This window comes from Condylostylus longicornis, unplaced genomic scaffold (assembly GCF_029603195.1).
Source record: "Condylostylus longicornis isolate FDR11 unplaced genomic scaffold, ASM2960319v2 ptg000048l, whole genome shotgun sequence".
Classification (NCBI taxonomy): domain Eukaryota; kingdom Metazoa; phylum Arthropoda; class Insecta; order Diptera; family Dolichopodidae; genus Condylostylus; species Condylostylus longicornis.
Window position 1 is genome coordinate 9,016,978 of NW_026578017.1, and position 55,203 is coordinate 9,072,180.

Below are 55,203 nucleotides of genomic sequence, written 5' to 3' on the forward strand. Positions count from 1 at the left end.
ATTACATATTATACTTATATACACATATGTATGAATATTTATAAGCGCCGCACTTAAAGTACATACTTATATATATTAAAAAAACAAAAGAACCATGAAATTATCGGGATAGACTTTGAAATTGACGGCTTAATACCATACTTCATTAATAATTTTGTATATGAGATTTTTATATGGGTACGTATACATGTATGTATGTATATAAGAAATTAAAAAATGAATATGTATTAGATTAGGGCATACCGATTATATTTTTCATTATTACTTTAGAATATAATAGACTATATATGTATTAGCAAAAAAAAAAAAAATGAAGGAAAATGAAAAAAATCTTAAATAATAAAAGAAAAATTTTAATTTTAAAAATAAAAAAAAAATCAGCAAAAAATTAAAAAATTTAATTACATATACGAAAATGCTAAAATCATTGCCTACATAAATGTAAAAGAGAGACAGAAAATATTTAGAGAGACAGATAGGAGATTTTAAGGCAAAAAAGAGAAAAATAATAAAAATGAGAAAAAAACGAGAAAATTAATATTTATTTTCTTTTTTATTATTATTTTTATTGCTTTTTTTGTAAATTTTTATTATTATATAATTTTATATATATATATATATATACAAATTTATTTTTATCTCAAATAAATTAAAATCCATATTGTGTTTTGTTGTGTCAGCTTCCATTGGCAACAATAATAATATCAGAAATATAGAAAATAAAAACAAAAATGAAGAAAAATGAATTAAGGGAAGAAAACAAAAAATGAAAAATAAGAATAAAATATACAGGATAAACAAATAAAAGGACTCTTTTAACTCCGCCCATTTTTTGTATTTCAATAATGATAATAGTCATTGCTATTGGTTGATATACAAGGATATTACATCCTTAAATTTAATTTTCTATACATTTTTTTTGTTTGCTTTTTTGCCAATTTCGTTTTGTATTCTATGTATATTTTTTTTTTGTTTGTTATTCTTTTTTATTGTTTTCACTTCCATATTATACAATAAATGAATTTTATTTCTTATTATTGAATTAAGCTTATCATTTTATTTCATAGCCAGCAACAAATCGGTATTATATGGCAAAAAGGATCATCATTTTTGTTGATTACTAATTGAATTAGTTTTTGTATTTCGAAAACCATAATATTTTTTTTAGTGATTTCAAATATTTAGAGTGTTATAAAATAAAATACAGTGATAGGAAACACAGGAAAAAAAGAAGAAAAAAAAAACAAAATAATAAGAAAATAAATATATATATAAAAATAAAAATAAGAAAAAAATCAGAAAGAAAGGAAAATTTAAGGATATAAACAAAAACAACAAAAATAATAAAATAATAATAATAAATATTAAAGATAAAACAAAGAAAAATAAAGAGAAAAAAAAATTATTTTTTTGTTTTGGGTTTTTTTGTTCTATTGTGAATTTTGAAAATAATAAAAAAAATCAAAAATTATGTATTTTAAATATTATAATATTAATAACGGTATTAAATCATAGCAATAAAATTTATAATAATATTAAAAAATAAAGGAAAATAAATTTATATTCGGATTTGAAAATTAATATTTTTCTCTCGTCTCTGTCTCTCTTATATACTTATATACATAAACAGATATTGTATACGTTCTTTTTCCTTTTGGACTCTATACTATAATACTATATATATAGTATACTAATACAGAGATCATTCTGAAATTCTTACATAATTATTCAAATATGAAAATTATATTTTCAACATTAATTTTTATATACCTACGTACATACATATATAACTACACAATATTAAATTTAATTAATTAAAAATATAAATAAAGAAATAAAAGCAAAAAATATAGAAGAAAAATAGAAAAAAAAATATATAAAAATAAAAAAGAGTGTTTTGCTGTGATAGTGTTTTATTTAATTATTTATTTATATAAAAATAAAAAAATAAAATAAATATAAAAAATTAATAATTTATTTTAAATATTTTATATATACATACACACATATAATATACGAAAAAAAAAAAATTAAAATTTTGTTTGAAATTTTTTATAATTTTTTTTTATTTTTAATTTATAATGGAATACTCATATTTAAATCAAAGTGTATTCGATACAAATTATTTACAATCGAGTATCGATTCAAATACATTAAATAATATACCAATATCATATGGTGAATTAACAACACCATCATGTGGTCAATTATCACAAGTTGCATATAGATATTCCCAATCTGTACAAGGTACATCTGGTTTAACAACAAAATCACCATATAATCATCATCATTTAGGGCATTTAACATCAAATAATACAACAAATGAACAGCCAACATCATCATCGACATCATCATCGATAGCATCATCATCATTATTACCAGCAATTAATACAAATCATCAAAATTTAACAAATAATCCATCACAGTGCCTAACTGGACGTAATGTAACAGCAGCAAATGCTGCTGTTGCTGCTGCTGCTGCTGTTAATCAACATGTTCATAGATCACAAATGTTTCAAGCATCATTAAATTTACAAGGTATATATATATATATAAATCAAATATTTTTATACTCATAAATAATTTTATAATTTTATATTAAAAATTTAAAATAAATGAGATAAATTAATTTATTGGAAATATATTTTTTTATAATAATATTAAAAATTCGACACGTGTACTCTATTCAATGGCATCTTAATTGATTGATGTTTATTTATATATATATATATTTATATATATGCGCGATAATTATGTGGGAAAATGTGTTAAGAGCAAAGAATAAACAAGAACTTTTGGTAGCTTAAAATGGCTATGTTAATAAAGTTTCAAAATTTTAAATGACGATGTCCTAAATTTTCATTTAAAATCCGTCTTCAATGTAAAAATTAAAGATTTATTGTTTGCCTAAACTATTTTTAGAATTAAATAAATAAATTGAAATTAAAATTTCACTAATAAAAAGTATGAAAGATGGAAAACACGGATATCGTCATTTGTTGCCTGTATTGGAAATTATAATTATAATCTCTAGTATACTGAACACTAGATAATCATAAAAAAGAAGATATCCTTAAGGAAATAACTTTGAGCTCACATATTTTATAGTAAATTTTTAATATTTTGAGATTGTAGCCGAAAATATTTCACTTTAATTTGAAAGAAACATAAGAGAAACCACACCAATAATATGAAATATTTTATTTCTAAGAAATCAAATCTTCGCAAATTGAGCGCACAGTTTATTTCTACACTCTAGTTTCTTGTTATGTATGTAGTATCTGGCAACCCTAAAATATTATAATAAAACCAATTTATGATTTTATAATTCTATTACCTAAACGCAGAAAATGTTAAAAAGTCAGTCTTGAAACAGTTTGAGATCATTCGAGAAGAATCACGCTAAGAATTAAGAATAAGCAAAGATTAATTCTAATTTTTATTAAATCAATTAATAAAAATTAGAAGCAAAAAATTAAATTTGAGCAAGTTTAAAATAAGTTTTAGAATTTACTAAAGTTTAGAATAAAGATTTTTCTCGTTACGAATATAAGAATAAATTTTGTTTAGTTTATTTTCGAATGACAATAGCTCTTAATGTCCTCTTCCATATATGATGTTTTATTCATAGCACCCATTTAAAATTATTTGAGAAAAAACTTAAAATTAATATCTGCCATAGGTGCTATTTTACTTAAATTTCATGACATAAATTCCTTAAACTTCGATTGCAAATATTTGTAATCTCTTTTTTACAATTCCGTATTAGAAAATAATGAAAAATCATGCATAATATCCTAATATATAATAGAACTTAAAATAATTAAGGCTTACGTGTAGAATATTTGAAATAAATTAACGTTAAGAAAGCTAAATTCAAATTAATACTAAATCTACAAAAAAAGCAAACCTTTCGATCTTTTCTTTGGTGCGTTATCAAATTTGATATAGTTTCTGATAAATCGGCTTTTAAATATTATATAAACTGCATTGTATACTTATATCGCTGGGCAAGTGCCGCTTTTTTTCTACAATTTCTAGCATTTCCAAAATATTTTTAGTTACAAGAAACTATTCAGAAATTTTATTAAAAAAACTATTTTAAAAGTTTAGCATTTTACAAAAATTCAATAATTAAATTCTTGTGGAAAATTTAGAGGAAATATCAAATTCAGAGAAATCATGCCACGATCTGCCTCTACACAAAAAAAATAATTGTAGGAATTGGAAATTAAGACATGACGATTTTCTTTCATTTTTGTTTTTTTTTGCGGAAATAGAAATTAATTTAATTTTTATAATGCATTGAAAATTTCATTAAATTGATTGGATGTAAAACAGGTGTTTCGTACAATCATTTTGGACTATTTTGCAGAATGTGCCGATATTTGAATTATGGCAAACGGTTTCCGATTTAATCTATGATTTGTAAAGTACCATGCTAACTCTTAACAATTTAAGTCTAAAACTTGTATTTATTTATCTTTAGCTCTAACCGATAAATTTAGTATGCATGTAAGAATTTGAATAATTCCCTTTTTACTATAATTATAATTTTATATTTAAAAAATCTTAGAGCATTAAGTTTCAAAAAAAACCATCCTAATATAAAGCTTGAATTGTGTTGTTATTTAATATATGTAGTTAGGGTGGAAGATCTTTACACTATAACAATATACTTGAACGCAAGTCCGGTAAAGCTTAAATGGCAAAGAAGTAAAATATCGAAAAATGACCTGTTACAAGTTTTGAATAGTAGTAAATTGGGAGCTCGCGTTCTATCGCCGAAAAATTTTCATTTGGTGGTCACGGACTCTTAGTAAGAGAATAATTTTAACACAAAATTATTTCTATCAAAATTATAAATTGCATATGAGCATATAACACTAGCTCTCTTTATAGTTATAAAATCTAACATGGTATAACTCTCTGAAAAAGTGAGGTCTATTACTGTTTTTCGGATTATTTTCTTGCATATTTCCAATGAATTTTAAGAAAAATGTGTCCATTATAGTTACTCTGTTTGTGTCCATCTGCCCGTTTATTCGGCTGCTTACAAAACTTTTAAACTGTTTAACATAAATGATAATAAGATTTTTTAATTTTTATCACTTTATCCTAAATTTATGCAATACTTTATGATAACGAGAGAAATATTTTTACCTGTATTCGATACCCAGACCTCAAAATCTATAGAAATACGATATTGTTTACCTTTAGAGAAATAATGTAAGCCTAAACGACGCGTGAGAAAGTTATGTTTTTCTTTATATTATTTATTAACCGTTACATCTGATGTTTTCTTCTCTTCTCTTTAGTAATTCTGGTTGTTGTTTAATTTTAATAAAGGACAATTGCAATTTTTATTTGGTAAGAGGGAAAATATAATTTATTCCTCGAAACAACGACGTTTATCTTTTTCCTCAGTACCTTTAGAAAAAAATTTACTTCTTGGGGGTTATAATTTAACTTTAGCAGGTAGGATATAATCAAATAAATCTAGTTCAACAAACATCTATATTGTTACTTTTGGCCATCAAAAATACGAAGGATGATAAAGCCAAAATCTGATAAATGCTGAAAGCTTCATGCGGATAGCACAAAGTTGAGCTCTGCCCCTCTTGTATATAATTTAATAAAAAGGAAATGGGCAATATTACAAAAAGAGAAAATGGCTTGATCGACCACATTTTTTGTATAAAATTTCATATTTCATTTAATAGAGTTAATATTTTGAAGAAAGCCACATGAAATGTCTGCAAAAGAAACATAAGAACAGTTTATCTAATAATTTATTATATAAAAATTATAATTAATAAGAAAATGTAATAAAAATTCTTAGACAATTTCTCGCATATACATAAAAGAAGTTTTTAACTTTCATATGTACTGCCTCTTTCGTATTTAATAGAAATGACTTGATATATATATTTCTAGAAAGTAATTAAAGAAACAAAATTTTAGAAGTAAATTTATGTTCCTTCTCCCAAACTTTACTTACTTAGACCTCTAAACTTCGTCCTCTTAGCATTTCCATTTAAAACCGAAATTTTTTCACATTATTTGGCATACACTTTTTACAGTATTTCACTTTCTCGGCATGAAATAATGATTAACTAAATCTTGTCCAAAATATTTTTCTACGAAATTTTAAGAAAAACATGGAAATAAAATTTGAGTAAGTATGTAAGGAAAATGTTGTGTTGAAGTGTTGCGTTAATTCTTTTTTCAACCTTTGCCTCCTTCGCTTTTTCAACATAATTTTTACCGTAAATTTTCCAGCTCAGTCTTCAATAATTTGGAATCGCTTTTTGGGTATTGGTAAAATAACAACCATATTTTAACCACTTCTGTGTAAAATTTTTATTTTACTGAAGAAAAAAAAATTAAAAAGAAATTGATAAAAACAGAGTTATGTTCGAAGTATGTATGAACAGAACATATAGATGCGCCTCTTTAAAAAGAAAAAATAACTGGTTCTTAGAACTACGCTTTTATCCAGGCTCAATTTTAAATTTCATTCAATTTTTAATGAAAACCCTGTAGATAACTATTATGATAAGATAATGTAATCTTTCAACTGAAATTATGGAAGTATGGATTTTTTAAATAATCTAAAAATGGTTGCTAAAATGAAAACAAAAATAGAAGAATCTAAATTTATTATACCCTGCACTTTTTGAAGGGTATATTCACTTTGGTATGGAGTTTGTAACCACTTTAAGGAATCATTTCCGATATGGACAAATGTATATATTCTTGGTCAGCGTAAAATTTTGCGATAATTTAGACATATCCGCCCGATCGCACAATATCTCAAAAATGAATAAAGCAATCGGAACCAAACATTCACAAGTTGTTTATTTTGCACAAACGACGACTACTTTTGTAATTGAGCCAATTCGGACAACGGGTAACTGTCAGACAACTCCAAAAGCTAATTTAAAATATTTTTAAAAATAACAAAGCTAGATTCATGAAACTTGGCAGTCGTGTGTCCTATTTCAGTCCACACATATCCCTGAAGTTCTTATGGAATGGCCTAACAGGTTTAAGTTGCTGCTATGAAACTACAAAAGCTAATTTAAAATATTCAAAAAAGTAACAAAGCTAGATTCATGAAACTTGGCAATTGTGTGTCCAATTATAGTTCACACATATTCATGCAGTTTCTATAATGTGGTTTGTCAATGTCGAATACTTGGTATATAACAATAAGAGCTAATTCTAGATATTTCAAAAACAAATTTTAAACTCATATTGCTAATGTGCAGGGTATAATTCGGTTGGTTTATACCGACTGAAATTTTTTACTTGTTTTTATCAAATTTTTTGAAAAGACTGCAGCTTATATAGTACTTATATTATAACTACATAAGTACTTTATAAGCTACAGAAATCAAATGCGCATTGCAATTTCTATTTAGTACTGATCCCTCAGGTAAAGTTAATATTTCCTATGCAACCGTTTTCCTTATGATCATATGTATTATGTTGAAGCTAAGAGAAACTATGACTTACTAAGAAACACAAGAAAAATTATTTGCACAGACAATAGTAGAATCATGATCACAAAGGAAAAACGATTTATCACAGTTTCAAAAAAATATTTTTTTTCTGTAGAATTGTAATCTTATAAAATATATAAAAATTCTAAAATATTTAGATATATTAATTAATCAAGAACAAAAATTTTGAATTATTATTGAAAAGTTATGCTTATTTTACAGGATTGCCGTTCAAAAATTATGTTAATCATGATTCAGTTTTATCAGAGAAACGAAAACAACGTAGAATACGTACAACATTTACATCGATTCAATTAAAAGAATTAGAAAGGGCTTTTCAGGAAACACATTATCCAGATATTTACACTAGGGAAGAAATAGCTATGAAAATAGATTTAACTGAAGCAAGAGTTCAGGTAAGTTTAAATTGATGGTAACGTACTTTATAATTTATAATTAGAAAAACAAATTTTACTCACACTTTTCCAAACATATTTTCCGTCGTCGGTGAAAATTACTAAAAGTTGAAATAACTATCATTAATATTAATAAGGACAAGCTTTTTAAAATTAGGAATTTGAAAGTTAGGTTAAAAGCAATCATTTAGTGCTTGCAATATTTCATAAGGAACATTTTTTTTATTCATTCATACTTATATGAAAGAGATGTCACCGGAAGAGTTTAATGCGCGATATGTCATAAAATACGAAGAGTTTAATATGTAACCAGTATGCAGTAGCCAAAAAAGTTGGTTTCAGGTACGCATTTTGTTTCTCACAATTTTTGTTGCCAATTGAATGAGTGAGCATCACAAATTTTAATAATGCAGTCGAAAAAAATGTTTGTCGTATTATATTGCATATTGGGAAATGATATACTGAATTAGACTATTATTAATTTAAGACCATAAAAATTGGAACAATTTGTTATTTCATTCTCATAACAACTTACTTTTCTATTATATGTGCAATACTTGATACTTACTACATTTAATACATTATATGCTCTGCAAAAATTGTTACCCTTACTTACATTGCAGATAAAATATGCTTTAAATAAAAAATATTTTATGAATTATAAAATATGCCTATATAAAATTAGGAATAAAATATGATGTCAGAGTTCAATTTCGACTGACCGACCGCAAGTTATATCAGTAGACGTACACGAGCGAAATCTTAAAAATGCATGTGATAACTAAATACAAAATTTAGTTTGTTAAACAAAATGTTTAAACAAATGAAATTTTCTAAATTTTTATTCAAGTAAATCGAATGATAAAAAAATTTTAGTTATTTTTAGAACATTTTTGAAAGTTACCAAATATATGCATTTGGTTATTTCGGTAATTTAATTTTAGTTTCTATTCACGCTTAACATTATGAATTTTTATCTGTGAACATTGTAACCGCATTTGAGATAAGAGCATTAAACAATTTTCAATAAAGAAAGTTGGATAAAACCAATGGTTTGTAAAGAAGCACTTTTTCCTTAAACAAGTACAAATTGTTTTTTTAAAAACAATCTATTACATTATTTAAAATACTGCAATTAATATATCAAATAATATTAAATATTGCATATATTTAGGATGAGCAAAAAAAAAATTGAATCCAAGTGGTTGAACTCGAATATGTACGTGGTTAAAATAAATAATTACATACATTTGTGATGACATGGCATTTACTGTTCATAGATCTTGAGGAGTTGTAACTTTTGGAGGGATGAGGGTGAGATATAGGAAAAAATTTCTTCCACCAGTACAAATAAGTTTCCAGTACAAATCTTTTGGACACATACGGGCATACGGACGGACAGAGTGGAATTAATATTTTTTTTAAAATGTGCTAAAAGTGAAAGAAAATCATTGAATTTAAACCTAATTTTTATTTACATGTATGTATTCCTAGTATAAAATTTTCATGTTTCCTATATCGCACCTATATGGGAATATTTGGGAGATTCTGGAATTATTATTAAAATATGTAGAATAAGATAGATAAAGAATATCAAGCCAATTCAGAGACTTAAACTCTGTTAGAAATTATTAAAATTTCAATTAGTATGGTAAACAAAGCATAGTCAAAGTTTTAACTATAACTTATCCAATAATACTTCGTTGTTAAGTTACACAAATAGTCTACATTTTTTATTAGCTCGAGAATAATAATAGTGTATATGGAAGATATCCAAATTTTTTGCTTAATTATCCTAGAATGCATGAAATAATTTTTGGTTGACAGTACCAAAATATTGTCACTGCGTTACAACATTCCTGTTCTAAAGATTTTAAAACGTGAATTCAAGTAGTTCTATAACTAACTATTTTTTCAAAAGCTGAAAATTCTAATGAAAATGCCATATATAGAAAAATTTTCGACAGCACAATCCCAAATATTCCTATTCAAATTAATTTAGTACCACCGCCGGTTAAAGACAATAATTGAAAATTTTAAAAGTTGTCTACTGTTATCTATGCGGCAATGAATTTTAGATCAGTTTAAAAATTTTGAGCTGTAGAACATGCTGCTAAGATTCATGTACAACGCTAAAGAATTAAAGAATCGCCGCTTTGCAAAATTCTGTTCTTAACCCTTATAACTAATTGTAAAGGACTTATGAATTTTAAATACTTACGACTATTTGTCGTAATTTCAATTATTAAATTAATTTTTTTTTTATCTGCCATAAAAATTGTTTCGAAATTTTGAAAATTTTTCTCTAAATCAAAATTGTTGTATGTGTAGGCATTATTTCATTTCCTCCTGTTCTATATGTCTTTGATTTCACTAAGTGCCATTTGACATTTTTACGCAATCTGCTAATTATTGACGTGACAGTTCTCATTTTTACTTGACATTTCCATGTTTAACATCAAATTATAATACATAAAATAATAATAAAAAAATTGAAACATAATAAAATGTCAACTTTTTGTTTAATACTCTGAAATTTCAATGAAAATTTTCGGTTCCTTTTGTTTGCAAGTAGAACAATTTTTTAAAGAACATTAGAATTATAAATGAATTTAAAAAGTTAAATGTGAATTTTTAACAAAATAAAAGATTTTCTTAAAATTTTTAATATAAATTGGATGGAATGGGGTGCAGGGGGTTGAGGTACATGATAATCCTTTATTACAATCAATATAACAGCACCAGATTTACAATTATCTGAACAAAAAATTTAAAGTTTACTTTATTAATGAAGTCATTCATGAGATGCGCTTTTGTACATAATTTTCTTTAAATATTGATAATCCTTGAATACCTTGAAGCTGTATAAATTTTTATTTTTATTTAGTATTCAGTATACATACAATACATATATACATATGAATATAAAACAGGACATGCATTTAGAAATGTGCTTATAAATTTGAGTAGCATACTTTGTTTATTTGCCAAAATTATTTTCAATGAAATCAAACAAAAAATTAAAAAAAAAAACATTTTACTAATTAAATGTTATTTGGTTCTTTTTAAAATGTTATTTTTGTTGATTTTTAATTTAAGCAAAAAAAAAAAACCAGAGCAGAACGACTTGTAATAAATTTTCCTCATATTTTATGATTTTTATTTTTTTTTTTTATAGAATTGTCATAGACAATTTTGTTCCTTGTATATGCATGCAATTTTTAATGTCAACAAAATGGGGAAATGAATTGTGACAGATGTAAAAACATTAATCCGTTCCAATCATTTAACACTATATGTATACTAATATGTAGCTGGTCTATAGAGAAAATATTATTTTGTATATTTATCACATTATTTACTATTTACTAACAATTATGGACGCACGTTTACAATGCATTTAAAAAGAAGAAAAAAAAAGAAGAATTTAATTCAAGTTGAATTTTTCAGATGACGGTGATAAGATAAATCATTTCTACACACATATATATACATTAGACTGTATGCAAGTGTGTGCAATGTATATGTGCAGATATCGGGCAAAAGTACTTTAAGCATCGAAATGAACAGTAAAAAAAATTAAAATGACAACACGATTGAACTTTCAAAAAAAATTATTTTATGTATAACGATATGAATGAATATTTGAGGGGTGTTATAGATTTTCAATACTTTTCGTAACACCAAGAAATATTCCAGAAGTTATTTAAATTATATTTCTCGCAGCGGTACGAATATTTAGAATTACCATACAGTTTTAAAACAAATTTTACCTTTTATCCCAGCAATTTTAGTGACTACAACAGTTCTCTTAGTTTAGAGCGAGTTTGCCAATACAGTAACTTTAAACAAATAATGTTTGTGCGAAATTGCATGATTATGATTTAAAATTTGATGAAATTTTATTGATTTGACCTAAATTTTCGTGAGATTTGAAAGAAAGTAGGAGGGGGCTCATAAAAAATTGAAAAAAACGGCAAGGACTCTACGAGAGAAAAAAGTTTGGGAACCTATGCTCTTCCAACTATTTCTATACTCCTTATATATAATTTGTTCATTAGTTTTTGTTTGTACATGATGGACATTGGAAGTATGGGATGAATTAATTAATCTACGTGAAATTCTGAGTTTTATTAAATTTATATATTTTTGGGTAAATCACAATTTTGAAAGTTGATCAAAATTTGAAAATTAAATGATCCGCTAAAATGCCACGGCCGAAGAGTGCGATGGATCTTGAAAATATTTTTTTTTTTAATTAAAAATGAAATAAAATTTAAAATTACGAATTAAGTCGAAAATTCGGGACATTAAGTGTACATATGTATTACAATATTTCATTTACGGTTAATAATTAATTTCTTGAATGAGAAAATAAATTAACGTGGACCAATAATTTTCCTCTTAAATTTTTTTATTAATATAAGTACTAAATTACATGGCTAAAATTGTAGACGTTGGAATGTTATAAGCACTTAATGCTATTGTACAGTTACAGTACTTGTTAACTTAATAAACAACTGCACATCATATTTCATGCTGCAGAACAAAGCACACATATAGCAGTATCCTTCACAAAATATACGACGAAGTCATGCAAATTATAAGCTATTTATATAAACACGTACATCGTACTTCATAATGGTTTATTGTCACCCACTCTATCTACAATTTTTAAACAACATCTACAGAATCACTTTCATAATGCATGTATATTTCATACATTAAGTAATGCGTACATGAAAAATTAAAAATAAATATAAAAAAAAAAATACCAGCCATAGAAAATAATAAAAACAAATTTTTCACATCCCTCAATTAACACTTGCTATTTCTTTGTTTTTTTTTGTTCTATTTTGTTCTGTTTTGTTACCTAAAATAATATTATTTCTGATCATTTAGATTCTTTATATTATCCTGTAAACAAAATTCTTATTATTTACTTCTATTTACGTATGCATGTACATATTTATACACACAGTGGCTTTATTCTTACTTTTATCGTACTACTGTACAACTTTAAGAGTTTACAATCATAAATTTTATAATCATATGAATAAATAGATACGGTGTAGTTTTTAAAGGGGATGACAGAATTTTTTGTTTGTTCTTCATTTATTTTTTATTTTTTTTTTTGATAATTTTATAATGCCAAGTATTAGTAGAATAAAGTTGATGTTATAAAGTTAGCAACTAGTTGCAACAATAAAATATATTCGAAATCAACAGCTATTTTTGCCGGTTGTATTGAATAAAATTTAAATGCGGTATTAGAATCGAAACAAATTTTGCAAGACATAATGAAAATGCAGGGCTGGAAATTAGAGAAATATAAATTAATTATTTTTAGCATGGATTAGATTTGTTGGTCTTTTTGTACTCCTTTGTGTCCCCAATAACGTCTAAACTAATTGTGTTTCCCGCTTATTCGTATTTTTTATTAATTTTAAATTCAGAATTCTCTAATTGGATATGCCATTTTTTTAACACTTTCACTAATTTGCTCAAGAAAATTTTCTAATTTTTTTTCTTAAAATATCGACTTGATTTGTCAAAAACTGTGTGAATGAACGACGACTAAATTTTGAAAAAAAAACATGACAAGGAATAAGAACAAATTCTTGTAACTTGAAAATTACAGTTTTCTCACTTAAATCTATGACACTCACTCAATTTCTTTTCATTTCTCGTAAAAAAGCAAGGCACATAATTAAGCCTTTAAGTATTCTTTATGCGTAAATGCAATGAGTTTATAAACTTTTGGAATTGATCAAGTGTTAGGAACTAGACTCTAAGTGAGAATCTATTTAGCATTCTTTATTTTCATTTTCTTCATTAAAAGTAAAGAACTGATGAACTTTTTGGTTGAATAACATTATAAAAATAGAAAATGATTCACTAAATTATTTGAAAAAATCAGACTCCGGAAACTGGTTGAGTTTTGGATTCTTTGTAAAATATTTCAAGAACTTTGAAGTATTTTTCAGAGTTTTCCTGTAAATTGTTATACTAATTGAATATAGAATTATGCTAAATGGTATAGCGGATATCACTTTGAAAATTCATAGTGAGGTCGTTCATGTGCGGTTCACATCACATTTTTTTATATTTTCGTTAAATAAACACTTGTAAGTAATAAAAACTTGCTCATATATTTCAAGTGTATATATATATGGAAAGGTGTTTTACTTATGATGATTCTTATATACGATTTCAAGTATATCAACTAAAATAAAAATATCCTTTAACATAATATTAATATACTAGCAAGAATATTTCAATTGAATGAGATTTTTTTGGTAAAAAACCAAAAAATGAGAGGAATGGAAGGGATAAAAATATTATAAAATAATAATTTTCCACCCTTACATTTTTATAGTTTTGCACTATAGAACATTTAAGTCATTTATCAAAAAAAAAACCTTGTCTTTGTTTTCTTGCTTTTTTTTTCAAATCCTTTGTATAATTCAAATGTGTTTTCTATATTAAATTAAAATCTATATCTTTTAGAACGTATGGTACAAAGGATACAATAAGGATGGTGTTTATTACTTTAGTATTCCACGGTTTTACTATTTTTGATTACCGTGTGTTTTTCTATATTTAATAAGAAATATTATAAAAGGACGACAATTTAATATTAAAAACTCACCGATTTAAACACAAAATAAAAGAAATGAACAGAGAAGGGCTATGCGGACTATTAAAATTGTCATTGTGATAAATAAAACCATATTTCACTTGTTGATTAAAAACAATGATTTGTTTCCGAAAAAGGAGACCTCTGCAGAAAATTATATAAGAGCATTTGGTATGTAATGGAAATATTAAATGGAATGATAGTAAAATTATAACACTGTTAATTATTTTAATATTTTTTCATATGAAAATGAATAGTTTTGGATTATAGAACAACTATTTTTCATTCGTTTATTAAGTACAATGAATATTTAATGAGATTGAATAGAATTTAAGGAACGCACTTAGTACGTATACGAGAATAATTTAAAATTATCGTAGTTACTACTACTACACAGAAAAAAATGAATTAGATTTTTCAACTAATCGTAATTAGCTGATCACAAATTAGGTGTTTTTTATAAACAATTAGAAGTATTGACAACTCCTTTAGTTGTTTTAAAATTCATTATTAGCTGGCTCAACTATTTAGAATTAGTTGAATGCAATATTAAAAAAAATAGGTGATATGTCTAATCCTTTAGGTGTATTATCTAAAATAAGTAGTTGAAAATATTCAACTAATTTTAATAGACATTTCACCTAAACATTTGGTTATTTTAGAAAAGAAAACAAAAAATAAATTTACAGTTTTTATATAAATTCCTAATCAATGACTACATTTTTAAATATTTTGACTACAACAGTAGTTGATTTAGCTATTTCATTTTATATCAAAAGATTGACTAAAACATTAGCTGAACTACCGAAAACATTAGTTGAGTTATGAAAAGATCAAAATGTTTTATTTAGAAAAAAAAAACCAAAGTACCGCTACTTTTCTTCTTCAATGACTACTTTTCTAGATATCTTAACTATAACTTTATGTGATTCAGCCACTTTATTTTGCTCCAAAAAAAAATTAACTAAAACATTAGTCGAAATATCGAAAACATTAGCTGAATTCACATAAAAACACTCGTTTTATCAAGAGAAAATTCAAAGTACCGCTAGTTTTTTTTATATTCTAATTTTTAAAGTATTTGAATAGAAGCTAGTACATGGTGAATATTGATATAGTTAAGAAGCATAGTTTTGTTTTTGTAAAGTAAATTTTTAGTGATTGAAATTAATTTTAAAAAATGTAAAAAATAAAACAAGGTTCTGATACATTATCTACATCTAATACAGTAGGAAATTGGCTTTCAAATACACAGAGTACGTCTACGTTGCAGCAAGGTAGTAGCATAAGCGAAACTTTCGATTTGGTTAGTAGTTGTTTTTTTATTGTTTATACGTTAATGTAATTACTTGGATTCTTGATATAGTTTTACTTTTAGTAAATTTACGTTGGAGCTAAAGGTCAACGAGGTAAATTACTAGAAAAATATTACAGTTTATCTAAAAAATACCAAAACACAGGAGTGTTAAAAACTTTCAGAAAGTCAATCATTACATTTGGAGCCTGAAAAATTTGAAATTTGAAAAACTAAGTTGCACAAATAAATTATATGTCCACAATACTTTATACCAAATTAATGACGTAATTACTTTTAGTGATTTGAAAACCAATAAGTTTTTTTTTGATTACCTATATATGTTTTAAAAATAATACATTTTTCTTTTGTTGTGAATAAAATTAAATGAAACATAACTTAATTTTTAATTTATAACATCCTCTTATTTTCAGGATTAAGCCTAAATAAATTTAGAAGAGAGCCGAATTTATTTAGGTACTTTTTCTAATATAATAGGTAAAAACTCTATTTTACTTATCTAATTAAATAGTTATATTTTCGATTCTTATAACTAAATAATTAGGCATATTATCTATTGTAGGGAATATTTTTCAGCTACTTATTTAGGTGAAATTCCAATTTCTTTAATTGAATTCCAAAAAGATTTTAAAATAATTCAACTAAAAGATTAGGTGAACCAACTATTTGCTTAGTTGAAATCCAGACAAATGTTTAGGTGTTTTAGCTAGTATTGTAGATAAATTAGCTAATTTATTTGGTTAATTTTCCTAATTATTAAAAAGTAAATTCAGCTAATTTAAATTAGGCAATGTAGCTAAATAGTTTAGGAGGCTGAAAATCAAGCATTTCATTAGGTGATTTATACTATTGTTTTAGGTAAATTTTCTACTCTTTTTTTTCTGTGTATATGTTTACAATCATACCCCATCTTTAATGCATATACAACCCTCATTTCTAAATTTATATAGAATTTTGTGGAAGTAGTTTTGAGAAATTATTGAATTTTAAAATGTTCTTATATTTCATAACAATGAATAAGTTAAGGTATGTGAAAAGGATTTAGATTTAAATTAATAGGATTAAAATCAATTTTATTTATGGACATATGTGTGTATCTACAAATATAAGTTTTTACATGCACGATGACATAATAATTATAGATTTTGTTTATATATATATATATATAGAATTTTGCGGTTAAGACCGGTAATTGAAGAGGACGTTTTTCTTAATTAGATGGTTTAACAATAATTTTAATTTAATTATTAGTGTATAATTTTAAAGGTGAAAATATCATTTAAAATTACTATTGAAGGTAATCAAATGCAATTAATAAGAAGAAAAGAATTTATTATGAAAATTATAATTATTTTAAATTATTTTAAAATAGGAACAAATAATTTCAGTTGGGACTCGGCGTTTGGAACTGTGATTAAGTGATGCACAAAAATTAAATTATTGTAAAATTCTCTAAATTTTAAATGTAGACAATTCAATCGATTTTTTGATTAATATTCGATTAATTCAATAACTCCGGGTCGATTAACATTTCCAAGCTTTCTTTAAATTTGCACAAAATTGACAAAGACAAATAAAAATTGAGTCGATTAAATGAATGTTTTTTAAAATAGTACTTTTGTTTTTAGTAATATGAGGTTCACCTCTCGTGATTACATGGTTTCTTATTGAAATAATTCAATTATTTTGGTCTAATTTTGCATAAATTTAGGATAAGTCTTAATGTGGTTCCGACAAAATTATTAACCAATCGAAAATTTTAATTTTACTAACACATTTATGCAAAATTAAAATGGTTGGAGAATTCATTCCTCCACTTTTCTGAGTTGCAAAGAAAATTTAACTCGAAGGCTGAAGGGGTAAAACACATATACGCACATATTTTATTTCATATATATTTATTTTATTAAACAGTTTTTGTTTGATGAAAATAATTACAATGTGAGGTCTTCGGAATCAGTCAATATTTCAATTGTGTCAATATTTCAATAATCAATAATCAGTTAATATTTCAATTAATGAAAAACTTTTCAATTGAAATATTTGAAAACTCTGAAATTGAGTTCAAATCGATTTTTTGTTATTTTTCATTCCAAGTAAGAAGGGTTTTCAATATAGTGTTGCCATATATATTGTGTTGACACAATAGAGTTTCGATATATATTTTGTATTCAATTTCTATTATTGACTATAAAATAAAACTGCGTTAAATTTGAACCCTTTTTACATTTCGGAATAAAAAATTGGATAAAGTAGAATAAAATCTTAAAATCTATAATAATCTTACCTAAGTATAAAAATTTGTTATTTTTAAAAAAATTTTATATATATAGGTTTGGTTTCAAAATCGTCGAGCAAAATTTCGTAAACAAGAACGTTTAATACAACAAAAAAGTCAAAGCTCTAGTTCAACATCAAAGGATACAACACAAACGACAACAACTACAAGTAATTCAAAAAAAGAAATAAAATCTTCACAAGAACCATCCGAATCATCTAAAGATTTAAAAATTTCAAATTGTTCAAATTCTAATTTAAATATTTCAGAAAATCAAGACCATCAAGATAAAATTACTGAAGGTTAGTAAAAAAAAAATAAAAATATTTAATTTAAATTTTTTTATTTTGCATGTTCTTGCCTTTTTATTCTATGCGCTCATAAATGATTTATTGCTAGAAAATTTTCATATTTTTTTTAATTAAAAAGGGAAATGAAAAGAAAATACGAAAATGGTTTTGTTTTAAATTATTGTTTATTATTTTTATTTCTATTTTTTTTACAGATAAAAAATCACCTAGCAGAAATAATAAATGGATAAATGCTTCAAATTTATTCCTGCAATGTAAGCAAAGTATTGGGTATAACAATCATATCACAGTAGGAACATCACCTTTTTCATCATTAATAACAACAACTTCTGGTGCCGGATACCTATACGATTCACTGGGATATAAATAATCTTTTGTATACTTGTACTTTATTATTATTATTATTATTATATGATTATTATTATTACTATTATTGATTATTGATTATTTAAATGAGAAAAAAAAAAGAAAAAAAAAAACTAATATATAGAAAACAATTATATAAATTATATAAATTGAAATAAAATAAATTAAATATTAGTATTTTTTGAAATTGTTTTGGAATTGTTTGTCAAAAAGGAATATATTTGGAAAAGCACAATCACTGTATCAACCAGAAATACTACTTCATAAGAGTCATGGAGTTCAAATTATATGTTTTCGACTCAAAAATTACTAGTATACATAGATTTATCGTGTAACTAGTTCAATAACAAATAACATTGCTTAGGGCTTCATAAAAGGGTGAAATTATTATGTGCAACTAGCGGCCAAATCGTAATGGTTTCCGAAATACAAGGATTTTTGCGAAATTTTTCTACTTGCCTAAATTTTTTTTGCACATAACTCCTGTTAACCAAGCGATAGAAACTTGAATTTTGAAAGTTTTTGAAAGGAGCTATAAAGCGCTTGAGATGTTAATTTTATTTTGTATTTTATGTATTTTCGGAACAGCAATCATTTCAATTTTAGAAATATTCAAAATTTTTTCCTTTTTAGTTTTCTTAATCACAAAAATTTCATATGAAATTTTTTCATTCAAAAATTATCTATGGTTTCGGAGATGTAGAGAAGATAATACAAAAATCGAAGTACATATATGAAATTTAAAAACATAAATGGGTTCCAAAGGAGGGTTCAAATTTTGTTTTACTGTGTTTTGAGGAAATTTCCATTTATTTGGAATTTCAGTTTCCTGATTTTTAGCTATTAAATGAAAATATTACTCAAATTCGTATTACACAGTCTTCCTTATTATTTTTTGAATAATTTTTTTATATTTATAAAAATTTAAATCTCCTTCTTCATATCATCACAGTTGATTTAGAATTTCCGTTTAAAGAAGAATTTCAGTTGTAATCAAAGAGATTTAGAAAGTAGTGAAAAAAATTAAGCAATTAATATTAAATTTTTAATTTATTCTTTACTTACTTTCGAAGTAGAAAATCAAACAATAAAATTTTGTTAATAAAGCAAATTTTTTCATAAAATTGCCACAGATTTTTACATTTTTCTTGTATTTTATAAAATATTATCTATTTGTTTGTCCAGGAATTTTTCAGTTGAATAAATTTAAATTTAGATATTTTTTGTTAATGGAATTCTCAACTTTTACTCATTTAGTACCTTTAAATTTTATTCGTAAAATTACAGTCTTCAACCTACATGAAAATATTTTATAAATTTTATGATAGATAAGATAATTGTCAATAGTTTGTTTTTAAATATAATTAATAAATTAAATGATAAAATGGTATTAAATAGGTAATTCTTAAGAAAATATTCACGACTCTTTAGTCTTTATATAAAGTTTTTTTTTAAAAACTAAAATTTAAAAATTTTATTAATATTATTAATGAATGTAGACTGTTTATTAAAATTAAAATTTTATGCTATTTGTGATAATCTAAATTGCAGGAAAAACGCAATCTTTGCCAAGTTTTATGATCCAAATTGTAACTGAAAAATTTTTACAACGTCAAATAATCCAAAATGTTTAGTAAATGTCAAATAAAATCAAGAATTAACCAAACCTTGCATCTTAAAATTTTAGCATATATTACTTAAACTCTCAAAACGAAAGCATACATTGAAAATTTAAATTATTTTTCTTTTCTGAACCTATTTTTTTGAATTTATACATGCATGAATTTTATTTTTAAAAAATTTACAATTGACGTTTTTTCTGAAATTATCCAAAACATAAAAATGATCCTTGTATTTTAAATAAATGTTGACAACAATAAGAGTGAACAAGGTTATAACATTCAAAATAAGGTGATAAAGAAGGACAAAATATATTTTAGTGAATATTTTTCAAGTTCTACCATTATAATTTACTTTTAATTAACAAAATTTAAATATTTTTATTTTTCAGTTTACCACTTTGGGCATTTGTAGTAAAAAAAATGATTTGTGAGCAACAAAAAAAATTAAGTTTCCATAGAAAATATTTTGGTTTTTTTCGTAAAGCTATAAAGAATCAAAAATGAATCATCCACTTTCACAAGAGCCTTTAATTTAGTTATATGTACATAAACTGTGCAGTTGATTATTTAGTTTTCCGATCAATGCGACATTTTATATTAAACTAATTTTCGAAAACTATTGGGAAAATAATTTTTTTTACTGAGTTTTCCCCACATGTTTAAATTCCAAATATATATGTTCATATACGAGTATGTATGCAGAATTTGCTTTGGTTTTCACAATTTACTATAGCAGTGCAGCTTTTAAAAAAATTCCAGGAATTGTGACATAAAATTTTTCTTTAAACTAGTTTTCATAATATAAAAGACTTTTTGATTAAAAAGAACAATATTGGTGCAAAATTTTGAATAAATTTTGAATATATGAAATTTACGTATTCATTTAGAAAATTTTTTTTCAATAGCCTAGTTTAAAAAGGAATGCTTAAACAGAAAACATTTTACCCCTAACAAAATAAAGTAAAAAGTAAAAATTTGTTCCAGAGTTTGTTTAAAGTTTTCTTGAATAAATTTATAGAACCCCTTTCTTAAGTCCGTGATTAAAAGAGACAACATTTTTAAGTCTCATTATTTATGTGAAAATTTGAGAGCTTATGTGTTGTACCTACTGCTGTTTATTAATTTATTTGTTTATTTCAGAATGACACAATCGATTCGATACTTGGCGGATGAGTTTACAAATTTAAATAAATCTCATATAATTGTTAATTAATTTTTAATTTTAATTATAATTAATTTCAATAGAGAAAATTCATTTAATGATCTGTTCAATTTATTTTTTATTCCCGGTAAATTTTATAAATTTTTTATTACAATGAAAAGTATTTTGAAATTCTTGTCAGTTCAAATATTTTGAATTTTAAAATTATATTTCAAATAAAGATAAAAAAAAATTAAAACAAAAGAAAAAACTAAAATTGCGGCACAACGCATTGAATGTTCTTACGCTTACATCCGAAATATACTAAAATCATATACTAAATTCTAACTTTATCAGAATAAAAAATTTTCAATGGCTAAGCAGCAGCAATTTTTTTTATCAATATATTTAGTTCCACTTATTTCCAAAAATATGCACAGAAAACAAAAGTACAAAACCACAACAGAAATTGTATGGAAGCAAACGAATTGCTTTTTAATTTTTATCAAAAAACTTGTGGTAAATTTCAATTGTATAAATACAGTGAAAATTTCTCAGTAGAAGCATTCTCACTTCAACCAGAGTGAAATTAAAATCGTTTTTAAATTATTTGGAAATAATTTTAACAAATATCCGCAATGGCCGCAGAAGATATTAAAGCAATCAATTTGTTATTCCAACGTCCACTTGAACCATCATTCACATCGAGAGACGATGGAAATTCATCACTCACTTTACCGGAATCATTTTTTACCGACAACTATAAGGATAATTCAAAAATTGAATTTGAAAGTCGTTTTGGTGATAATGTTCAAACAAAGGTAAAATATTTGTAAATAAAAAAATTTTTTAACAAATGCAATATTTGAACACACACATAATTATTTTAAATAAATTACAGATTCCACTGAAAGAAATCCCAAAACCAAATTTAGATTTTACAAGTGTTGTTCCAATTAAAAGGCCATTCTCTCTTTTTATTGATAAACATAAGGAATGTGCTGGGCAATTAATTGATTTATTTTTGAAAGCTCCCGATCCAAAAAGTTTTATTTCACTTTCTGCTTACACCAAGTGAGCTTGACCAGTTTTAATTTCAACTGAACTGTTATAATTTTTTATATGATTTTTGTTTGATTTCAGGGATCGTGTCAATCCTTTCCTGTTTCAATATTGTTTTTCCGTCGCTTGTCAACATCGTAAAGATATTGGTAACACAATTCAAGTACCCACTGTTGTTGAACTTTTCCCTCAAAATTTTGTCGAGCCGGGAGTTTTTCGTGATGCCCGTGCAGAAGGTTCACTTATAAGCCAAGGCAATAGGACGAAAGTTAATATTCCACAAAATTATACTGCATCCGATCGTGAAGAAGAACAAAGACTTTTCTATTTTCGTGAAGATATTGGTGTAAACAGTCATCATTGGCATTGGCATTTAGTATATCCTGACAGCGGACCATTGGAAATTGTTAATAAAGATCGCCGCGGTGAATTATTTTACTATATGCATCATCAAATCATTGCCAGATATAATACTGAGAGACTTTGTAATCATCTAGCTAAATTAAGGCCATTCAACAATTTAGATGATCCAATTAAAGAAGGATATTTTCCAAAAATTTTGAATAGTTTGAATAATCGCACATACCCAGCTAGACCAAATAATAGTAAATTGTTTGATGTTAATAGAGAAAATAATGTTATACAAGTTGGAGATGTTAAACGTTGGGTTGATCGAGTTCATGAAGCAATTGATAAGGGTTTTGCTACAATGGTAAGAGTTATATATCTTTATAATTAATTGTTGTACATTTAAAAAATAATTATTTTTAATACAGACTCAAGGGCAAAATGTTCCTTTAGATGAAGTACGAGGTATTGATATACTTGGCAATATGATTGAAGCATCTGCCCTAACTCCAAATCGTCAATATTATGGAAATTTACATAATATGGGTCACAATCTTATTGCTCTATGCCATGATCCAGATAGCAGACATTTAGAAGAATTCGGTGTTATGGGTGATGTCAGTACTGCAATGAGAGATCCTGTTTTCTACAGATGGCATGGATTCATTGATGGAATATTTAAAAAATATAAGGATCTATTACCACCCTATCAAGCAAATGATGTAAGAAATTTTAATGTTGATTACGATGTTGTATTTAATTTCCGTTTGAATTGTGTAATTATAGTTATCAAATGATGGAATTGTTGTTAATGGCATAGAATGCAAAATAATGAGCACAGGTAGAACAGCACCAAATCAATTATTAACTTATTGGCAAAAATCTGATGTTGATTTAGCAGCTGGTCTTGATTTTGGTCCAAACGGAAACGTTTTTGCTGAATTTACTCACTTGCAACACCCTCCATTCGAATATTCAATTAATGTTTCAAACAATAGCGGTACTCAAAAACAAGGAACATGTAGATTATTTTTGTGTGTAAAACAAGATGAGAGGGGAATGGATTTGAGCTACAACGATCAACGTGATTTTGCTATTGAATTAGATAAATTCTTAGTTAACAGTAAGATATCTAAATTAAAATTTAAATTTTCATTAAATTTTATTTTCCAACTTCATTTTTAGTGAAACCTGGTCAAAATGTAATAAAAAGACGTTCTGATGAATCAAGTGTCACCATTCCATTTGACCGTTCTTTCCGTCGTCTAGGAGAAAAATTCCAACCTAAGGATCCCACAGAAAAATCTATTTTCCAATTTTGTGGTTGTGGTTGGCCACAACATTTATTAATTCCTAAAGGACAAAAAGAAGGTATGCAATTTGATTTGTTTGTAATGATTTCAAACTACGCTGATGATGCTGTCACACAAACGAACAGGTAAAAAATTTAGAAATTGATATTTCGGAATTGAACATAACGTGGTCTTTTAAAAATTTATTTTTTAAGTGCTGTAAGTCCATGTGGTGATGCTTATTCATTTTGTGGTCTTAAGGATAAATTATATCCAGACAAACGTGCTATGGGATTCCCATTCGATAGAACTGCTTCAGCAGAAACATTGGATGCATTTATTGCTCCTTATCCAAATATGAAGAAACAAATTGTTACGATTACTTTCCAAGATTTCTTGGTAGACAGAACTAAATAGATGGGATAACTTTCAAATTTTACTTTTGACTTGATAACAAAAATGTGTTGTTAAGATTCTTATTAATTTCTACTAAAAAAATTATGATATTAATACTCAAATAATTATGCAAAAGTCGAAACATTAACATATTGCTCTTTACTTAACTTTTATATTTTATTTCTATTAATTTTTTATAAAATCTATTATATTTAATCGAAATTGAATTGTGTTCATTTATACATTATTAATCAAAATATAGAAAAGCCAAAAAATGCTTTAATTAAAAAATTAAAATATTTTTATTTTTATATTTTTCACCCTTAGGTTTTTGTTAAAAAACTTAATAAAATTTTAATCAAACAGAAAGTTGACATTCGCAGTAAAGATCGTGTGTTCTTGCTCAATACAATCTTCAACCAAATTCTTTAACCTTTGCTGAGGCACAATAGCGCTTATCTTATAATATTGCACAGCTAAGGATTAATTTTATCTCCATATGTACGATATAATTTTTCTAGTTAGAATAAAAAGGTTTCCACAGTTGTCACATATTTGACCTGCAGAACTGAAGTGTTCTTGTCTTATTTTAAAGTTTTAATATCTTACACGCTTGGTTTTTATTGTTTTCCCAGCCAAAAAGGAAAAATAATTTGCGACTTGAAGCTCTATGCAATTTTTATTTTATAATCATTTTTTTTTTTGTGTTGTGTTGAAATTTTGAATAGTTTCTCTCCCAATAACATAAATGGAAAACTATAATATAAATATGAAAATAAAATATTAACGCCAATAGTACTTGTTTGAAGTTAAAAATAGTGTGTGAGAAAATTATCAAATATTAATTGCAATTACTGCAACATCTGTCTTAGATTCGAAAAGTCATGTGATTAAAAAAAATTATTTATTGAACCTTATGTTGTTGTTTACTTTTTACTTTCACTGAGTAAGAAAAAAAAAAAACCTATACAGCATTCAATCACTTGGATTCGAAAGGTGACAAAATCATAAACTTTTAAATATTTTCTTGTTGAAATATTGAGAGAAAATAAGTAATCACACAGATTTAATTAAAAAAATCGTTGTAATTTGAATGAAAAGTGTGATACAGAACGAACCTAATAACTTCTTGTATATAAGTGTGTTAATAATGTGAGTAAAAAAATAAATATTGTAATCAAAACCGAACATAAACTTGGTAATTTGAAAATGCCTAAATATAAAAATGCCTAAATATGTAAATATTCACAAAATTCATGAATATTTTTCACTTATAAAAATATAAAATTTATTTCAGTTGAATCTGTTTAATTAAATTCACACTGCATAGTGAAAATTATAATTTTTTAAAATTTTTATTGCATAAAGTTTGCAAATTTTCTCGTGCGGTATATAAAATAGTATTTTGCTGAATAATAGCATGTTTAGAGAACTTGGAGTTACCTAAATTTTTGACAATTGAATTCTAAATTATTTAACATTATTATTTTCTATTATATATTTTTATGCCTCATTTGAGACGAAAAATTTCTAGCTGTTTTTAAATAACAACGCGGATTTCCTTATTTCCAGTCTCATATTATATGATATGTATCATTCATAATGCAATTGATTTAATTGTTCTTTGTTTTCAACACTCTTACTTTAAATTATGTGGTCTAGAAAATAGCCTTTCATATATATGACATTTGTTACCAATTCCCTCCATTTTTAGAATAAATTGGTAATGTATTAAGGCACTGGATTGAACACAACTATCTACTATGTAATTAAGTGCAATTTTTGTAACTTAATCTATGGATTCATATAGTATACCACATGTGTATAACTTAGCACTACAGATATAAAAATCAAAAGTTTGTATGAAACTGCATGACAATTATCTCCGACATTTAAAATCATTTATTTGTACCGGTATTATGAATTCGTATTGACAGTTGACACAGTCAACTATAGCTATTAAGTATTTAATGGAATAGTGAAGTTGCTGAAAATATTGAAAATAAAATAAATTACGTGATTAATTCCTGCTAAGAGTTTCATATCATTTAGATCAAAATTATTTTATTGAAAATTTTAATTTTGTTCTCATACACTTTAACGTTTCACGAACTTAAATGAAATCAATAAAAATGATAATAAAGTTTTCATGTATGCTAAATAAATTCCAAATATCCACAAATTAATTATAAAAAACTCTATTCTCTGAAATAACTTTCTTAGATTTAAGCCTGTAAATGTTAGCTTTAAGTTTAGTTTTAAGGTATAGGTTAAATATCTTTACAATTTTTGTTGTATCCATATTATTATTAACGTATAATATTTTGTAATTTAATATTTTTGATTCAACTGCACATAATTGCAGTAAAATATATAATTATTTTATGCTTCAATGGGGGTGCTATTTATTATAGTCATTGAGCACTGGCTGCTTTAAAAAAATATATGCAATTAATTCTTCTGTTTTGTTTAGAATTCTTGATCTATTACTTTTGGCCAATAAATAAATAAATAATTTTAATCGCGGAATCATTAGTAACACAATATAAGTTTAACTTGTTCATATACGAGACACCTTGTATAAATTTGAACTCACCTTAAATGAAGTTTATGAAATAAATTATTTTTTTAATTTGTTTGACATTGTACCATTGTCATGTTTAAAATTTTTATCCCAAATATAAATTTTTAAATTATTATTTATAAAAATTATTGAACAAATTTTGTTGAATTCAAAAAATTAGGCTTTAAATTTATGCAATATAAAAAATTCTAATTAAAATCAAAGACAACGTTTTTGAGGAGGGATGTGTTCAAGGAATCAAGAATAATAATTTTGAAGGTATACATGTATTTGTGTGCTTACGTAATAGATAATTATAAAAACTCACCAGAATTTAGTAAATCTCAATGCTTTATGAATTTGATTTTTAATTTAAAAAAAAAAATTAAATTTAGCGTGCAATTATTTCCAAACTGCAAAAGCTTTTAATAACTAAAACGAATTTTCCCTTTTTAGAATTGCATAGATAAAAAAATCTAACGCCTACAATCGTAAATTCCAAAATGATAAGCTCTTTTTCATAATTAAAGCAATTTAAAATTCGATAAGAGCTAATTTGAAAAACAAAGAGAATTCAAATGCAAAGCCACGACCTAATTTATATAAGACAGACAAAATGTTTTAATATTTTTATCAATTAATCTGTGGTTTAATGCAATTGTATAAATGCAGTGCAAATTTGGTTGTTAGAAACATTCACATTTCAATCGGAGTGCAATTAATATCATTACTGCAAATTAAAAATAATTTTTATAAACTTTTAAAACAAGAGTTGGCAATGGCTGAAGAAGACATTAAAGCAATTAATTTGTTATTCCAACGTCCACTTGAACCATCATTCACATCGCGAGACGATGGAAGTTCATCACTCGTTTTACCAGAATCATATTTGACGGAAAACTATAAGGATACGTCAAAAGTTCAAGTTGATAGCCGTTTCGGTGATAATATTCAGCTTAAGGTAATATAATTGTACACAGAACATGGTATTTTGAATATAAAGAAATTTCAAATAAATTGCAGATTCCAGTGAGAGAAGTTCCACCGCCAAATTTAGATTTCACTAGCGCTGTGCCGCTAAAACGTCCATTCTCTCTATTTAATGATAAACATAAGGAATGTGCTGGACAATTAATTGATATATTTTTGAAAGCACCTGATCCTAAAAGTTTTATATCGGTTAGCACTTATGCTCGGTAAGTTAGAAACAACAAATTTAAAATTTTTGTACTTTCGATGAGCAATCATAATATTTTTTTATTTATTTCTTTTATTTTTAGAGAACGAATCAATCCTTTCTTATTTCAATATTGTTTTTCCGTCGCCTGTCAACATCGTAAAGATATTGGTAACTCAGTTAATGTACCAACTATCGTAGAACTTTTCCCTCAAAATTTTGTTGAGCCAGGAACTTTTCGTGATGCTCGTGCAGAAGGTACTCTTATAAGTCAAGGCGATAGAACAAAAATTGATATTCCACAAAATTATACTGCATCCGATCGTGAAGAAGAACAAAGACTTTTCTATTTTCGTGAAGATATTGGTGTAAACAGTCATCATTGGCATTGGCATTTAGTATATCCTGATAGCGGACCTTTAGAAGTAGTAAATAAAGATCGACGCGGTGAATTATTTTACTATATGCATCATCAGATCATTGCCAGATATAATACTGAAAGAATTTGTAATCATTTAGCTAAATTAAAGCCATTCAATAATTTAGATGAACCGATTAAAGAAGGATATTTTCCAAAAATTTTAAATAGTTTGAATAATCGTACATATCCAGGAAGACCGAATAATAGTAAACTACATGATGTTAATCGAGATGATAATATTATACAAATTGGTGATGTTAAACGTTGGGTTGATCGAGTTCATGAAGCTATTGATAAGGGATTTGCTACATCAGTAAGTTTGGTGATATGCTAATTATATACATGAAATAAAATAAAATGATTTTATGCAGACTCGAGGACAAAATATGCCATTGGATGAGCTACGAGGTATTGATATACTTGGTAATATGATTGAAGCATCTGCACTTACTCCAAACCGTCAATATTATGGAAATTTACATAATATGGGGCATAATTTGATATCTTTGTGTCATGACCCGGAAAGAAGACATTTAGAAGAAATTGGCGTTATGGGTGATGTCAGTACTGCAATGAGAGATCCTATATTCTATAGATGGCATGGATTTATTGATGGAATATTTAAAAAATACAAAGATTTATTACCACCTTATCAACCAAATGAAGTAGAACTTTTAATTATAAAGGAATTCATTAAAGATATTATAGTTAATTTCCATTTATATAATTGCAGTTGTCAAATGATGGAATTGTTGTTAATGGCATAGAATGCAAAATAATGAGCACAGGTAGAACAGCACCAAATCAATTGTTAACTTATTGGCAAAAATCTGATGTTGATTTAGCAGCCGGTCTAGATTTTGGTCCAAATGGAAATGTTTTTGCTGAATTTACTCACTTGCAACACCCTCCATTTGAATACACAATTAATGTTTCAAACAACAGCGGCACTCAAAAATCAGGAACATGTAGATTATTTTTGTGTGTAAAGCAAGATGAGAGGGGAATGGATTTGAGCTACAACGACCAACGTGATTTTGCTATTGAATTGGATAAATACCAAGTAAATAGTAAGTATAACAAACTTAACAATATAGTAAATTTTTAGAAAACTCATTTTATGCGTAATTATTAGTGAAACCAGGTCAAAATGTCATAAAGAGACGTTCTGATGAATCAAATGTTACCATACCGTTCCATCGTTCCTTCCGTCGTGTTGGTACAAAATTTCAACCAAAAGATCCTGGTGAAAAAGCTATTTTCCAATTTTGTGGTTGTGGTTGGCCAGATCATTTACTAATTCCAAAAGGTCGAAAAGAGGGAATGCAGTTTGATTTGTTTGTAATGATTTCCAATTATGACGATGATGCCGTCACCCAAACAAACAGGTATAAAATTTATAAATCAAAATTTTGAAATTTAAAATAATGCTGTGTTTAAAAATTTATTTTTTAAGTGCTGTAAATCCATGTGGTGATGCTTACTCATTTTGTGGTCTTAAGGATAAATTGTATCCGGACAAGCGTGCTATGGGTTTCCCATTCGATAGAATGTCAGATGCTGCAACATTGGATGACTTTATTGCTCCTTATCCAAATATGAAGAAACAAATTATTACAATTACATTCCAGGATATTTTGGTAGACAGAACTAAATAAGAAAGGAAATTTCCAAAATCATAACGAAAGATCATAATTCCAAGAATGTTCTTTTAACTTTTTATGTTCAACTTGATATCAAAAACACCTTATTTCTATGCTTATTCACTTCTATAATAACTTATCTATATAATATTAATAACCAAATAATTACGCCAAAGCCGAAACATTTATAATATATTTACCTTACATTTTACTCTTCTATATACTTACGTATCCCATGTTAATCTTTTTAAAGGTCTTTATAATAAAATATAAAATATTTTAACTAAAGTGCTTTGTTTTCTTATTCTCTTTCGATAAATTACTTACTGGAACATTTTCACAAAAATAATTACTGATAATTGAAAAACGGAAAAATTTCTCCTATAAACTGCAGTATTGAGCATTTTATACGTGATAACAAGGCTATACAGTACTGCATGCACATAGTTTATTTTACACCTATCAAAGGGACTTGATTTAAATCCTTTTAATTTTATATTAAAAGGACTTCTATGTAGATATATGATTTTTCGTAATTGAATAATTATAGCATACTTGACATAACCTTTAAAATAATTGCTATCATAAGAATGCATTTTAATAATAGGATTTGCAACGCTGGTAATAGGATGTTTAATATTTGAATAATTGAATATTTGCTTTGGATCAAGTTCAAGAACTAATAAAAATTAGAAATGAAAAATGTATCGACAAACAACTTAAAGTATCAATCACCAAAAGAATCCCAAATCATATAATTTGGTATTTAACTATTTTTTAAATTCCCGAAGAGAAGATTGTTTAATTAGCGACGAGCCAATAATATTGTTGTCGAAATATGGGCATCTAGCAAAATATAGATCTAACGTCAATTTTATAACCACAATGCAAGTTCAATTGTAAATTGCGCTTTAGTAAACGGTCAATTACAAGGCTTTGAATTGAAAATAGAAAATTTAAGGAAAAATGTTTTCGAACTTTCGTATATGACACCTTCAATAATTCAAAACCATTAAAATTTGCAATATTAATGTTGGCACACATAAAAAATTCATTAATACCTGGATGTCTTCGAATGTAATGATTAACTGCTCATATATATAAAATTGTTATTTTGGAAATGAACTTTGCATAATGTTTAAAAAACCAAGTCAGTTACTTGAAATTTGCTAATCGCGATAAATAGCTTACTCTTTTAAAAATGTTTCAAATAAATTTAACTAATAAATTTATTACTTTACCGATCGTTTGTTCAAAAATAGTTGGAATTGAACCTTTTAAAAATATTTTTAAACAAAATTTTAAATTAAAAAATTTTCTATTTTTTTTCGGTTTTGGTAATGTTGGTCTAATATCGATTGCATTTCTTGCCAATTTCTTTCTAACTGAATTTGAATATTCAACATTTCTTGAAATTACCGAATCATTGTCCTGTGTTGTATTTTTATTATTAGCTCAAATAAAATGTTTACTTGTATGGTGGCGTAAAAATGAAATAACTTTATTTTTTACAAAATTATCAAATAGATTCACAAAGGAAATTGAAATAAAATATTCAAATTTTATAAAGCAATCAATTAAAAAAACTCTAATATTACATATAATTGAAATATTTTTCTTAATGGCAGCCTTAGCTGGTTATATTTTTGCTTTTACAGCTGAAAATATTGTTAAACATTATAAGTATGAGAATTCGACAACATTTTATACTGATTTAATATATCCAGTTTGGTATCCATTTGAATTAAGTAATAAATGGATTTATGGTTTAGTTATTGCCCAACAAATTCATATAAGTATTGTTGGAACTGTTTCAACTTTATACATTGAATTATTGCTAATGTCAATGGTTATGTTATGCTCCACATATTTTAGTATAATCTCAAAAGAGATTTTACAATTGAAACCAAATCGGAATCAGATGAATAAGGAAAAACTTAAATTAATTAAAATAATTAAATATCATACAGAAATGTTAAAGTAAGATCAAAATTATGGAAATATAAGATTTTTTTTTTTAATTTATTTATTTTATTAAAAATATAGTTTAACTGAAACCATAAATAATACTTTTTCAATGGCGGTTCTTTTCAATTTTTTGGCATCATCCATTATAATTTGTTTTATTGGATTTCAAGTTGCATGTGGTGCTGAAATTTTAGAAATATTAAGAAGAATGTGGTTTCTATTATATGAAATTGTTCGCGTTTATATAATTTCATATTTGGGTGAAGAACTAATTCAGTCAGTAAGTAAACCTATATACGAGTACTTGTAATTTTAAATTTTAAAAAAAAATTAACATTATTTAATTTTTTTATTCTATAAAACATAATATTAAAGAGTGAAGGTGTTTCAAAATCTGCTTATGAACATTTTTGGTTCAACGGGGACATTATTTATCAGAAATGTATTTTATTTATAATAACAAGATCTCAAAAGCCTGCAATAATTAATGCTAATGGATTTGCTGTTGTTTCATTGAAAACTTTCACTAAAGTATGATTTTTATTAAAATTATTGCTAAATAATTAAATAAATTATTTTTCAAGGTGATACAAATTTCATATCAATTTTTGGCTCTTTTGAGAACTGCATTCAACAAATTTAAGTCAGACATTTAAATTTAATGTGTTATTGTACGTGTCTGGTTGCACAGCACAAAAATTACAAATGAAAGTAGAATGAATAACAAATGGAATTTGTACCGTTTTAAATAAGAAAATTAATTTTTAAAAAAGTAAGCACCAAAGTACGCTGCACAACTTTTTGTTAGAGCACCTTCTGTATTAACAATAATCGTAAAGTTTAATGATACATGTAATTTTCTTAAATGAATTGAAGATTTGCTGATAAAAAATGCTTGCACATCTGTGACAACTGGAAAGAAATGTCTAAGTTAACAAACGAATTGAGATCTAGTGAAATTTATAATTAAGTGTAAAATCTAAATTTGATTTGGACAATCTAAGGTAGTCAAACTAAATTGAGAAAAACCAACTATAATTTCGAAAATAAAAATAAATTTGAGAAAATTTTTGCAAAACCATGAACTCGGTTTAAGTTTCAAATTTCCCATGTAGTTTCAATTAATTCTGGTTCATGCAGATTCTCTTTATTGCCACTTCACATATATCTTCACTTGAACTTTATTTTGAAATTGCTCTTATAGGAAAAATGTAATAAAAATTAATAACAATTGAGTTAAGAATCTTAAATAATTATTATGTTTTATTCTAATTAATTAATCTGTTTTAAATAAATAAATGTACACAAATTGGTCTTTTTCAAATTAATTAAGGGCTATATTGCTGTAGCTTGTGAAGATAAAAATTGACAATGCACAGATGCTGCGTTATTTAACAATAATTAAATTTGATTTAAATTTTAGTTTTTCAATAAATTTAATTAAAGCCAGTTGAAGCTAAACTTCGGAATGGCTTTGGTCCTTCAATACCAATAACATGAATCAATCAAGTTTTTTTTTAAGAAAGAAAAAATTAAACAAATTCTTTAAAAAATCTTCAAAATTTTATACGAAAAATAATTTTATTGAAAACTTGACGAACAATAATCACAATTTTATTTTCAAAGGAAGGAAAAGATTTGATATCGAAAGATCTCAAAAATATGTATAATGTTTGTATGTTGAATATACTTTATTATTTTATGGACCACCTAATGGTGGTGGCACATAATTTGGATCTTTTGCTTTGCATTCTTCAGTTAAACCATCTTCAGGTATAATATCAGCTGTTAGTTCTAAGAATTTATCTAATGGACAATATTCTGTACATCCAGGAATTGTTAATGGAATTGGATTTTCACCTTCATCCTTTTGATAAATTCTTACTTCATAATCTCCTTCTGTAGTACTATATAATTCAAATATGGCCATTACTGAATAACCAGGAAACTACAACAAAAAAAAATTAAATAGAAAAATATTCTTTTTTTCAATAAAATATTGCGAGACCAATAACACTAGCGCTTAAAGTAATTTCAAATATCCAAAAATATACCTGAGTTTTCCAAACACCTAGGGCATAAAGAAAATTCACAATGCTTGAATCATGACCACAATAAATATAAAGTTTTCGAGTACTTGGTGACAATGTATTGTCACGTTTGGCTTTCCATTCATTAGACATTTTTTTAATAAATGGACCAGATTTAATTTTTTGCATTTCTTTTGTATAAATATTAAAATTGTATGAAAGTTCAGCATTTTCTTGCATTTTATCTGGAAAATAATCCATTGTCCATTTTGGTAGTGTTAAACCATATTCTTTCTGCAAATATCAAAATAGAATTTGAATAGTTAAATATTGATGCCTCAAATATTGATTAATGATTTTGTCATTTACGATTACAAAATTTAATCTTGTTAAGTAAATTGACACAACCGCTAGGGATAAAATAAAGGAAACTTTTAAAAATTTGCAAAATATAGAAATTCCGAAGATTTAACTAGTTTAAGCATAATAAATTATTTATTTTATGAGAAAAGTATGTAAAAAACTTTCTGCCTAGTGCTTACGTTATTAGCTTTGAAAATAAATTAGTATGGTGAAAAGCTTTATAATACAACTTCAACTTAAAAAAATAATAACAAAATTAAATCAAAATTTAATATAGAATACGGTAAACATATTTACCGTATCACATTTAATTCTAAGCTTTTAAATTAAACTTACCTCAGCTTTTAGTGTACTATAAAGGGAGCTTACATCATCTGGTGTTTTTATTTCTAAACCAGTAATTTCAGTTAAATTTTTATAAAGTTCAGCACTTCTTTCCATTAAATCTTTAATATTTTCATTTTCATTCATAATTTCATCGAAATTTTCACCATAACGTGGACAAGGAATACGTACTAACAATAATGTATCCTTATTTAATTCCTCATAATTAACTGGTATTGGTTGCCAATTTAATTTTTTATTCCATTCCATTGGAGTTGATTTGGGTTTAAATAAACCAGCTAATACAATTTGAATTGACATTTGAGTTCTTGATACACCAGTACTTTGGGCATGAACAAGCTGTTAAAAAATAATAATAATTAATTATCTAACCCTAAAACATTGTATAAAATAAGTTGTTTTGTTTTTTAAAAGGAGTTAATTTGTAACACAAGATCTAATTAGTGTGATATTTTAATAACAATTGTTCTGATAACAATATGACAATAAATAAACTAATTATTATAGATATACAGAAATAAAGATTATCAAATCGCTTATAACACTTGTATGCACATATGTTATTTAAAACCCTTTTATAAATAATATTACATAACAACTTTAAAATAACAACATGTGTATACGTCAAAATGATATATTGGAATTTAATAAAAAATATTATCTTACGTCTGGAAAATAATATGGTCCCAGTAGCGAGTTGTAACGTGTCCTCAACCATTCACCAGTATTATACAATTTGCATTTACCTAACTTTTTGAAAAATAAAAGAAATAGATTAATTTCCCTAGAACTTATTATTTAAAACAAGAAAAAAAATAATTTTACATTTGTAACTTGTCCCCAACCATATGGTTTAAATGTTTCATTAATATGTGGATCATTTGGATATGTATCAGCTGGTGTTCGAGCTCCATGTCTAAATACCTTAAATTGCATTTGAAAAAAAATTTGTTAATATTTATTAATTACAATCAAATTTACTTTTAAATTTTCAACATTTTGAATTATATTTAAATTTTTACTATACATATATAAACTTACAATATGCACTAATTCTAAATTTTTTCCAGCTGGAACTGGTAATGATTCAAATGTGTGTGTTGAATTTGCACAATTTTTTGATTGAGATCTTTTATTTAATAATCTGGAAGTATTTCTTTGAAAACGTGTAAATGCTCTACCATTACGATTCGATTTACTATCACTTGTATTTTTTTCATCTGAATTAATTGATCTACTCTCTAATGTTATAGTATATATACATAATATACATAATATTACTAATAGAATAACACTTTTTCTCAAAATTAACATTTTAATTTTAATACAAGATGAATTGGATTCAGATTCAATTTTTATAATAATTATGTTGTTCTGCTGCTCTTCGTTATGATCATCTATTATCTGAAACAAAATAGAATTAAACGTATTTTATTAAATGCTCATTGCTTTTATATTAACAAAAATATATGAGAACATTAAATTATATATGAGAAAACTTTAAAATATTATTCGAGTCTCATAAGTTTTTGTTGTACCGATGAGTATATGGTGAAAATTATTTTAACTTCGAAAAAATTTCCTTAATAATGGGAATTGTCAAAATTTATAGAACTATATGCATAATAAAAAAAATATTCAACTAAAAATGAATAAGATAATTGTAAATTTTTGTATGTGATTCTGTTGAATTGTGGCAATACGTTCATAATTATTAATTCTAGTGAATTTTGAAAAACGCTATTAGCACAACTTTAAATTCAAGGAAGCGAATTTCAACAGGTTTATTTAAAATGTAAAACGGCGGGACTAAAGAAAATTTACCAATAATTTTCTAAAAATTAATTTGTTTTTTTTTCACCCTTTTTGTTTTAAACTGAAGAAAATTTATCAAAACAAAACAAGAAAAATTTAACAATACAAAGAGATTAAAAAAAAAAAACAATTTTTTTGAATACCATCAATTAGGCTGATTTTAATGACGCTTAAATAAACACCAAACAAAATATTTATTTTAAAAATATAACGGGAATAGGGTTACATGTTTTCAGTTAACACTTTGAAATTTTATATCAATCTCTTATGCCAAACGGTATTATTAATTTTGTTTATTTAAAGGAAACACTAACAAATTAACTAATTAGCATGTACTCCTGAAAGTATGCAAGATTTTCGATGTTTAAAAGATGCATGTATTAAAAATGTTGAATAAAATAGTGATGCGACAACTTTTTAATACTTTAAAAATAATTTTGATTTAGAAGTATAGTAAAGTTTTATATACCATTATTACACTTGTACCAAGATTGGTGAACATTTTGGTAGTTGCATCTTTCGGATTTTATTAATAAAAATATGAAATTGATTTAATAATGTATATAATTAATGGGGAAAATTTTAATACCTTAAAAATTTTCAATTTTAAAACAATTTGATCAGCCTCCGTAAGACAATGGTGTAATTACATTATAAATTAAAAGGAATTAAATTTTAATCAATTCTGTTTTTATACCTTTATTTGTGTATAAATTAAAAAAGCAAAACCAAACAGAAAAAGGTAAGTACAAAATACAAGACGCATTATTAAATCAAAATATTTTAAATATTTCACATTTAATTTAAGTTTTATATATAAGTTTATATAGGGAATTTGGTGAATCTTCATACTAAAAACCAGAAATTACAAGACGATAGATGGATGTTCATACTCCCATATACACAAATTATACATATATATATAAATATATATATACAAGCAACATGTTATTGTTTTGATTAAAGGTCATGAACAGAGCAATCAAAATAACAGGATTATGCAGCAATAACAATTTTATTGTTTTGTATACTTTGTATTTAGGGAGTACCTATCTTTAATTATCATTTATTTCCCTCGTGTTTTAAAAATACATACATAATAAATAATTGTATATAGGTAATATAAGCAATGACTGGACTGATGAGTTATTAAAATTCGTTTAGTTATTATTTATACCATAGTTAACCGGTTTTTTTGCTATGGTCAGTTATAGTACACGTTTACTTTTGATTTCTTTGTGACCGACAATGAAGATAAGTTTGTAATTATTTTGAAATAAATCTTTGAAGATTTTAAACTGGAAAAAAGCTTTTAAAAACTTTAAGATTTTTTTCTTTTTGCTTTAAAAATCGTTAAACATTTTGACTGTTTTAAAAATAGTTAAAATTCCATCACATTGTGAGTTCGAACTGTTTTTTACAAGGGAATTTCTCAACTTTAAACATCAATATTTTTTTCTTGACAAGTTTACATAACCAATTGTTTTAGTTTATTCAAGGACGAGGATTAATAATTATTAATCCTTGTATAGATTCGCGTATGTCAACAATATTTCTGTTTGATTGAAGATATGATTCGTAGTGTTCTTGAACTATAATTCTTAGTTATTCTTAGTGTTCTTCCAGTATGTGGTGTAATTTCTTAAAAATTTTTTTTTATTTTCAAATAAAAATTAAAGAACAATTTTAAGAATTATATGATAAAAATAATTTTGAAATTAATATTTTGAAAAATGAAAAATAAAATTGAATTTTACAGCACTTGCAGCAAAAATTCAGTTAGAATAATATACAGGGTGTCGCATAAGATGGCAAATAATTTCGAGGATGACTTTTTGATCAATTTCCAGCAAAAAATCATGTGATAAAGGTATAAATAAAGTAAAACACAAAAAAAATAACACAAATTTCCAAAAAATTTCGAGTTTTATAAAAAAAAAAGTTTAATGAAAAAAACTAAAATTCCGACTTTGACGAGTTGTATCTCGAAAACTATGGCTCAAACCAAATTATTTGTAAAACCAAAAATAAAGAACAATCAATCGCACGTAAAACAAACTCCTAATAATAACTCTATGTTGTATGGTTCCGAAGTTATAAGCATTTATTTTATGCAGAAAATGTCCGGATCCTTTTTTTCAACAACCTCTCCCCCCTTCCCCTACCCACACAATTTTTTGCTGGAAATTGATTAAAGAACCATAAAATTATTTGCCACCTTATGCGAAACACCCTGTATAAAGATATTTGATAAATATGATAAAAGTATATTTGATAATTATGCTGAACAGGATTTTTTAATTTTTTTAATCAGTACTAATTCGCAACATTGTTTTGAAAAAATTAAGATAAAAGCTTAGATTTGTTTTCAACCCTTAAGTTTCATACATTTAATTTTTCATGAAATATAAAAAAACAGCTTCGACATTCCAAGTATTATGACACATCTTAGAAACCTATACATAAAAATTATATATAATTGAAATTCAGTTTTGATTTACTATAACAATATCCTTAAAATTAATTATTTATTTAACCAATTCACATACATATGTACATATAATATATTTTCATATCTTAAACTATAATATAGGAATAATATAATAATATTTAACGTATGAAGGTTAAAATATTATTCGTACACACAAATTCTGTAAAAACGTGATTATTTTATACGAACTAATTAAATTTTTGGAGAAATAATTCCTAGTTCCTATAATAATTCCTATAATAATTCCTAGAAATAGTTCCTAGTTCCTAATAATTCCTAATTTTTGGAATAATAACGATAATAATTCTGTGGCTGCAGTACATAGCAACTTAAGTTAATGTGATAACAAAAAAGTGATATAGACCCTAGATATTTCCAAAGTATAAAATCTTCTTTAAATTGGAATTTCGTTTTCCTTTTTTCGTTGCGGCACTACTTATTACTTCTTTAAAATAAAATAGTTATTTTCATGCTAGCAGACTAAAATTATTGTGTGGCATATCAGTCTGAAATTATCTAATAGACTAAGACTTTCAATTTAATAATTTTGATGTGAAAATTGCAGCCATAACAAATGTCAATTTATGGATCTCCAAACTTCAAAAAAAAAAAAAAAATAAATTTACTTTTAAAAAACCAAGCAGAAAGTCTGATGAGAATAGAGTAATTTTTCCGTTATTTTTTTCTGTCAAACTATATGTATATATGTATATTAATTCTTACTATTTACTTTGTATATAATAATTTTATATATTAATTCCGTCAAACAATTTGTCGTGTACATGTAAGCAGAATGTAAGATTTAAACAATTTTTTGCTTTTTCACAAAATACAAATTATTTGTACTTTTGCTACTGTTAGGTGTTACCACAGAATAAATTTTTTAGTATAAAAAGCTTTCATACGATTTCTCAAACCAATTAGATAGTAAGGTCCTTTTTTTTATATAATTACATCGAAAACCTATTTTAGTGTAAGTAGCTAAATAATAATTGTGTAGGTATGCCAGTGTAATTATATTGAAATAATCAAAACTTTAAAATCGAAAAACTTCTTAAAAATTTTATTTAATTTTTGTTACTCCTTTTGTTTACTTTAGAAGTTAAATATGAATTTGAAAAAAATAACAATTATAAATTAATTAAAAATCATATTTAATTTAAATATAAAAGGAAAATGTGTAATTTTAAATTTCAAATAGAAGCTGAATGTGTTAGAACAAAGAATTATAATTTTTTTTCTTAATTATGGTGCATACAATTGCTAAATCACCGCCTGATTCACGACGTAAATTTAAAACGCAAGAAGGCAGTGCTGAATCGAAACCATACGAGAAATTTATTAAAATACCAAAATTTTTCTATGTAATACTTAATTTTACACCACATTCAAAAGAATCAAATATTGTGAATTTTGCATTTTGGTTTAGTTTTTTTAATAATTGTGCTGCTGTTATTGGTCAAATTGTTTTTTTACAAAATGTTATTGAAGCAAATGCTAGTTTTATTGATGGTACAGCATTATTCGGTTGCATTTGTTTCGGTTCCGATAACAATATAAAATTAATTATGACAATTTGGAGGAAAAAATCAATTTTAAAAGAAATTTATAGTGAATTTTTAAGATTGTATCCAAAAAATGTTAATGATCAGAAACATTATAATTTTAAAAAATTTGAATTTTTATGGAAAATAGCGAGTCGAATTTATTATTTTCTAATGATATTTCATAATATATTTTTTTGTTTATTCCCATTTATGCATTCAGCATATAATTATTATGCGGAGAAAGTTTTTTTATATAGAACACCATTATTTATTTGGTATCCATTTGATATAACAAAATATTTTCCACTATATTGTGTAATTTATGTACATCAAGCGTATTGTGTTATGGCAACAACTTTAACTACATTAGGATATGCTTTATTATTTTGTAATATTATATTACAAACTGCCATGCATTACGATTATATTGCATCTGAATTAATGAAATCAAATAATGGGAAGAAATTAAGAAATTATTCTAAGAACGACTACAGTCATTTAAGAGAACTTTTAGCCGCCCATCAAACTGTGTTTAAGTAAGTTGAAATTTTGATTTCATTTTGTAATTACATATAATTTTGATTTTTATGTAGTAAGTTAGTAAATTGTACAATTTTTATATTTTATAGATTATGTGACCTTATCAATGATGCCTTCGGTTTCAGTCTATTTTATTATATTGCAAATGTTACGATTTCAATTTGTTGTCTTGGAATAATAGTTGCTGGTGGTGCAAATATTTTTTTACTTTTCAATTATTCTGCATTCTTTTTATTTCAAGTTGTTCAATTATTTGTATTTTGTGCTCTTGGAGAATTAATTGTCCAAATTGTAAATTAATTTTAATAATTGTTACAAAAAGCAAAAAATGTGGTTTTAATATTATTGTACATTTTTAATTTTTTTAGAGTGAAAATATTTATGAAGCAGCTTATAGTGGCAAATGGATAGATTCGAATCATTGTTATAAGAAATCAATTTTAATTTTAATGAATCGATCTCAGAAAGCATCAGAAATAAGAGGTGGTGGATTTTTTATTCTATCATTTGAAACTTTTCGACGGGTAAATTAATTTCATTTTTATTTTTTTTTTAATTTAATTATACTAAATAAAAACACTTTTTAATTTTAAGGTTATGTCATTTTCTTATCAAGTTTTTGCTTTACTCCTAAAAATGTTAAAAAATTAAATGTAATTATTGAGCTTTAATTAAATAAATATGATGAAACTTTACCACGCGCATATTGAATAAAAATATTTTTACTAATTTACTAGTGTAAATACTATAGTTTTACTTACATAATACTTACGTAATATGCATATTAAACTTTTAAAGAGAATGCTTATGGTAGGATTGCATTTTGCTTTTATAGCAAAAAAAATCATCTAAAGAATATCCCAATTCAAAGAGCGTATTCATTTGGAAAGATAAAGCTTTTACAAAACGAGTTCCCTTGACTTATTGAAAACAAGGTCGGTTTTACATATCATGGAGTAAATTGCTTATACATTATGGAACCCGAATAGTTTATACGATTTCACCTCCTTCGTTTTTGCATGTATGAAGATTTTTTTTGCATGATGGAGATCCAATTAGCATGTTGCCTTCAGAACTATACTCGTATTATATGCTTATATCAGTGAAGAGAGTGAAATGCATCACATTCAATTAGTTCTAGCTATTTAATATTCTCTAATAGGAACTCATTTTGAACATTTACTTTAGATATTTTTCAATCATTTAATTTTTGAGTACTTTCATATATTTTTATTAATAAATACATGTGTTAATCACCAAATTTGTGTTATGTACAAAAATTGCAAAATTTAATTTTAATAATTTAATTTTAATAATTATGTCTGCAATTAAGAAAAGAAAAATAAAAATAGCAATCGACAGGAACTCTACATTTATTTAGTTTAAGTTCCAGGGATTCCAGATATATTTAGTTATGTGAATATTAATTTTATACAATTCCTAATCATGAGACGGTATTTATAATTTTTTTTAAAATTTTTTACAAATTTTTATCAAAGAATTCGGAAACAGTGGAATAAATGTTTACTTTTGCATTTAATTTGACCTACATTTTTTCAAAATACATTCTATTTCTATCTTATTTGTGTAATATAATTTCCCATAATTACAATTTTTGCTGTTTAAACTGTTATAAAAACCTTCACATATTTGTATTTACAAAAAAAATACTTCATAATTTGACAATAAAGGCAAGTATTCAAAAGCTGCAAAGGAGGACCAAATGAAAAAATTCTTAATCATACACAAAATTAGTGTTATTTAGTGAAGTTTTATAAAGTGAAATTTAATTTTTTCCAAAAAACTAATATCCTGCTCTTTAAAATTGTACAGAATATAACAATGACTTTCATTGACTTTCATTTAAAATTGAATTCTAAATATAGAAAAAAAAAACAAATCGGTAACATAAATTAAGAATAAAAAATAAATTAATAATTGGCTCTTAAAAAAAAACAAATGATAATTTACCATAATTAATTAGTAAAAGATAAAATGAAAGCTAAAAAATTGTTATGCCAAAAATAGTTGGTTTTAGAATGAAGCACATTTCAATTTAAAAATTTTTATTATTTTTATATTGACGGCAGGTTTATTATTTGGGCTCCGAATGGAGCTCTTGGCTACTTTTTCTTTAGAAGTGGTTCCTTGCTCCTCTACTTAATAAAAGGTTCCGATTTGTGAATCATGGACCCAAAAAAGTACACCTCTTTTAATAATAAGTACTCATACCCAAACATATTTTTGGAAACAAAATCTATAACAGTCTTTCTAAGTTTTGTTTAGAACAAGAACTTGAACTACAATTTCCATAACTTTCTAGCATGATAAAACGGACAGATAGAGATTAAAAACAACATTTTTGTTTTAAATTTTTTCTCCAAATTGGTATGATAAAAAAAAAACTCAAACAATTACGAAACAAAATTCTTTTTTCGGTTTTTTAGCAAAATTATTGTTAAGGTGAAATTTTACTAGTTTTTTGTCAATGCATATTTTTTTTTTAAAATGCTATAAAATGACATAGTTTATATGAATGTACTATAACTTGTTAATAAATTGTTTGATGTTATTATAAAATGCCGATAACAAATAAAATTATATGAGAAAATAATAATGATTCACAAATTAAGGTAAATATCGTAAATTGTATTCATTGTTTTTTGAATCATTTTAATATTTTACGGTAGATTCACATTGAAGTCATTTGAATATTATTGGTATTATGAAATTACTAAGTATATCTTGTATTTTAGTATTTTGGGCAGATTATCGACAAGCTTATAATTTTTAAATTCCACCTTCAATTGATTTGAAAATAAAAATAATTTCGATTAGAATTGGAAAGGGGAGAAATTTCTTTGTTCCGAATGAGTCAATGTATCGTGGTTCGAAATGTTATGAAATGTGAATTTTAGAATTAAATTTTATAATGAAAATGTAGAAGAAATTGTTATACATTCCTCGATAATCATCGCTGAGATTTTAAAATATTTAAGTTTAAAATATTTTTGTTAACTTTTACATAATATGAAATTATTAAAATTATTTCAAAATAAAAAGAAATATAATTTAATTTAAAATATCTACATAGAAAATTTCGGTAACTTCTAAAGTATTCTAAATGATAAAACACCCCATTTTGATTTTTTGTAGACAAAACATTTAAAAATGCTCTTATAAAACTAAATTAAAGTAGTAATTGGTAAATCAATGGCTAATCAATTGAAACTGAAATTTAAAAACTTTAGAAATGTTGTATGTATGTAAAGATTTTGTATTTCTGCTAAACTTGACATTTGTACCAATATTACATCTTTTACAAGAGTATCTTCAATTAACATATTTTTATAATTTCATTTATAGCAAAAAATTTTATGACAAAGCGAATATGGAAATTGTAACAAGTTTCTTTTTGCTTCTCTTCTAGAGAGAGCAGTACATGGCATTAACATACTCAATATATACGAATAGTTCTTAATCGCCTGTCTATATTTTTCTTATTTTAGTGTATAATATGTTTTAAAAAAGATTTCGCATTTAAAAAATTTAAATAGTCATAAAATACAAAATATATAAAAATTAAAAAACTGGAGATAAAACAACGTCATTAAAAATCATGTGTTTTTTTTTATTGCTATTTTATGTCTAAAAATGTAAACATTTAATCCGTAATTATCCGGATATAGAATCACTAATACTGGAACAAAGAGAAATTTTTTCTAAATTAATGCATGTCCATGAGACATTACTGCCTTCATATAAAAATTGAATCGCATAATATTCACTTTGTGATAGATAAGGTGCAGATAACGGTATAAAAAAAGTGTGTCTAATTTAGCAAACGTTTAAATTTTCATTACCAAAAACAAAAAACTTTTTATAATTATTACACAATATATACATTATAATTAAGCATCGAACATATATGTCAACACAAGTTCGCATATATACATATAAATATACATTCATTAAACCGCTGTTATCAAATTCAAGTTTCTGTTTTTGTTTTAAAAAAAAGCTTTCGCTCATTCGTTTCTTGTCATTTTTGCTTTTAAATTTTTTACCTTATACAATTATAAATTTTTATCACGAAGAAATTCATTTCTAAAGTTCTATCTACTTATAACATAAAAATTTCACTTTGCTTATACATTTACTTTATATGTGTATGTGTATGTATTAAAAGGTTTGTATTATAACACCTGTTCTAATAATTTTTATTTTTGTTTACGTTATACTTTCATAATATTTTTATTATATTTGTACTAGCATTAAGTATTTTTAAATATCTGAAGCATATAGTTATATAATTTGCCGAATTTAATTAGTTAAAGATTTAAAAATCTACGTCAAAAAATAATTTGTATTGTTTAAACAAAAAGAAGTATGAAATTACTATAATAAAAACTTGAAGATTTGCATTATTTGCTGTAGAAATTAAAAAAAACATACGAAATTCTCGAGATACGATATTTTGAGTTATGACACAATGTAATTTGAAGCAATTTGTTTTGTTCGATTTACAGTATTGTTTCTAACGCAGCATTGAGAGATGTCATAAATTACAAGTAAAACACAATTTTTCCACTTTTATAATTTTAGTTGATTTTTGGCACATTGTTTAAGAAGAATTTACCTATTACTTTTATTCTGTCTGTGTATCAAGATAGAAGAATGGAACAATGTACTTCAATAGCTTTGAGGAAAATATTATTTCTCTAATTCGAATGCAATGAAATTTTTACGTATTCCCCCTTCTCCTTAAGGTAATAATCCTGCTCAGGTAATAATCATGCATTAACCCTTCAAATTAATTATCTCAAAATTAATTTTCGCTAACTTTCGGTGTTTTCTCATATAAAGTAAATGGATATCAAATTTTAACAGCTTAATAGTACAATTGAATCTTCATTGTAGTATAAGTTTTTTAAAATTACTATATACTTCGAGGCATCCCCTAAATTTATGCAAAATTATGTGCTAATAAAATAATTAAAAGTTTAATAAATTGTTCTCATTCTTTGGACCTAAAGCTACTTATATACAAAATTCTTAAAGGAAAATGTGCTATTTTACAGACATTAGTTTGATCGAGTACTTGTTTTTAATAAGTAGATACGTACATATGTATACGCTAAATTAAAAAACTTTTTCTAATTATTTTTTAATTTTGAATTATATGCACTATTTTCTCGCTTAGTGATTAATATTTTTGGAGTTCAAAGTGTTGTATCTTCAGAACATTAGGCGACATCTCAATAAACTAGGCCTGAAAAGTGGAGACACTTGCAGGTTCTGTGGGGATCTGTTCTGTAGGGACTTCAATACACCTTTTGGAAAAGTGTGTTGCTTTCGGTCGCAGGGGAAGGGAAACACCTGGGTACATGCTCTGATGACGGCGGAGTGATTAATTTATTGAATTATGTGACGAATAACTTGAAAAAGACGACTTCAGTAGACTTGAACTCCTATACAGCATGTAGGAATTACTAGACTAAACTTAATTAAACACATAAACTGAAAATCATTTTTTAGTTAATTTTAAATCAATGTAAATTTCGAGTTGTGTTTTGATTATAAAAATATGAAAATATAAATGAGTCAGTTAATGTTGTGCTTTGGTTGAGTAACTAAACACTTAAAAGTTAAGGAAAAAAATTGAAATTATCATAAAAAAAAACTTAAAAGCTATTTTTAATATAACAAAAACGTCATTAAGGTGATTGTCAATTTTTTTTTGGAATTAAAATTCATTGAAAAATTTTATAATTTATAATTATTGTAATAATGCAAGTAAAATATTTAATTAATCTATTGTTCTATGGATAATTTTTATTAAATTTTACAATATTTAAGCAAAACTGCATTACAATTCCAATACAATAACTTAATAATTTCTTGTGATTTCCAATATAACACACTTAATAATTTCTTATGATAAATAATGAGTGAATTTTAAAAATAAAAATTAAAAAAATGCGTCTAACAATATTTTAATCAATTCAGTTCAACTTATTTTTAACTCTAACACAGAATACTTCCGATATTACAAACAATTGGGAGTATTTAAAAATTTTGCGATTAAGAAAAACATCATCATATAAAATATTTTTGGTAAATAAAACTATGGGACCATAGGATTAATGTATTTAATTATGCATATAAAAATTAAGTTGCCAAATGTTTTCAGAAACTAAATACTATTATTTTTATGTGAAAACCTTATTCTGCATCATAAATTTCTAGTACCAATGAATTTAATGAAATAATTTCAAAGAACTATTTATTTTAGGGTTTAAGATTTGCTTGCATTTATTTCTTTTATATACTTGTCCCTTTCAAATATATAGGTATGTATATGTTCGTAATATGACAAAATTCGATAAACATAAAAATTCGGCTTGCAATATTAATAATTGCGATTGACAGTTTATTATTAAGTGAACTCATTGTATACATTTTATGTAAATATTTATGCTTGAATTATATTAACACGTGTTTTATAATGATTTTATTTAATTTTATTATTTATTTATAAAAGTATTAGCACAAATTTCATTGAAAAAATATTATAAAGAAAAATATTAATTTTTCTTTAATTTATGTTTAATATTTGAATTTTTTTTTATGCATTAGTTCCATTAGTTTCCTTTATAGTTCTAGTATTGAAAATTTGTATACGAAATATAATATTATTATAAAGATTTACTACTATGTAAACATTAATTATTAATATTATAAAGTAATTGTTGAATAATTGTCATTATTCAGTAGTTATTTTATAATAAATGATGAGAGGTGACTAAAATGGGGACGAGAAAATTTTACGGACTAACAATTTACTAAAATAATAACTTAATTTACAGCAATAGTAGATAAATTTATTATAGTTAATTGCTTTTTATTTTAAATCACAAAATTTATTTAGTTTTTCTAAACACACACACATAATATATGTATATACAATTTGTTCAACAGAAATATTTTTATGAGATTTATGAAAATATATATGTATGTAAGCAGGTATATAGTTAAGGTATACTTTCACGTACATTATAACGTATGAATGTTTGCTGATTATTGATTATCATTAACTGATAAAACACAAATTACTTTTTTCCTTTTTTAAATATAGAAATTTAAATGCAAATAATTTTTACTATAGATAAACACGAAGTTACGAGGTATTTAAGTCAAACAATAAAAAAAATGTAATTATTAAAAATTAAAAAAAAAATAAAAATATACAAAAAAAAAAACACATAAAATATTTTGTTCTATTCACTTTAAAAGCTTAAATTGTACTGAACTCGAAGGTGGTTGAATTATTCATACATGAATTTGGTGCTCATATAATTTTCTATAACAGTGAATTAATTTATAAAATTTACTAGAGTTAATTTTTTTGTTTTTTTTTGTTTTTGCTTTTATTTATTCGGTATTTTTATTTTATTTTTATTGTTTTTGGTTTTTTATTCTTATCCAAATTAATTATGATCTTCCTGTGTTTCTCAAAAGCAGAAGAGTAAGATTAAAAAGAAAGAATATACGAACAAAATAAATGCTATGACGAACACCATTTATGTGTTGTACTCGTTCATTTGTTAAATATTTTGTATTGTCATACAAGTAAGTAATTCTAATATAAAACAAATAAAAGTTCTGAAAAACTAATTTTGTCAAAATTGAAATAATCGCATATTCTAAATAAAAATATGCACTCAAATAGTTTAAGAGTTTTTCCGAATATTGAGACACAATGGGGTAAATTTTTAAATATTCTACTTAATAAAATTTGTAAATCGAAAAGGTTTACTAATTTTCAAAGAGGAAACTTTTTAATAATATGCCGCAAAATCGAATGAAATTTAATTTTCACTCCTATATTTGTTGTTCTCTATTTCAAGATCTGGACTGAAAAATTTCCTGAGTCTTTCCAACGGTTTCTTTCACACTCAATTACATTTGTTGAATTTCCTGATATTCCAAAAATTTTTTATTAGTATTCAATTCTAAGCAACAATATATTTTCTTCATGGGGTCTTAACAACTGTAACATCAGGAAATACTTTTTTCCTGGTATAACATACGTCGCATAAAAGTTTTAAATTCATGTTAGAAGAACAAACCTTTATTTGAAAAATGTATCGGTCAGCTTAATGTAACCAATTTCGTAGTTAATTTTTAAGATTTTAAGTGGTTGGAACTTTACAGTCAAATATTAAGAACTATGCATGTATGTTATCACTTCAGCGGTTTTAATTTAAATTTGCCTTCTGTTAAAGAACTCTTTGAAGGGTGTTCTGTTAAAGAACTCTTAAAAAAAAAACATCTTCCCAAACCCCTTAATAGTTTAGATAAAACTAGAATAAGGCGAATTATTACATTTTTTGGAGTTCGAGAAATATTTAAGAACAGGGATGGGGAATCTTTTCTCTATATAAGGCCAAATTTTAGTCAATGCAAAGTCAATCAGGCCGCAAAGTTTAAAAAAAGTCCAAAGGTTATAAATTTTTGCTTTGTGTAGGTTGATGAAAACAAAATTATGTCAGAATATAAAAAATAACATAAAACAGTTTATTTCATAAATAAAAATAGATAAGTACTCGTAAGTATGTACATTATTAATAAAATAATATGGTTCATTATTTCAATGACTTTTCTGTGATTGTTTGTTGCTCGATAACAATTTTATATTTGGTTCCAGCCTCGTTTGGCAGCAAAATTTTAACTTTTAAGAAATATAAGAAATAAATTTTTTTAAGGACAAAGGCCACTAAAAAACAGTTAAAAGGCCGCATGCGGCCTTAAGGCCGCAGGTTCCCCATGCCTGTTTAAGAACATGTTAGTGTTAATACTTTATATTGATGATAGTGTGACAAAAATAATCAGCATGCAATTAGAATTGATATTCATGCCAAAAATTAAAAAATGGCATATTTTAAATAAATCGCTTATTATATAATTATAATGGTTATTAAATATCTCTATATTTTATCCCTGTACCTATAGTGTGGGACAATACGAATTTTATAAGATATGGTCAATTACATCATATTAAAGGTTATTAACGTTATTTTTTTAAACTACACAAAATATATTCTTTGAAAAAAAAAACAATATTTGTACATAATGCAATTTTGAGTAAATAAAAATTTTTTTTGGAAAAATATTATGTGTAAAATATTAAATGATCTATATAAAAAAAAAAATTGACTTAATTTACCCTTTGTTTCTAATAAAAATTAATAACGAACCGAGCTTAAATGTTTTAATAAAAGTGTTTTCGAGTAGTTGTAGGTGCGTTTTCTTGTACAGTAATTTGGATGTAAGTATGAGTACAAATACGTAACGGGAATGAAGAGAGCAAAATTGTGCATAAATACATAGAGGCATAAATATTATACATATATTACATAATATTGTTATATGGTATCACCGAGTACATGATTAAACAGTTAATATTGCGAATACATATGTATGTAGGTATATATAAAAAAATTTAATACATTTAGTTGTACATATGCATATATTGCGGTTGTTGTGCTTTACAATGAGTTTGTACGCTTCATAAAACTCAAGTTCATCTTACGTGTTCATTTTGATTTCTATGCCTAGGACTGAAATCTATTTAGTAGTCCAATTATGTCTGAATTAATGAACGTAAATACAAAAAATGTTTTAAGATTAGATACCTTTTTTCTTTTTGATTTTCATGTTAAACTCATTCTAGTTAAATCTTCTAATAAATTTTAATTTATTGTACCTCCGATGGTACTTTCCTGTGAAAAAGTTTCCGAAAAGCTTAAAAAACATTGCTAATTTTATCTTTTATTGATATAGAAGTAGGGTTTCTCATTAAGGGTGTCCGAATTTGTTTCGAAATAAAATATGGAATGAATTGAGAAAAAAGATTTATTTTTATTTAAGTTTGAGGGTATGTTTAAAGGAAAATAGTGTTCAAATTTAGGATACCATTCAGGATCATCGGTTGCGCTAACAGAAGCTAATGAATCAAATTTTCGATTCGACGAATCCAATTTTCTTTAATTTTGTATAATTAATATTGTATTCTAAATAACGCAGTGTTAAATATTTGTTTTCAAAATGGTATTTCCCACTGGTTAAGACCAAACGTCAACCAAAACAAATCCAAGTTGTGATAACGACAATATGACTGAAATAAAACAATTTCTTCGAAAATTGTGAATTTTATTTTGAAATTTGAAACATGCATTGAGTGATTTTTGAAAGTGATTTTGTGCAAAATTAATTTTCTTTTTGTCTGATTAATAAAATTTTTATGATCAAATTATCATTTAGAATAAAAATCTAGATTCTTTTATATGATAATTTTATGCTTTTTGCTTGTTTTAATTTTCTATTTGTTGTAAACAGTCCTGAGTAATGCAAAAAATTGATACGAAATGCTACAAACCTAAAATTAAATTTTTGTTAAGACTTTTTAATTAACATTATTTATTAATTATTAAAAAGAAATTTTGAAATTTTTTAAATAATTACTTTAGTAAAGCTTTCCAAAGAAACCACTGTAAAACTTTTTGCATTTATGATTGCTGGTTTTTGGGCTCTAGTCATAATCAAAAGAATACTTTTCTGATGTTGTACATTTCCCTCAAACCATTTTTGATTAAAAGCAGCTTCAGCAACTCCTGAACTCTAAAAGAATTTTAAAAATTACTAATTAATAAGAATTAAAAAAGTAGGTGTGTACAAAAATGTTTTCTTATATTTACAAACCGAATCTATAAGTTTTTGTCCCAAATAGCATATTGTCCACACTTGAACTAATTCAAATATTAAGAATAGCATATATTTAAAAAGTTCTAGAGCTGATACACCAGCTGTTGTTTGAAAACCAACTAAACATATGATTACAGATGATGCCAAGAAATTAAATAAAATTGCCATTGAAAATATTTCATTTACATCTTCTGATAATCTATAGAAAGTGAGAATATTAAAATAATTTATAATTTGTTTAATAAAGTATATAATATAAATTTTAATTTGCAAAATAAAAATATAAATTTAAAATTAATTAAAACATTGAAGAAAGTGGTGCGAAAATGTTTTTAATATGTTTAAATGAGTCTTTTTATAGGAATGGTGCCTGAATTACATAACATTGCACGTAATTTGATTTTTTTTTTGGCAAAAACTTACTTTAATACTTTTTGATGATGAATAACAATTTTCTTTATCATTCCTGTATCATTTGGATTACGTGAAGGTAAATAATTTGTTATTGTATTTGAAATATAATCAAATTGCATAACACATAAATTTATCATACTAATCATTAATATATCTGATGCTAAAGTACCCCAAGCAGCAATAAGACCAGCATGCATTTGCTGAATATAAACTAAACTATATTTCAAATCTTCATCAATATCAAAAGGATACCATAAGAAATAAGCATACCGACGTATAAGTGGCATATTTAAGAAATTATATTCAATAACTGTTTGAGCAACACCACTTAAATTAAAAATCCATATAACAGTTAACATTGAGAAAACATACATTTTTTCAAAATTAATTGTATTACTTGTATATTGTAAAGCTTTATATTCCTTAATTTGATGTTCATTTTTCGGAAACATTTCATTCATTACAGTTATAAAATTTGTTAAAGTATCACTTTGTAACAATAATGATCCAAGTTTATAATTTGTTATTATACAAAATCCAATACATGGTGCTAATGCTGTAGCTTCTAAAAACGTTGAAAATTGTCCCATTGCTTTATATAAATAAATTATTTCAAATATTATTGTTAAATTAATATTAAAAAAACTCAGCCAAAAAATTATTTGAAGAATAATTCTTTTAAGTAAAGAATAATTTGTTTCACCATATTTGTATGGCATCATTCCGAGTGCATTAAAATATTTGTCCGGCATTAAAAAAAATTGATTGAATTTCACCGATTTTAAATTAATTTGGAACATTTTGTATTCATATATGATGAATACTCTAAACTAAACCTAAGAACTGCTAAAAAGACTTGTTAAATATTTTTTAATTTAATTTCGAAATCAACAGAATTATTCAAAATTAATATTTTCAATTGAATTCGATATTCAAATGTATGATTATTGGTTATGAACATAAAATTATCTTGACATACTTGCATACATATATACATACTTTGTACATATAAATAAGTAATGCTCATTGAATTTTAAATTTAAAATATTTTGCGTACATTTTTGTACATATTTTTTACTTATTATAATATTTAAAAAGAAAAGAGGTAGTTATGTAGCTAAGTTGTGTTAAGGAGTACGGGAAGGACGTATGTATTATGTTTGTGTGTACGCACAGTATATTATATGTTTTTGAACTAGTACCTCAAATTATTGGGTTAAAAAATCAATTATTATAATAGCATAACGTAATATAATCTTAATTTATGAATGTCCTTGATCCGTTAGTAAGTATTATAACATATTCAATAACGAATGTTTCAATGGATCAAGTTCACTAAAATAATATTAGTAAAACCGAAAAGTACGGACTGCGTTTTGTAGTTTACAATAAATTAATAAAGTATTATAAAGAAATTTGTTTTATTTGTTTTCTTGTTTCACAAATTACGTTGTATCTATGAATTTAAATTTTTTAGATATATGTACATATACATATATAGATCAGGGTACCTTACCACCTACACTGTACTAATCGTATGATTTTTAATGTAATATTGCACAATTGCTACAACAGTGACATAATTCAAAAAATAAAATTTCTGCGTTATTTATACAGAGATTAGCGTTTAAAACCTTTTTGTGAGAAAACTTCATTTCTTTGACTTAAAAATTGTTGCGTACAATAAAATATAAAATAATGCAATAACGAGAAAAATATATTAACTCCAAATCTTTAAAATTCATTTCTCTCAAATTTGCGAATTTTGTATGTGTAAAATTATGTAGGTACTTTAATGTATAAATATATTTTAATACACATATTTTAAAACTTTAATTTAAGTGATTAAGAATAGTAAAGAGTTTGGTGCGGTTAAGCAAAATAATTATAATTTTTAATTTACAATAGAAAAAAAATAATTCAACACTCTGATACGCGGTAAGTAAACTAAAGATAATTTTATTCAAATCGAAATTCGCAAATTATTATGCGGTAATTTAAAGTAAATGTAAAGTATTTTTGCAAAGTAAGTTAAAAGCAAATTTGATATCAATTTTTTTTGGACAAGGATTCTATTAATAAAATTAATAAAAATAAAAATTGTAGGTATTCCATATTTTTATCTTACACAATATGTGGCATCTTTATGTTATGGGTTGTTTCATTATTTTTTACTCACGTTTCAAATGTTCTTCTAACAGTCAGCAAATCGCAGGCCCCTGTCGCATTCATAAATTGCTGGTATCTTGCATTCTTTATTATTTTGCTCGAATCATCCACAATTTTGAATTCTTATTTCTTTCAAGCGTCCTACATTGTGCATACATACACACATGCATGCATATAAATTGTATTTTTTCACTGAAAAATATAAATTCTTAACTTTTAAGACTTTTTAACATATAAATGTTGATTATTTATCGT

At 25.0% G+C, this 55,203-nt stretch overlaps 6 protein-coding genes across 7 annotated transcripts; 4 read left to right on the top strand and 2 right to left on the bottom strand.

Annotated features, from left to right (window-relative positions):
• The first annotated feature begins 2,081 nt into the window (after positions 1-2,081).
• On the top strand, positions 2,082-18,838 carry LOC129610837 (paired mesoderm homeobox protein 2B-like). Its single transcript, XM_055523592.1, has 4 exons — positions 2,082-2,538; positions 7,731-7,924; positions 18,213-18,459; positions 18,663-18,838. Exons 1-4 carry the CDS (start codon positions 2,082-2,084, stop codon positions 18,836-18,838), a joined length of 1,074 nt encoding a protein of 357 aa, XP_055379567.1.
• Positions 18,839-22,235: 3,397 nt separating this feature from the next.
• LOC129610838 (phenoloxidase 2-like) lies at positions 22,236-24,716 on the top strand. Its single transcript, XM_055523593.1, has 7 exons — positions 22,236-22,418; positions 22,499-22,671; positions 22,741-23,371; positions 23,436-23,729; positions 23,794-24,130; positions 24,193-24,445; positions 24,515-24,716. Exons 1-7 carry the CDS (start codon positions 22,236-22,238, stop codon positions 24,714-24,716), a joined length of 2,073 nt encoding a protein of 690 aa, XP_055379568.1.
• Positions 24,717-28,036: 3,320 nt separating this feature from the next.
• Positions 28,037-30,514, top strand: LOC129610839 (phenoloxidase 2-like). The gene is made up of 7 exons (XM_055523594.1): positions 28,037-28,219; positions 28,282-28,454; positions 28,539-29,169; positions 29,228-29,521; positions 29,590-29,926; positions 29,992-30,244; positions 30,313-30,514. Exons 1-7 carry the CDS (start codon positions 28,037-28,039, stop codon positions 30,512-30,514), a joined length of 2,073 nt encoding a protein of 690 aa, XP_055379569.1.
• Positions 30,515-32,120: 1,606 nt separating this feature from the next.
• LOC129610842 (putative odorant receptor 92a) lies at positions 32,121-33,004 on the top strand. Its single transcript, XM_055523597.1, has 3 exons — positions 32,121-32,479; positions 32,546-32,747; positions 32,843-33,004. Exons 1-3 carry the CDS (start codon positions 32,121-32,123, stop codon positions 33,002-33,004), a joined length of 723 nt encoding a protein of 240 aa, XP_055379572.1.
• Positions 33,005-33,703: 699 nt separating this feature from the next.
• On the bottom strand, positions 33,704-48,782 carry LOC129610969 (prostatic acid phosphatase-like). Of its 2 annotated transcripts, none has more exons than XM_055523824.1 (7): positions 48,654-48,782; positions 36,247-36,609; positions 36,031-36,129; positions 35,872-35,955; positions 35,197-35,544; positions 34,522-34,791; positions 33,704-34,415 (listed from the first exon to the last, which is right to left on the bottom strand). In XM_055523824.1, the coding sequence occupies exons 1-7, from the start codon at positions 48,690-48,692 to the stop codon at positions 34,167-34,169; spliced, it is 1,452 nt and encodes a 483-aa protein (XP_055379799.1). In that variant the 5' UTR covers positions 48,693-48,782; the 3' UTR covers positions 33,704-34,166. The 2 variants fall into 2 exon arrangements, with proteins under 2 accessions (XP_055379799.1, XP_055379800.1); XM_055523825.1 differs by having other exon boundaries at positions 48,715-48,766.
• Positions 48,783-51,982: 3,200 nt separating this feature from the next.
• Positions 51,983-53,369, bottom strand: LOC129610843 (putative odorant receptor 92a). The gene is made up of 4 exons (XM_055523598.1): positions 52,789-53,369; positions 52,363-52,564; positions 52,126-52,281; positions 51,983-52,039 (listed from the first exon to the last, which is right to left on the bottom strand). The coding sequence occupies exons 1-4, from the start codon at positions 53,367-53,369 to the stop codon at positions 51,983-51,985; spliced, it is 996 nt and encodes a 331-aa protein (XP_055379573.1).
• Positions 53,370-55,203: the final 1,834 nt, after the last annotated feature.

Excerpts from the sequence above, each read along its gene's own strand:
- LOC129610837 (XM_055523592.1), top strand. The coding sequence starts at position 2,082 with ATGGAATACTCATATTTAAATCAAAGTGTATTCGATACAAATTATTTA. Across the intron at positions 2,539-7,730 it reads AGCATCATTAAATTTACAAG|GATTGCCGTTCAAAAATTAT; the intron begins GTATATATATAT and ends CTTATTTTACAG. Across the intron at positions 18,460-18,662 it reads TCAAGATAAAATTACTGAAG|ATAAAAAATCACCTAGCAGA; the intron begins GTTAGTAAAAAA and ends TTTTTTTTACAG.
- LOC129610838 (XM_055523593.1), top strand. The coding sequence starts at position 22,236 with ATGGCCGCAGAAGATATTAAAGCAATCAATTTGTTATTCCAACGTCCA. Across the intron at positions 22,672-22,740 it reads TCACTTTCTGCTTACACCAA|GGATCGTGTCAATCCTTTCC; the intron begins GTGAGCTTGACC and ends GTTTGATTTCAG. Across the intron at positions 24,446-24,514 it reads GCTGTCACACAAACGAACAG|TGCTGTAAGTCCATGTGGTG; the intron begins GTAAAAAATTTA and ends TTATTTTTTAAG.
- LOC129610839 (XM_055523594.1), top strand. The coding sequence starts at position 28,037 with ATGGCTGAAGAAGACATTAAAGCAATTAATTTGTTATTCCAACGTCCA. Across the intron at positions 28,455-28,538 it reads TCGGTTAGCACTTATGCTCG|AGAACGAATCAATCCTTTCT; the intron begins GTAAGTTAGAAA and ends TTTTATTTTTAG. Across the intron at positions 29,927-29,991 it reads GGATAAATACCAAGTAAATA|TGAAACCAGGTCAAAATGTC; the intron begins GTAAGTATAACA and ends CGTAATTATTAG.
- LOC129610842 (XM_055523597.1), top strand. The coding sequence starts at position 32,121 with ATGGCAGCCTTAGCTGGTTATATTTTTGCTTTTACAGCTGAAAATATT. Across the intron at positions 32,480-32,545 it reads TATCATACAGAAATGTTAAA|TTTAACTGAAACCATAAATA; the intron begins GTAAGATCAAAA and ends TTAAAAATATAG. Across the intron at positions 32,748-32,842 it reads GTGAAGAACTAATTCAGTCA|AGTGAAGGTGTTTCAAAATC; the intron begins GTAAGTAAACCT and ends ATAATATTAAAG.
- LOC129610969 (XM_055523824.1), bottom strand. The coding sequence starts at position 48,692 with ATGATAATCAATAATCAGCAAACATTCATACGTTATAAT. Across the intron at positions 36,130-36,246 it reads ATTTAGAATTAGTGCATATT|GTATTTAGACATGGAGCTCG; the intron begins GTAAGTTTATAT and ends ATGCAATTTAAG. Across the intron at positions 34,416-34,521 it reads TAGGTGTTTGGAAAACTCAG|TTTCCTGGTTATTCAGTAAT; the intron begins GTATATTTTTGG and ends TTTTTGTTGTAG.
- LOC129610843 (XM_055523598.1), bottom strand. The coding sequence starts at position 53,369 with ATGGGACAATTTTCAACGTTTTTAGAAGCTACAGCATTAGCACCATGT. Across the intron at positions 52,565-52,788 it reads CATCATCAAAAAGTATTAAA|ATTATCAGAAGATGTAAATG; the intron begins GTAAGTTTTTGC and ends CACTTTCTATAG. Across the intron at positions 52,040-52,125 it reads CTTTGGAAAGCTTTACTAAA|GTTTGTAGCATTTCGTATCA; the intron begins GTAATTATTTAA and ends ATTTAATTTTAG.